General features: G+C 41.9%; 2 protein-coding genes across 4 annotated transcripts; one reads left to right on the forward strand and one right to left on the reverse strand.

Moving 5' to 3' along the window:
• Positions 1 to 9,117: 9,117 nt before the first annotated feature.
• Positions 9,118 to 41,448, reverse strand: LOC143164621 (ubiquitin carboxyl-terminal hydrolase 12-like). 3 transcript variants are annotated; one of them, XM_076347446.1, is made up of 9 exons: positions 41,329 to 41,444; positions 27,452 to 27,532; positions 23,033 to 23,246; positions 21,841 to 22,067; positions 20,542 to 20,618; positions 19,561 to 19,644; positions 18,706 to 18,903; positions 16,623 to 16,701; positions 9,118 to 11,477 (listed from the first exon to the last, which is right to left on the reverse strand). In XM_076347446.1, the coding sequence occupies exons 1-9, from the start codon at positions 41,374 to 41,376 to the stop codon at positions 11,376 to 11,378; spliced, it is 1,110 nt and encodes a 369-aa protein (XP_076203561.1). In that variant the 5' UTR covers positions 41,377 to 41,444; the 3' UTR covers positions 9,118 to 11,375. The 3 variants fall into 3 exon arrangements, with proteins under 3 accessions (XP_076203561.1, XP_076203563.1, XP_076203562.1); XM_076347448.1 differs by having other exon boundaries at positions 23,033 to 23,106; positions 41,329 to 41,417; XM_076347447.1 differs by lacking the exon at positions 16,623 to 16,701 and having other exon boundaries at positions 11,367 to 11,477; positions 41,329 to 41,448.
• A 6,085-nt stretch (positions 41,449 to 47,533) lies between these two features.
• On the forward strand, positions 47,534 to 58,488 carry LOC143164622 (ras-like protein family member 11A-like). Its single transcript, XM_076347449.1, has 4 exons — positions 47,534 to 47,831; positions 49,261 to 49,317; positions 51,727 to 51,809; positions 55,778 to 58,488. The coding sequence occupies exons 1-4, from the start codon at positions 47,687 to 47,689 to the stop codon at positions 56,243 to 56,245; spliced, it is 753 nt and encodes a 250-aa protein (XP_076203564.1). The 5' UTR covers positions 47,534 to 47,686; the 3' UTR covers positions 56,246 to 58,488.
• Positions 58,489 to 72,089: the final 13,601 nt, after the last annotated feature.

Here is a 72,089-nt window from a genome sequence, read left to right on the forward strand (position 1 = left end):
GGGGAGCGGCTGTCACCGGAGGAGATGCAATGGAGAAAAAAAGCATTTGGTAAAGCGATGGCTTCATGGGCGCAGCAACGTGGCTCTGCGCTTCGAGCACTCCAGCCCTCTCTGCCCGACCCATCTCACCCCCGGGTGCAACATGGGGATCAGCGCAGGCACCCATATTTTGCTGTCGTCCTTGGCGCGCTGGTCCGTGTTGGCGCTGGCTCTGGCTTTGGGCAGAGACCCCAAACCCTGTGCAGCCGCTGCGGGGGCTTGCTGGGGCCCCCACCCTCACCAGGTCCCGCCGTGCTGCTTCCCAAGCGGTGGCTCTCAGCCTCTCTGTTTGTTTGCAAACAGGCTGCTGGGGACGGCAGCATGTGCTCAGCTGCAGCATGACTCACGCGTGGCTCGGCGGCTCGGGGACCCGGAGATGCTGCTGGTGCGATACCGCCGCGAGTGCCTGGGAGAGGGGATGGGCGCAGCTCCGCTTCCTCCGGGGCTCAGCGGGGAGCTGGGTCTGGCCGTCCCTGCCCGCAATGCCCAGCCTGGGCATGACAGCCCCGCACGGGGGGACACCCATCCCACCTGCACCAAGTGATGGGGGTACGAGGGGCAAACCTGGGACATCCCCATTGCTCGGGAGACACCCCTTTCCTCCCGCACTTGCTGCCTCTGACCCAGCAGAGGCAACCAGGAGGTATTAAGGAGGCAGGAAGAAGCTCAACTGGCATCACGGCTGTGCAGCAGCCTGGAGCCCATGATTTATTTATTTCCAGGCACAGTTTATGCGGGTGAAAACTGCTGCAGAGATGAAGTTTTCATCTCTCCCCAGCGGAGAGCAAGGGCTGGGAGCGAGCTGCAGAACCGCAGGCAGTGGTGCTGGGCACCCCGCAGCACCCAGCACCCAGCACCGACAGCCCCGGTGAGGTTTGTCCTCATGAAACCCACACGGGGCATCGCAGGGCGGCCACGTGCCAGAGCAGCTACCTGCTGTCTCAACTGCAGAAACCAGTGTCAAGGTCATTATTATGTTTTATGCACTACATGTACCTTAGTGCTACACGCAACCCCCCTGCAATGTTTTCAGACACCTCGGGGAGGAGGATGCAGGTGAATCCCCTTAACTCAGCCCAGTGCGGTGCCACTCCTGCATCCATGCTCCTCCTCTGCAGACCCCACTGTCCCCAGGGCTGGCAGGGCTGCTGCAGCCAAAACCGCCCCAGAGAGCCCAAGCCTCTGTCCTTTGGGAAGGGATTGGTGGTTCCCCATCTGCTTCATGGGGTGTCTCTCCCCAAATCTGCCTCGTTGCGTGCCTGAGTCCCTCAAATCCTGCCCTGTTGGGTCCCTGCATCCCAAATCCCACCTTGTTGAGTCCCAACCCCCCAGATCCCACCTCAGCGAGTCCCTGACCCTCAAATCCTGCCTCGCTGGGTCTCTGCACCCCAAGGCCCATGACCCCAGAGGGGACAGCCATGCCCACATCCCCCTCTGTCCAACGGGGAGGGGGAGATGCTATATGGCCATGCAACTAAACGATCATTTTAAAGCCCGGTGCGTAATTAAATCTGATCCAAAATCCCCCAGCTCAGGATCATCTGCGGCCAAGTGGCTATTTCAGCAAGGCAAAAAAAATCCCCCTCCTTTCCCCATCAGGTGTTTCTTGAGATGCACAAGAGGCAAAATAGCTTCTTTAAATAGCCGAGCACAAGAGGCAGTTTGCAGAGGTGGAAGCAAGAGGCAGCCGTGCTCCCGCTCCTGCTGCGGCTCTGAAGGTCAGCCCCACACACAGCCTGCCCCGGCTTCACGCCAGGATACCGCGGGCAAGCGAGCAGAGGGCTATTTTTAGCCGCTTGGCTTTTTAAGAAAACAAAACCCCATCCAGGAAAAACACCGCTGATACATTGGGAAAAATAAACCCAGCCCCGATCCTGGTCCTTAGGAGCAGCCCGTGCCCTCCGGGGAGCATCCCCGCACCCTCCTGCACTCACAGACACTGCGCTGGGGTTGGGGACTGGACCCCCCACCCCGGCTTACTGCAAATTTAGAGAGACATAGGGGATTTCGTCCCAAGGCACAGATTGTTTGGATTGCCTGTCTCTGTTTAACTGGAAATAGGGAAGTGAATGCTCTGACCGGGGTCAGAGCTGCTACTCGGTGCACAGTCCGGGTGCTAGACGGATGCTGTGGCATTAACCGGTGCCTCAGCTAAAACCTTGAGTGAGTGCGGAAGGGGAGGGGAAGCGGATGGCAGCGAGGGTTTGTTTGCGGAGCACCCATGAAAGGTGGGGCCAAGGCTGCCCCGCGAGCCCGGGGCACGGCAGGAGCCCCACCACGGCAGCCTGGCTCAGCCCCTTGGGGCTCTTTCGGATTCGGAGCCGGGGCTGGACACCCACCTGGAAGCTCGGGCCTGTCCCTCTGCCGGTCTGGCAGCCACGGTAGAAGCACCCCAAGACGTCCCGCCGTTGGGCTGCCCGCAAGCACCTTCCTCCCTGCCGCTGCACTTACACGACCAGGCAAAACCAGGGGCATATTTTTTCCCCTTAATTACAGTATTTTCATCCTCGAAACCTTTCAAGGCGAGCGTGACCCTGGTGCCCGCAGCAGCACATGGAGTGTGACACAGTCCCGGTACCAAGTCCTCACCTTCCCCGTGTCCTGCAGTGGGATGGGTGCTGGCCCCTGCTGCCCAGCCATGGGGGACAGGAGGGAGCATCTTAGGAGAAATGTCCCCAAAACAGGGTGTTTTGGCTACCCGAGATGCCCCGGCAAGGGACAAAACCCTGGTGGGGGAGCAGGGCTGTGTCTGGGCAGTGCAACCTGCTCAGCAGGATAAGTAAAAGAGAGTTAATCACAAGAAGAGCCGGCTGGACGTCCCCCAGCCGGACCATCCAGCTCATCCCTGCATCTACTGCTCCTGACTCACCGGCAGCTCCGCGACGGCTGCCGACAGCTTTTGAGAGAGCCCCAAGTTACGCTGCAGCGAGGGCAACAGGAGAAAAAGACAATGCCCGGCTTCTCCCGGCACCCGAGGAAGAGGTGATGCCACTCGAGCGGTGCGGGGGAAGGCAGCAGCCCACGGTGCCGACTCAGGGAGCGTTGGCTGCCGAGGGGGCGAGCGGCAGTTTAAATCCATCAAAGACGTACAAGTCGAAGGGAGACCTCCCTAAACGCTTCCCACCAGGCTCGGAGGAAAATCAGGGTGGAAATGGATGGGATGAAACCCAGAGCAAGATGGCATTAATCATTCCTAAACCTACAGCGGCGAGATGGAGAAGGGGTCTGCGGGCCAGGAGAGCGGCTGCTCAGTGATTTTGGGGCATCCCAGCTGCTCGCACGAGCGCTCGGAGGAGAGCCAGCTCCCTCCCAGCAAGATTCACCAGCCTGGTGTGTTATTTTTTTCCAGTGCCAAGATATAATTAGTGCCAGTTCTTCAGGAGCTGTCACTCACCGTCATGCAACGTTTGCTTTTCTTAGGAATATGACTAACTGGCAAATGATTAAACACGCTCAGGGAAGGAGGAGAGGGAAGTGAATTTTTTTTTTCCTCCCTGGGAAGAAAAAAAAAAAACCCGACAACTTCAGGAGCCACTTTGCGGGCCCCGAGAGCGGAATAAACTTTGACGGTGCTCGAGGAGGGATGCGTGAGCCACCCACCAGTCACGCTGTGTGGCCCGCGGCTCCTCCCAGCACAAGGGTGCTCGGAGCCACGGCCGGGGTGGTGGGAGTCACCGAGATGCTCGTAACCACGGCTGCTCTGCAGGGACGCGACCACAACAAAAAGTCAAGCCACCTTCCTGCCAACCTCCTATTTTTCCCTTCCCGTTTCCCCCGTCGCTCGCACCTACAGATGGTGCTGCAGAGGATGCTCTTGTTTGCGCTCCCTCCCAGCAGAGCCCTTTTAACACAGCGGGTTTCTCGAAGCTCATCTCCTTGCCAGCGTTGCTTCGAGGAAGGATGCCTCTCCCGGGGACCGAAGGCGGCACCGCTGTAATTACTGCCCTTTAGCTGCGACCCGCGGCCCGCGCTGCAGCCGAGAGCTGAGCTGTGGCCTCCGGAGAGCCCGAAATTGGATCCCGCTCTTTCAGATGGGTTATTTCGGAGAGGTTTTATGTTTTGTTGGAAAATATTTTTAGAAGAAGATAATGCAGTTGCCAGCTCTCACGGGAATCCGTCTGTCCCCGAGTCATTGCTGTTGAAGCACTTGGCTCAAACTGTGGAGAAACAGCGGGGAGAAACTGGTTTTCCTAAATCCAGTAACCTCCTCCTGTTGGGGGACGAATGGGAAACTCTGGCAAAACCAAAGCGTGGCCTTTCTGCCGGGCCTGAGGCTAAAGAAACTGAGAGGTCCCAAAAATTCAAACCCAGGTTTATCTTCGGTTTTATACCAGCCATGAGAAACCAGGCAAATAAGGGTAAAATCTCCATTCAACTCTTTGCCTAACTGCACCTTCGGGTTAAGTTAATGAAAATATTTCCATTTTGCTCTGTCCGGTGGCTTCACGCATCCTTTAATGCCCCTTCCCGGCCTGAAGACTCGCTCTCTGATCCTCACTACCCTGCACTTGTCCCCACGTTTCGGGGGACACCCCGAGCGCCTGGAGGGAGGCTTTGAAGGGTGCCAGCGAGCGCCCTCGGTGCAGGGGCACGGAGGTGTCGGGGCCGTTCCTCCATCCGCGTCAGCAGCAGGTACCAGCGTGGTTTGGCTCTTTTATGCTAAAATGACGGCAAAGAATTTTGAAGGAATAAACTGGATTTTTTCCAAACTCGTGGCCTTTCGCTTGGAGAAATATTGTGAGTCAAAATCTGAAAATGAACAGTTTAACGTTAAAAAAAAAAAAAAGGGAACTTGGAAGGGATTGCCAAGAATAACACTTTTTCCCCATGACTACCACGTGATGCAATTCGTTGCGCCCTTGCCGGGGAGGACCTGGGGGTTTGCCGGCATGAGCGTGGAAGCAAAGGGACCCGGAGGAATTTCGTAACGGAGCAATCTTCAGGCACTGATGTATTTTATCTTGGCTTCTCCAGGTGACGGGGAAGGGGGACCTACAGGTGTGGCTCGGACTTGAAAGAACACATGGCAACGTGATGGTGCCCCAATTACAGGCACACGGGTTTCGTTGCCGAGGGCCCATCCACGATGCAGAGATGTGCCGCTGAGATGAGACTTTCCACCTGCAACAGCCCCCCGAACACGCGGAGTCCCCGCGACCTGCAAAGACACGGCTGCAGACCTGCTGCTTTCAAATTATCGAGCGCATTTCAAATTGCCCATCGCTGAGAGAAAAAGGAACAACAAACCCAAATTGCAGGGGCTGCAAATGAACCAAGACAAGGAGGACTCGCAAGGTCTGAAATCTGCGCTGACACTGACGCGAGGTTCGACTGAATACATCTTTCCTGCTGGCTTTCAGCGGGGTCTATCACACAAAGACCTCCGAGATACCAACCCTCTGCTCCCAACTGCCTCTGGGCACAGGCGGCCCCGCACAGCAGAGCTTCCAGATGCGGTTTCCCTTCCTTTGGGCCACCCCTTCCCTCCCCTCCCTCCGTTTCTTCACAGCACAGTCCCTGCTTTCTGCTTTACAGCGCTGCAGTGACTTGTTGCAGTAGATGCAGGCTGCTCCTCCCCGGAAGGTAACAAAGGCGCTAACGGAGTGCTAATTAGGATACTTAATTACAGTCCAAGTTATTCCGCCCCTGCTGAAAACCACCTGCTATTTGCTTTTGCGTCTATACCTAGGGGTGGACAGAAGAAGTAGCTTCAGCCCCACTTGACCTTATCTTCATCCATGGCCACGGTCTGGTGGTGAGCAGCAGTCTGAGGTTCACTCTAGCTGGCCAGCTGGAGCTCCTGTTAGCTCGTCCCTTCTAAGTCCAGGCCTTAAAGCCAAGAAAGTGTCTCTTTCCACCTCTATATTCCTCACACAATATATTTTGCTAAAGCAGCTACGCTCCAGATAAAAACCATCTTGAAAAAGAAATGAACTCTGGGTAGATCTGGGGATGTTCCCAACTCCAAACGCAGCTCAGGCCCCAGCCTTGCCCTTCTCCCCTTCCTTTGCAGGCTTTCTCTTGTACACTGCCTGTGACTCGGAAATCACCAGGGAAGACCCAGCTGGGACTATCTGATTTTTTTTTTTTTACACAAATTGCAGTGTGATGTGTGCGTCCACCGCACGCCCCGGCTTTGGTGCAGCTCCCTGGGGCTGGATCCAGGTGCAGACGACGTTTCTCAGCAGCATGGCATCAAAAGCATTTTGCCCTCAATAAATCTGGGCCAACGTATCTAGAGTAATACTTTGGGGGCTCTGATATTTTAAGGCCTTCGTAAATCCTTTCTTAGCTTTGCCCTTCAGGTCCAACTCCTCCTCTCGGGGTTTCTAAGCTACCCTCTATTTCAAGGCCCCTGTGCTTCACTCCCCATCCAAGCTGACACTGGCTCATGGATCCAGTCCCCATCATACCACGTGGGTCTCAGAAAGCATCTGCTCCTACACCCATCATCTCCCGTGTCCCAGATCCACTTCCCCAGACAAACGTATCCTGGCATGGCACGAGGTGCCCTGACGAAGGGACGAGTTACCGACCACAGCTGCTGGAGACTCTTCGTTCTCATGCAGAATCGGCACGTTCCACATCAAGGCAGCGCAGCAGCCTCATGCTCTCCCTCACCGGAGTCCCCTGGCAGCTCACTCTTCATTCATCTCCTTTGGGAGGCAGCTAACGCACCAGCCTCTGAACGGCATTCAGCAATTCTGCTGCTCCCCCCGTCACCCCTTTCCTTTCGGGGACCGCAGCAGGAAGCGGCGCTGGCCATCTCTCACCTCCTCAGATGTCACGGTCCACCTCTCCAGGCCTAGCTGATCTCGTTACGCTTTCTTTTCAAGAAAAAGCTTTGCAGGAGGTAACCAATTCTCCTACAACAAGGTCCTGAAGTCGGATTTTCATAATCTCTACCCAGTTTTTAGTAGTTTCTGGACAAAAATTCAGAAGATTGTACTGTTTCTGATAAAGACGAAGGGGGAAAACAATTAAGTACATTGCTGAAGTGCTGATAACCACTGCAGCGATTTGTATTTGTCATTTGCATTAAGAAGCTTTTAAAACAACTGACAACCGCTGAACGTGCTCGTCGTTCGCAACCCAAACAACACGCTGCCACTGCGTAATTCGTCCTTCCCTTTCAGGGCTTTCTCTCTCCTGCCAGGGGCAGCGCAGAAACGTTGCACGCGCGGCGACAGGCTCACACCAGCAACAGCCCGATCAGGGAGGCAGGAGCTCAGGCTGCCCAGGGACCGACGATGCTCTCCAGCCCACGCCACCAGGCCTAACGCTGCTGCAGACTGTTGTAGGCACAGCCTCCAGCAGCGAGATCCTCGCCCTGGCCTCGGGCCGCTCGGTTCTGCTTTAACACGAAAGCAGCTTCCCAGATGCGACAGAGCCAGCACGCATCCCCTCCGAACGCACGCTGACACGAAGGGGAGTTAGTTAAAACGAGCAGCCAGGTGCTAGAAAGGATCAAACCATTTTCCTCTGCAAAGCACTGCCTTCAGAATAAAAGGCCAAGATGACCCTCACGCTAGCCCACCGATACGGCTTCGTCTTTAACCTTACGTTCTCCGAACTATCACTTACAGACATCTAATCCCAGTCGGCTGCTGCTTTCAGGAACCTTTCAGGTTCCTGTTTTTCAGGAACCAAACAAAGCAGGCTGGCTGGGTAGGTGGAAGCAAATTCTGTAGATAGGACTGATTTTGCAGGAGCGGGAGGGAAGCAGACAGAAGTAGCCCGAAGGTTAATTAGCGCAACAGCAGCAAATCCTAGCAGGACTTTACATGTTGAGAATTAATTATGTTTCAGGGGATTGTTTCCTTTTGATGAATGCCAAGGACTACAATGGGAAGGTTTTACTTGTCTCAGGGGCCTTTGTTAGTCTATTTTCTTTCTTGTACCAATCAAACATGATTTGTTTTAAACATACCCTAAACTGAGCTGGCATGGTGACTTTAAAAGCTCCTGCTGGTAACTAGAACATGCCAAGCACAAACACTAATTCATAAACAACCTCCGCTTCTGGAGTCTTTAGGGCAGAGCCTCTCCACAAACAAACTGTAGGATCTGCTGAACTGGAAGTGAAATGGCAATGCCGGTCGCATTTTGCTTCTGCTGCTGGTTAGCAGAGACAAATAACAACCGTGGGACGGTCTTCGCCCTCACTCCAGCGCTGCGTTCTGGAGAAGACCTGAAGTGACAAGACCAGCCCCCAAATCCTAGTATCAGTCCTGCCTCACCGGTACTCAAAGCTAAACCCACGCTGCTTTCAGACGTTCTGATTTTGGCTGTTTGCCCTCAGCAAAATTAATTCTGGGTAACACTCTTTCTAAAGTGACTGAAGGTCAAACTCACGTTCGCTAGAGTTAAAATTAGCTCCATTTATTTATTGCTCGTGTGTGACCCAGCAGGCCAAGGACCAGACAGTATTTTGGATTTAAAACGTGTTTTTACAGAGCAGCTGTCATTTTCGAATCTCATCTGCTTCCGTTGCGTTCTGACCTAGTCCCATGAATTCCTACTCACGGGAGCAGCCTTTGATCAAATTTCCCCCTTAGAAAAGTGAACTCCAGAGAACACCACAGAAATGAAGACCTGTCCCTGTAAAGCTCCAAGCCTATGCTATTATTTTTGCTTTTAAATGTCTCCGTTCCAGATCAGTCAGATAGTATTTGCAACAAAGTCTTACGGAGTCCAACGGCAAGGGGTGAAAGAGGAAGGAAAAAGGAAATCACGGGGAGAGGCAACGGCAGAGCTACAGGGGACGACGAGCAGATCAAGGAATACCGGCAGTGGGATGGGTGTCAGGGGAAAAGGCCCTGGGTTGGTTTGGTTGTTTTTTTTTTTAACCCTCTCCTCGGTTTACCAGCACATCAATTATAATCTATGACACTGAATTACTCATTTCTCTTGGTTTAAACGGCTTATGCGCAGGTTACATGCATGCAAATACAGCGGGGTCGGAATCCCTCAGCCAGCCGGCATGGAGGGAGAAGCTAGGGAGAGCGAGCGACTAAGCGGCTACTTTAATTTCTGCCTCGGATTGAAATTCAAGGAAAAGCATTTGGGCCATGTGCATTTGATCATACATGACCTTTATTGGAGACGGGTGGGGTCATTTATTATACAGAAGTAACATCACACCATTCTCTTCCAATTTAATTCCTTTTAGTCTCCTTATAAATCTGTAGCAAAAGTGCACTTTTAACAGTTTTTAATCTATAGTATATATCTTTCAATATTATCTCTCAGTCAGGTATTTTATTTGTAAAAATGTATCGCCAGATATACAAAATACATGTCTAGTGTACTACATTAATTTTTGTATTTACTGTTTAGATTATTTTTAACTCAGTGCTCTCTTTTTATTTTTTTTTGCAAGACTTAGTGATGACAGGCTTCTGGTAGCGCCACCAGGAGAGGACTCACAGCTTGTGTGTGAACAAGGGGAGAAGACTCTTAGCCAGGAACAATTTCCACACAATAGGAACGAGATGACAAAAACGTTTGCTGTTATTGAATATGTCTCTTAAAATGACAGTACTCTGTATAATAAAAAATAATTAAAAAACCCAATGTCCGTATTTTATCTTCTGGAAGAGGAGATGTGCCGGGAGAATGGAACCTGTACCCAGTTGGAATACAATGGTAATGATTAATTTGCATTTTGAAGACAGGAGTTAATTGCTAACATTACATTTCTGGTCATGATAAGAAGAAACAGATACATACAGCCACCACAAGAAACTGTTTGTGAAATGCTGTTTTCCTGAGGACAATATTTTGGTAAAATATTTTATATCCTGTACAAGCCACAGAATTGCATAAGTTAAATGTCCCCAAGAACAACAATCACCGGCATATACCGTGAACGGCTGTGCTGGGAGCAACCACACAGAGGACAGCTCTTGTGCCACCTAACAAGATGAAGAAAGGAAAATAGTCATTTCCACTGGTAGTTTAGAGCCAGCTGCGACAAGCTTTGGCACGGCAACAGGACTTTTCAAAAAGAAAATTACAGGAGATTTTCTGAGATTTCTTACAAACTTCCTTAGCCTTTTCTTTCTAGTTATCCTTGAGATTATAATATATACACACGTAACGGATAATTACTCAATTTCAGTCTTCAAAAGACTAACAATTTCCCCTGTTAAGCAAGGCCTATAGAGGTAAAACAATCAGAAGCATTTTTAGGGGGGTGTTATGATTCCCAGATCGATACAAACATTACCAACAGATGATGAGGAACACTTAGCAAGGTAATGTCTGGGTTGGTTGGTTGGTTTTCCTTCTTACTTGTTCATTATCTTGAAGACTAAGAACAACTGGATTAGTTACATAAATAATGCTTCCCTCGGTTAACCCTTCACAATTAGTGCTGTTTCTGTGTATTAGCATAGATTCAAAATGCTAGTTGCATCAGTTTACTATGTATTGAATGAAATGTTGAACAGATCCTGTTTCAGAATGAGGGCACTTTTGGTTTACGCAATAGCTCCAAGAAATGCTGTAACTTCAAACTTTCTACAGCGACTGGTTGCCAGACATAGTCCTCCAAAGGTAACTGCTTTTCTGCTCCCCTTAAACCCGCAGCAATGTGGCTTTGAGTCAAAACTTCTGCTTCAAAAGAAAAACGCACAACAGACTAGCCTGAATATGGACAAAGTTCTATACCTTCTGAAGAAACAGAACAGTAAAAATAAAAATATAAAGAGAAGCAGCGCTGTTAGTGTTATCTAAAACCAAGATAATGCATAATGGGGAAATTTACAATGCTGCAGAGAGTTTTTTTGTCTGTTTTTTTTATAAAAATTACAGACTTGACATTTCCAATATGTCTTAGCTTTGTACTGCTTCTCAAGTCTGAGTCACCAAAAATATCCAGCAACCAGCTGCTGTTCATATCCTAAAATATGCCTTCAGCTGACACTGAATATTGAAATCATTCTGCTAAAATACAGAAAAACGACGATGGTAGAAACCAAGGTATAGCCTCAGGCCAACATTAAATGGTAAAAATTCTACAATGCTACTTTTAAATCTCTTCTTCAGTTCATGAACAAATAAGCAGCCAGGTTTCAAGTAGAGGTAACACAGATTTTGGAAGATAGCACGTAAAAAAAGCCCAGAAAGAAAACTGGAACAAAAGCTCTTCTTGTTATGGCAGTCAGCACTAATCCTCCACAAAATGGCAGGGAGAAACCTGTATTCACCCTGCTGGATCTGTCCTGGTCCTACAGCAACAACGAGGAACTGCTTCTGCTGTCACAAATATGTTCCATTTGGACATATCTTGATCCCTTTTTTCTTTTATTTGTATACATGTATCTTTTGTCTTAGTCTCTTGACTGGTAGAAGAGGATATATCCAGATTCTGAGTTTTTGGAAATGTCTGATGTTAACCCATAGAATTCTTCAATGGCCTGGGCATCAATTTTCTGAAAATTAATAAGAGTTGTAATTAGCCTCAGTCGAAACACCACCCTAAGAACCCCTTTCCCAGACAAGGCATTATTTTCAGTTCCTGGGGGTGATGCTGGAAAGCCACGCGGTGTCAATACAACAATACTTCAATATCATTGAATCCAACCAAATACAACAAAACATTTTTTCCACTTATTACCTTATTCCCTATCGAAAAAAAAAGGAAATCAAGATGAAATAATAAACCTGTCAGAAGTGGTGCATTCTTAAGCTGGACTATAAAAAAAAAAGGGGGATCCATGAAAATGTATCCTTAAAAGAGCACATCATTTTTATATTTGCTTTCCCATTCAGACTGGCGTTACCTTTCCTGACTATAGGTTTGTAATGTAAACGGAAAAAAAAAAAAAGCAGTCACTGATCAGCAAAGAAGATTTTTGTACAGTCAGGAGTACATAAGGACCATCTTGAGCACATTTAACATTCAGCTAAAATAACTCCAGATTTTAAAGTTCTTGTGACCCTCTTACGTAGAGAAGTCCTGCAAGTGCTACTGGTAATTGTACCATGAAATCAGTGGATCTCATCCGATTATGATCTTCTGGTCTTACGAGAGCTTTCCTTCCTTAGGATTTGCTGGTACAATGCCTACTGGAGTATTATCACAAGGTTTGTGTTTTAAGAGAAATAAATTATTTGCCATATTAATAGAATTAAATGGTCTGCTTCTATTTAAAGCTGTGAACTATGTGCAGAAAAGCAGTTTTTCATTTTATACTCCAACCAGCAAGGCCTGTAGGGCATTTTAAAGGGCTTTTAAAGGTGCAAGTTCTACAGTCTTGATCCCGCTCCTGAGAATGACTGGCTTCACATTACTGAATTTGATTCTGCAGTCAGCGGAGAGCAAGCATAGAGACCAAAACACTGACATAAAACACTCCCAATGACCTGCATTACTCAGCACTCCACTGTGTTTTAGTATTTTAAAATACCTTTAGGACTCTGGATCCACAGAGATGAGAGGCTGAAGTAGCCTGAATTTGTTGTGGAGGACCAAAGGGAGACTAGCTTAAAGTTTCCCTTTATTCCCCAAGGAATAAAGTTGAGGAAGCAAAGAAATGTTCAGAATACAGGAGGCTCTGGGTGGAACACCTGCTTTGATCGTGAGAGGGAGTAGCGAAGACCAATTTGTGCTTACATTTTAAGAGAAAGGGACCACGTTATGACTCCATCAAGGAGCCTCCTCAGCTACAGAATCCCTCTGGCAGTGTGCTAAATCATTGCTCACCGAACAGACTTCAGCATCACCAACAAACACAAAAGCATCGGTTTCCCTGAGTGGCACTGCCAAACAACCTGCAAGTTTAGGCCACCCTTTTCCCAGCCATTTTGAAGCACAAGAAAAACAGACACAGTCAGTAAGTTTCCAGAAGATACATCAACTGCAGGACGGAGCTGCAGAAATTCCCCCTTGAATAGTTTTGTTAAACACTGTTAAAAAAAAAAAAAATAGGGGGAAAAAAAACCCCCCAAACGGATGTTTTGTCTTTCTCTCTTCTCCATTCAAGGGCTTCAGAGAAGCTGAAATACCGTACTGAGGGCTTTTGCATTTTCACACAATTTATTAACATAACGTCTACTAGAAACTGTTAGATACACATTTTAACAGAAAAATAGCAAAAGAACATTCTTCAGCCCTTGTAATATATTTAGCAGACAACTCAAACATGTTTTATTTTAAGTGCCAACTAACTTGCCATGCAATCAAGTCTATTTCCACTACTCATTTTGAATGCAACTCAAACATTTGATATAGATTAATTCATCCTACAGATATTTTTAGTTTTATCACTGCAAAACTGACTTCCTTTTTTAATTGCACTATCCACAGAAAACACAGTGGAACTGAAAAAGGATCATATAGACTCTATTCTTCCCACCCTTAGCTGACCACCTATATTGTGGACAGCAAAATTTTACCCAGTTGCAGCTTTAGAGTAACAACCAGTTGATGGTTTCACAACTACTTTTAGGATTCTGCAGCCTCACCCGGCATTATGATGATTTTTCCCGTTAATGAGCTTAAATATCCTTTGCTCATTTCCAGACAACTGTTCTGGTTCCCCAAACCAAATCCTCTTCTTGTGTACCATTCATAGCATTCAACTGAATGCTGCAAATCTCTGAAAAAGTATTTAAGCGAAGACATACAATCATCCTCCCCCTTTTCTCAATTTGGAGAACTCCCTGGATGGACACTTTTCCCTTTCTGTTTCAGATAAACATTGTCACTGTGCTGTATCACTTAGCTGCTCTAATGACAACATGTCAAATTAGCCAGAGATCATTTACTCAGGTTCTCAGTTAATTTTGCTTGGCACGGTACCCCATTTGGACTGATTTGCCTCCTGGGTTTGATGCAGTTGCTTTTCAGATACACTGTAGTATGTTTGATTATCATCTATCTCCAATTTAATTGACAGCTGGCCTTCCAACCAAATCCAAATAGATAAATAAATATGACTTCACCACTTCTGACATTTAGTGGGTAATAAGGATAAACTACTTCCTATTGACAGTTCAGAGCTATTAATTCGTATCACTTGCCAAAAATGCAGCAAAGCTTTTTAACCATATTTAAGGGGAAAAAGCTTTCTTCTGTGTTCTCTTCCAGTTGCAATATCTGTATACAGCTACAATGGCTTTGGCCTCATCTTCTGAAAACTAATACCTGTTTTGTTATGTAGCCAGTTCACACCCAGAATGTTAAGTCTCCAAAGCTTAAAAAAAAATTGAAAAAAATCTGCTTTCATGTTCTTAAGAGTTTCTGAAGAGCAGAAGGCTCCTGTGGCTAGCCCTAAAACCAGACACTTATGCAGAATTCACATTTTAGGGGCTTTGGGGGGGGGGGGGGGGGGGTGTTTGCCACTTTGTTTTTGAGGACAACCTCTGTCATACACGTCATACATAGCAATATATTTCCTGTGATGTCGCCTTAAGGCCAATCACAAGCAGTTTGCAAACAGTACTTGGTCAAGTTCAGAGTAGATATTTAAATTTCTTTAGGCAGCAGATGGAACTGACAAAAGGAGTTGCGGCTTTACTTCACTTTTTCAGCGAATAGCCTACAGCACTAGTAAGGAACTAATTCTCAAGAGCTGATGACAAAGCGGGGAGAGAGAGAACAGCTGAGTAAAACTGCAGCTACTTCTTCCAGCAGCCTGTAGCATCAGCAGAGGAAGAGCAGTCTCCACTATCCTGTTCTCCTTGATCACTGAATCGCCAGAAATTCAGGTGAGTTCTAGAAGGTCAAGGAAAGAGAAAGGGTGGTACTTCCTAGACAGCGGGAGGTGAGATGTAAGCTTCGTGTTCGTCACACGCTTAGAAGGCAGGAGCAGCTACAATGGATAGTCAGTGAAGAGATCCTCTGGGGCAAACCCAGCAGGAATCCTTGTGCCACACTCTGCAAAGCAGGTCAAGGAGCAACTGTTCATCAGAAAGGGCCAATGATCTCAAATGACTCATGTGCAAAATGCACGTGCAGTTTTTCATGCCCTCCACCGGTAGGAAAAACAAAGCCTAAATTTCACAGAAAACAAGTAACACATGCAAACGCCAGCCAGGGAGAGTCTTCCAGCAGGAAAAGGAATCTTAAACTTCCAGATCCGCAGCTGGGGCAGAGGTAGTGCTACAGGACGGGGCTACATCGCCAATCCTAATCAAGACAGTGAAAACTCAAAGAACCATGGAAAACACAAAAAGTAGAAATTTCAGATCAAAGAGCTTTATTTTTACAGCATTTTAGATGAACTCTGTAAAAGAAGATGAACTTAAAAAAGAAAGCCATGATTAAAGTTAGAAAAGCAACTTAAAGGGAAAAAAAAAGCATCCCTCCAGGAGAGAGGCACTACATTCTAGCTTACTTGTGACAGCTCCTTGAATTTATTGTCCAATAACAGACAGCACATATTTAAAAGCTATGTTTTGGCACATCTATAAAAGTGCCAACAGTGTTTGCAGATAAAAAGAAATTCCATTTTGACCTAAAAACTAAGATACAACATAAAAGTGACTGATAGAAAACAAAGATAGAACAAGAAGATGGTTATTTTACATCTACTTTTAAAATGTAAAGTTTATCTCCTGGATGGAAAAGACAATGAATACTTGCATTTAAAAATATTGAAGTGAACACTATTTCCAAAATTAGCTGACACAATTACATACTTCAGCCATGACAGAAACAGAGGAAAATAACCCTCAAAATACAATAATGGGAGAAAGGCAACTGTTCATAGTCATACAAGCTATCCAAATCACCAGAAAGTCACCCCGATGCTCAAAGCTAAACAAAGATTAAAAAAAAAAAAATTGGAGAATGTACTACATCTTCTTTATATCAACACAAGCAAGGATTTTGCTGCGCCTGTTTAGACACTTAGTGTCAGGCCTTAACCTTGACCATGAGATCTCGGAGGCAAACAGTACATTTTCATCTTTACAAAAAGCAGTTCTACTGTGGTATTTGTTCTACTGTTTGATATTTGCTTAATAATTATGTGAAATACACGGATATATAAATATTTTGGATATTAGTCTTTACAGACATGTTACTGGAAAAGTTAAGGAAAAATTTGCTTGAGCAGACTGTTTAAACATTATTGCCAATAGGCCAAACATCTTGGTATACCCTTAGGACCTTACTACAGTCTCCCAAATCTTTTTTCACAGTTTTTCTACACTTCAGTTTGTTGGGGAAAACTGCCTACAAAAAAAGGTTAGAAGTTCTTAAACGCAGCAATGAAATGCAACTAGCACAAAGCGAGTTAGCAACAAAAAGGAGCCCAAAAGGTGGGCTGAAATAAGAGCATTTCAGATCTCGAGTAAGACAATTGTGGTATTTCAGCCTAAACAGGCGCACGCCACCCCACGTCTGAGGTGTCCATACAGCCCTCGTGTTGGTTTGCCCTTCTCCACACTACTTCTGTAACAAAGATGCACAGAAATGCTGACGTTTACTTTCGAAACGTCCAGAATTATTCTGTGCGCATGTTTTGCTGAAATACTTCCACAGGTGCAAAAGCTAATCCCGGACATAAAAACAGAGCCGGAGAGTGATGCTGTCTACGCTTGTTTTCACCATGTAAAAGCGTACCTACCTCTACAATGTCATCATCAAACAGCAACCAAAAGCCATGGCTCTTCACAATGGTGATATAATGTCCACGATTTGGACCACTGCCAGAAAAAAGGATTGGAGACTTATTACTCTTGTGCCTACAAAGGCAGGACCACTGCTCTCCCACATGACTCTAGCTATTACTGGCAGAGTCAGATTTCCCGGCTCTTCATGTTGTCTAATGCTACTCATAACGTTGTGTAGGTTCTTAGACTTTGCCAAATTGCTTGAATTAAAATTTCTGTCTTTGCTACTTGCCAAATACAATATATTCAAAATACACAATTTTGTAAATATTTTAGTCATTCATGTATTTCAAAAAACAAAATTAAAAGCCAGTTATTTCAATCACTGTTTTGTCGCATTCACCACTGCTGAGTATTTTGACCACTGTTCAAAAATTTTAATAACCGTCTGTCTGAAATATTTTATTTGCACAGGAGATATTCCTTTAATCCTTAGTGTGGTTTAGCCTACGGCTGACTGCAGACAGGCTTTCTGCAACTGCTGTTCCCAGTTTTCCAGTGGCAGTTTCCCAGTCCAATTCTATCACCTATATCCTGAATGCTTACCTTGAAGGGAATGGACAACAAAATGACCTAACTCAAAGGGAGATGGATCTGCAGAGTAAAGGCAGGCAGGTTGCCCTGAAAAGGTAGCTGTTTGGGATAATAAACTATATGGATGGAAAACTACGAGCTATCAATCTACTAACCTCAAATTCTGAGAGAACAGTCCAGGGACACAGTAAAAAAAAAAAAAAAAAAAAAATCTTTCCCCCTCTGGCTTTACTTTTTACTTAGCATCTACATAAGGCTTTAAAACAACCTATATTCCTATCAGCTTTAGGCAAAAGAAAGTACTTCTCTAGTCCTTGCAGAATTACTGATAAATGTAAACACACAACCTGTCACAGAATGAAACTTCTTTGTTTAGAGCAACTAAATGAAAATAAAACTGTAAGGGCAAAATATTTAAAACAAGTTCTGAGAACTCAAATATTTAGAAAATATAGTTTATCTTAAGTCTTTGGTAAGTTCCTAGTAAGAATTGAAACCAGAAAAGTCACAGGACTCCTAAAAGCCCCATATAAGACAACAGGTTTGAGAAGAAAAAGCAAAGCCATTTAATACACCTGAATTATTAATCACCATTGTTAAAACATGTAAGTGTAGTTATAGGTATAGCAAGTTAAGAATCTACAGAAGAAAATGCATAGGATGAGATCTTAAAATGATAAAAATAAATAAAAAAATAGCACAACTGTACCACAACAGAAATCACCTAGAATTGTATGTAGTTTATTTATACTAAATCTATGCAATATTAGTGTGTTGATTATATTGTCTTGCTCCTCACAAAGATGTTTCAAAACATTTGTGTGCTGTAGTAACTTATTACTTTAAAACTCACACTTCCAGAAGGCAGTTATAAATATATTTTTGCCTTCCATGACTGCTTTTTTCCTAAAAGTGCTTAAAAATTTTCCCTCTTTACTTTTAAAAACAGAATTAAAACCACTACAACAACAACAAAAATTTAATAAAGAGAATAAGGATATTTTAACAAATCAGCAGTACACAGTTTATTCCACAGGGTGGCACCAGCTTCTAAAAAATCTTCAATGGTTTAGCAAGTAGCGACATGAGAGCTGTAACTTAATTCTAATTTAGTTGAGTGTTTTTCCAAGATTTGTTTTTATTTTTTCCTAGAAGGTAGGGTTGGGGGTGGGGGTCTTTTTGTTTTTAAAGACTGCTCTTACTCTGCTACAGCTCAAAGAAACAACTTGTCTGAATTGCTGCCATATTTGAAAGCTGATAAAAGAGCAAACCTGTGTACTCAGAAAGCAAAATTTTACTACTTTTTTACTGTTTTAAAAAAGACTGAAACACTTTTTTTTTTATTTAAAAAAAAAATACTTTTGGACAACTAGCTCTGAGGCTGCTTAGCTTGCTCCCATATTGTCAGCCACTGTACTGTTATAAAATGGCATACGGATGACAGACTCCTTTTAGATTTCAAGAAAAGGCATTTAAGGTCCAGAAAGCACAAAACCAACATACCTGCCGCAGTGAACAACTACAGCCACAAGGTCATACATTCTGTCAGGATTTGTAGCATCTCCTGAAGTGTTAAAGAGCCGGAGCTCCAAGGGAAAGACTACACGGTAGGAGAGTTTGGTGTATCGATGCAGCTGGTCCATGTATTTGAACCTTTTTAAGTGCAGAGCTAGAATCATGGGCAACTTTTTCACTCTCATTCTGAACCACAAAAATACGTTAAACAAAGAACAAGGTATTAGCAGATCACCTAAAACAAAGCTTTGTTCAAGAACAGTTTCAATATGAAGAAGCTTCTTAAAAGGCATCTAAAATGTTGATGAAGATTTTCAAAAGGCTGCTTTTCTCATGTATATTCCAGTGAGAATAGGCAATATTTATTCTGAAATATTAACTACACAACTGACATCTGAATGCAAGACAACTGTCTATGTCGAAAACATCAATTTTTTCTCACATCAATGGGAAGAAATAGATGGAATAAATCTGTCTTGCTGCTCTGGCTGTGATGAAGTATGAGGTGAGAAATAAGATTTTTGTATACAGTATTCATAGTGAAAGCAGATGGGATGGTTTTCAGTGGCTTTAAGCTGATTAATGCTAACTGGGGAAAATGCGAATGTCTGGAAGCACCAGATAGAAGTTCTTCTGGGAGGAATACAAAATTAATCTCTTCATTTCTCTCTGATAAGGCTGCCACAAAGTTACTTGGTCGCTACTTTTCCTTACTCCCTTCCCCACCAAACACAGACCTACACAGTCTTACATTTTCCTTTTACTGAATTCACAAGGTGTATTTTTCCAACAGCTGCCCATTTGAAGAGAACATTTACATTAGCCTGAATATTTGAACCTTACCTCTTCTGTGCTTCCTGTTTACTGCGGCACTGCTCACAATAGTATTTATATTCACTGCATAGAGTTTCAGTATTACTAAACCCTCTGTGGAAATGAAAGAGAAGTCAGATAAGCTAATAATGCTGAAAAAACCCAGAGTACACACAGAAGATGAAATTCCTCTTATTCATATCGCTTGTACCTCCCAAACACATTTTAGGCGTATTTGTCCCAGTCTTGGGATGTAGTATCAATGTTCAGCTGGAAAAATCTGGAAATTATACCCTCAAGCATTAACTGCATACTTTCTGGGCAGGAGTCAAACACGATAGGTAATAAACAGCAGTAAGGTGATTGTGGTTTGTTTCCAGAAGTAGCCACTCCGTGTTTTCTTTGGTGGCACACTTTAAACGTTAAGACCTATAGCCATTAGCCATTGCCTAGCCAAAGTCTGGATAATCTTTCAACTCCTAGCAATTATATATCCGTTATCAGCTATTAAAAAGGCAGCTGCTATATGCAACTTGCAGTATCCTAGCAGCTGATAAGCCTTGGATCTAGCAGTCAAATACACGGAGCAAATTTCTGTCAGCAAAAAAACCCCAAACCTGACCACAAACATCAGGACCAGACAACTGAAATGCAATAACAATATTAAAATAAACAAGAATTTATTAGCAAACCAAACATACCATGTTTAGTTTTGATAAAACCTGACTATATGTCACAATAAATTAAAATCCCCATAAAAGAAAGTGAAAAATCAATCTTACATACCACTAAGAAATCATCATACTCATTAACTACTAAAAACCACTAAGATAGGTTCCTGTGGCAGCTTCAAAAGGCCACGATAAAGATAAAATGAACAGCACTCTGAACAGAACATATTTTACCGTAAGTCAAACGCCTACAACTGTTGCACAATAGAGCAGCTAAGCTAGGCTCTTTCCTTCTGACCAAGGGCAGGTATTTTTTCCATTCACAAATATTTTCATTTACCTTAGACAGTGTGTAATTGATGTATTTTGTTCCACATCAACCGATAGATCCAGAAAGTCCTCATCTTTGCTACTAACCTTGAAAAAAATAAGGAGAAATATTTCATAACAGTTTAGAACGGGCAGATTTCTTTTAACCATTTCTGGAATGGTGCAATGTCCTCATTGCAAATAGAGACCTTCGTGATAAAAAAATAAATATATACACACACAGAGGCCCTTTCTTGAGGTAAACTAAAACTGAAGAAATAATCTGATGTGCTGTTACAATCCAGAGAGGAATATAAAAGAAAAAAGCCCAAACCCAGAAAAAAACCCACCAAAAAACCAAACCCCAAAACCTTTCTTGCAAAACATTTCTCCCCCTTGAGACTTCAAGACACATCTCCTTAATTCACTGGCAAAACCAAGTTTTTAACCACTCGGAACTCTCGGAGCTGGAGAAGCTTTAACCGTATTCCACTCTGCTTCGTAGACCGATATACAGCTTTCTGCTGCATTTCAGAGTTTAACAGTAAATACTTATAGAAAACGCAGAAACAGGCAGATGGGTTTTCAATTAAATGGGTTAGCAGTTAGGAAAACCATCTTTCCATTTGTGGAACAGGCACATTTAATTTCAAAATTCTTCAGACAGAATCTTATTAATGTCATTTTTTAGAGCTTCTATTCACCATATAGCCATAATTTTAGATTTAAAATGCCAAGAACAGCCATTTCAGTTGTAATAATTTCTCTTTTTTTCCTCTCTCCATCGGGGTTTTCATTTTTGTAGAAATACTAAATCAGACATAGCACATGGCTACCTACAAATTCCTGGTCTGAAGGTGGTGGGGTTGTTCTAATTCTAGATTTTGTGCACTTCTTTTGCTCTCAAATAGAGTGGCTATGGACCAGCACCAAGCAGCACAGACTTCCAGTTCAAGAAATTCAGATAATCCCAGAGTTAAATAAATAGCGAGCAACTCTCATGTAGAAACACAACATAAACTATCAATCACTGACACAGGAAATAACACGAAGACAAAAAGGCAGCTTATATCAGCCAGGTGCAGGCTGCCTCGATGGAAACAGGGAGGAGGAACAGAAAAAACACTATGCTTTTTCTGAGAAACATACCTTAATGAGTATTGGTTTGAACATAGAGGTGATACAGTCATAAAATAGGCTATGCTCCATATTTTAATAGAGAGAGTGCAATTTCATCTATCCTAATAAATGAAAAAGTGTGCTTAGTATTAGGGAAAATGATCCAGAACCTGTGAAAAATCTAAGAGGTTTTGTTTTGTTTTAAACGTACAGCCTCACAGTTAAGACATCTGGTTTCATTGGTTAGTGTTCCTTGGAAGATTTCATGGACCCACGTCAGATCAGTCTTGTCTCCTTCTTCACTCTCAATGCTGCCATTCTGGAGTTTGCCATTCTGCTTCTCCTGCTTTTTCTCTTCTTGTAGTAAGTCAGCAATAGTGTTAAGTAGGTAGTTTAGGAATTCATGTGCATCCTGCTGCATGTAATTATCAAATAATTCTGGAAAGGAAGAGATCAAGGAGAATGAAAAAATACAGATACTTCGTAATATCAAGTTACTATGCTTCTAACAATTAGTGTGTGCCCTTCCCCCTTCTCTACCCTATTATACAATTGTGGGTTACACTGGTAAGAGTCTTTGAAGAATTGTACTTTGTTGTTCTCGCAACGGGTGCTAGGTTACCCTCACCTATTCCTCAGGTTGCAAGAAACAGGCAGCTGAAAAATAACACAAAGGAAACTTAGTTTGGGCATTTCTTGGAACTGAAGAAAACCATGATTGGTCTTTAGGGGTTTTTTTTGTTGTTTTGTTTTTTTTTTTTACTTTGGGGAGGGAGAGAAATAAAGACATTCAGATGTGTTGCCATTAGTTCATTAAGTCCAGCATCAAGGGGCAAAAATCCTCTACTATAAGTTTGTTATCTTTTCAAGTTCAAGCAGAGACGATAAATCAACATATAGATCGCTTCCTCACAAAGAAGCCCTGGGAAATAACCACTAGTTCTCATCATAAGGAATTTATCCTCCGCAAATGTAAGAAAGGAGGCTAAGGGTGGTTAAGTTTCCTTAGAGACTTTAACTTTGACCAACTCCGTGAGGTCTGTTTAGCCCATGCCAATTTCTAGCAACGACCCAAAGTGTGCTGACTTGCAGCAGACCTCTACAGAACACGATGCCAATGTGGAGTAACTGGAGCACTGAGACTTGTGTACACGCTCTGTACTTGGTCTAAGCAAGCACAGAAACAAAGATATCTAGATAATCCTCTTACGACACAACACAGTCTCTGTTGCTACGCTACAGAGGTGGTGAAATTCATACCACAAACAGGAGTTCAAAAATCTTCGAGAAATCTGTTAAAACTTGACAATTTGGACTCACTTAAAAAGGAAGTTGTGTTTATGTTTTATATGCTTAAATCTCCAATGCTTAAATCTGCATGAAAATTTCATTTATTCATTTACCATTTTCTTTCCTCAATCGGGAAATAAATTTCTTGGGTGGGATGACTCCCACCTTCTTCTTTTGCGTAGCAATACTGTTGAAGAGATCAGAGAGGCATGTCAGGAGGCTTTCCTTCTTTCGAGGCTGCACTTTGTATGCCAAAACTTTTTCCCGAAATGGACGACAAAAATAAAGTGCCTGTAAGACTGAGTTGCAGTAGCAGGTATTGCCGAACTGGTTAAAACAGAACAAAAGGAAAACAAACGTTTTCATATTAGGCCTGTTAAAAAGTAATAAAAGAGGTTGCTCATTAAGAATGTCACATACTGAAAATGGAAAAGTTGTCTGTCAGAGTTCATTTACGGGGGAAATACTAGTAGGCATGGCGTAAAAGACTCATCTTTGTATCATCACAGCTGGTAACAGCAAGAAAAGGAAGAGAAGACAACAGTTCACAGTGACACTGGGCACACGCAAAAAAAAGGCAGGAAACCACTGACAAGAAAAAAAATCCAACTGAGGGCTCCTCACAAAATCAAAACTTCTGGAGACACAGCACACTACTAATCCTGATAGGGGAGATCCTGCTGATACTGATGTGGAGGGGTGCCAATGATACAGCAGAACAGAGGGACAAGAAAACAAAGAGGCAGCATCCATCAGCATCACTGCTCTCAATGCATTAATTCATATGTTAGATTTGCCTGTGTCAGATACACAAAGTACTTTTTAGAGATAGTTAGCAAGGTATATGTTAAATATTTCCTGTTTATAATGAAATATTATGAGAAGTACATGATGCAGGCAAATTCAAAGAGCAGCTGTTTTACATCTGCCATATCTGAAGGCAGTGTTATTTTAGAGAAAGGAGGACAGCGATATCTTCCAGAGGCAGTGTTCCACATTGCTTAACAAGAAGAAACACTCAGGCCGCTGAGGTATTAGCGTATCATCCACAAGAAATACACCATGGTTTTTTGAGTAGTTTCTTTGCAATTTATTGTGCAACTGTATTGTACAACGCTGTTGCTTCAAAAAAGTGAAACAAATTCTGGGCTTGCCAGTCCCCAGTAATCTGGTAATCAGATTCTGCATCTTGAGCATCGAGAGCAAAATACTATAAATAAACAAAACAAGCATACAAATCTGACTACAGAACACAGACTATTTTGTTAAGTAGTACCCAGAGAATATGGCCACTACTGTTCACCAAAATTTGGTGTGATTACTGTAGCTGAATGATTTCAAGTTAATAATCAGTTTGCTGACTGAAACAGAAAATTAACATTTTAATTCATACAGCTGAAAAGGTTACAGAATTATAGTTATACTAACATTAATTTATACTAGATGCAAACAACATGGAACAACAGTTAAAAACTTACTGACATGAAGAGAACAAATACACAAGCTGAACATGTGAATTAGCATAGAATCTAACTCATATGCTTGTTAGTGACCTAAGAAAACAAATAAGCATCATGCTAACTAAATTTGCATACAAGACAAAATAGGCAAGAGAACTACCAAAAGTCTAATTAAATATTATTGTTTCAGATGAGGTATCTAATATATTTGTCTATAATAATCCCAGAAAATTAAGAGACAGAAGAAACTAGAAATTAGACATCTTAAAAAAAAAAAAAAAAAAAGGGAAGGTCATGGTGCATCTTAAGTCAAAAAAGATTACAGAGCAAGTAGTTAATGAGATTTCAGGACTGTATTCCTGGAGAAATCATGTCAAAAAGTATGAAGTCAACTGGTTATACATGTCCTGCTTTGATGCTACCCATACAGAGAGAAATTATTAGAACCAAGCTAAATGGAAGAGTTAAAGGAGTTAAAGAATTAAATTTCCATCCAAATAGCTTTAAAAATTCCTGACGGTAAGATGCAAGATGCTTTGCAGTAGTCAATGTGATACAGTAAAAAAGTCACTTTATGGCATGCTTTAGGACACTTAAAAATGTCCTTCTAAATAGTATTTCAACTCTCTTTGTTTGCTACCACCTTTACATAAAGTAATATGGAAGAACTTTTATTCCTGAAACTATCTTGCGTGTCAGCATTTTAGATATTTTACTGCATGCCAAGTACTTTACAAAAAGACCATCTGATGCGTTTTATTTCAGCAATTCTGACTTTTTTTCATGTTAGAAGAAAATCCTTCCAACTTTGAGCGATTCAGGGCCTTGTGAAACTTCTGAATATCTCAATTATTGATCTACCCTTCTCTGTACTAGAGAGAGTTCTCCACAAATAAACAGTATTACATAGCAGTGTCACACTTCTAAACTGCAATCGGTTTGCATTTAGAAGTACGAAGTAGTCAGATCTTTCCAATCATGACCTTAACTTCACTAGAAATTCTGCCTGGGGAAGAAAAAAAAGAAAAGAGGGCTCTAACCATTTGTCTTCGACAGAACGCCAAAAAACAGGTTGGCAAGGCAGTTCTCAATGGGCTGATGAATATTTCCAAACCTGGAGCTACATGCACAGATCAAATACACAAATAGTGTGTAAAGTCTAATGTGACTTAAAACACAAAGGAAAAATAGGTACAAACACATAGGTTTTAAAATCTTTTTGTCATGGTTTCTCTGATATAAAGAAATGTTTTAAATAGATGCCAAAACATAGCGTTTTTTACTTAAAACTGACTGTATTTAGAGTCAACATTACTAACTTCATAAGAACTTGTAAAATTTTACACTTTCAATGTAAAAATAAAGTTTGAAGGCTTACTTTAAGATAGAAGCTTTTTAAAATGAAAACTGAGATGAAATTCCAGAATGAAAACATTGTTCCATCCCTCTTGCACTTCAGTTCAACATTACGCGTAACCTATTTTAACAGGCTGTCAGAAGGAGCAGCGAGACCCTTCTCCCATATACTCTGCAGTGGCTTTAGCAATAGTTTGACTGCAGGCAAGCTGGTTCAGCTCACTGATCCAAAGAGAAAATAACTATTAAAAAAAAAAAATTTAAAGCTGCCACTGTCCATGGGTTCAACACTCGATTCTGTTTGCAGTGCAACCACACATTTACTAGTATTGATGCTGAAGCCATGAAACCACCCTCTTTAAAGTGCTCCAATTAACTTCAGATCATGAAAGAACTAGAAATAACTTAGGAAAAAGCTCTGCAGAACGACAGGATGAAAACGATCTCTAAAGAAACTGGTTGCAAGGAATAAAGCACAACAGTATTAGTCATATTTTGTCCTTCAAAACAGAGAATGGATGTGGTTATAATAATTCTGGTTATTTTTAGAATGCTATTTTTCCTCTTCACGCTATTCATCACCCTGCTATTTATGTTACAATTGGAGATGCCTTCCATTTTTCTCATTATGGTGCAAACCTCAGCAGCTTTGGAATGGCCATTAACACCATACTTAAGGAATATAACTCAACGTGTTTAGATAGTTTGGTGTCTTGAGAACACAAACTGCTAGAAACCCACACAGAAGTCCATTAAATGAGTTTGTAATGAGCTGCAACAAATAACACTTTAGTAGCTATGTAAACCTTATTTGGTGTGTCAAAAGATAGATCATCTTTCAGTTTGCAACAAATGTACCTAGATGACCAGCAAACAGAAGAATACTTATGTTTCTAGTGAGTTTTGCCAAAATTGTATTTTCACATCATAAATATGATGCCACAGAACGACTGTTTCTATTAACTAACTTCCTATATTCATTGGTAAAAGATGTCACAGGCGCAACAGCTGCTTTGCTCCTCCAGAAGCACTGGCAAGATCAACATCAATGCTCCATTCTCTCCACGGTTAATTTAGGTAGACAGTTCTTATTGCCCAACAGATCCCAGTCAAATCAGATCTATACAAACTGACACAAAAAAATATATCTTTTTAGAAGGATTCACTGTTACACAAGGCTGTCAAAAAATAAAAAAAGGTGTATTATTACATGTAAGAAAATTATTGACCCAGTCAATGTCATTCGTTTTCTGGCTATGTCCTCGCACAGAAGAACTTCCACTAATCCCACGAGTACTGTGTTTTTAGAAAAGTAACACATTTTCATTTTAAAACCTCAAGGCTCCCATACACCGCAGCATCAGTGTAAAATCAAATCTCTCTTCTCTAGAAAAGCATATGAACAATGTACATACTTCATTAGTTAATGTCCTTTCCAGCTAAATATCAAAATCCTATAATTAGAAATGTACCTGAGTAGGAAGGTTTCTCTCAAAGACTTTGTAATAAATATACTTATTTTTCTGTATTTAAGATGAAATTTTTATCTTGGTTAACAACAAGTCATAGCACCATATTGCAGGATGTGGCGTCTACGCAGAGTCCCAATTTAAGTTAGAAGTGTTCATAGATGAAGTTCTAACAGAAAATCCTGTTAAATTCAAAATCAGGATATGAATTAAAAAACATCATTTCAACCATAGAAAATTCACTTACATTGACCAAGCCAAAATAATGCTCATTCACAGGGAACTGTTCAGGACCAATCTCTTTCTCCAAAGCAGAGGCATTGGCGCCCTACAAAGAAACAGTATGTTTATGTTAGAGAAAAAAAAACTTCCTAAAAAAATCCAACAGAATTCATACTACTCCTATAAAAACAAAGAAGCAAAGAAAATATGTTACTTCCATTGAGAATTAGCATCTCATGTTTCCTATGTTCTTCAAAATGAAATCAGTATGATGCTTTATTATTATAAAAGGTACCATGGTTTCACTTAAAAACTCAACTTCATCAGCCGGGATTAGAGCTATCTGATCTAACAGAAGGGGTTTTTTGCATTTGAATTTATTTGAAAATTAACAACAAGAAATTTGTTCTCACCTAAGACTTCAGGTTAGTCACAGTGACCTAGAAACACCAATTTAAATTTAGTCAAGAATGCATTGTAAAAATAAACTTATAACACACAGACAACTTCTAAACCTAGCAGACAGAAACCATATGGGCTACAAATCCCATGAAAGAAAAAATGTCTTTTTGTGTTGTGGACTGCACAAAAGGTTTGATGTGGCTGTTAATGATCCGCATCTCAAAGAATTCTTGAAAAAATCTTGCCTTCACTGACACATTAGAAATACTATAATTTTCTAACTTTATTTCTGGAAAGCACTATGGACAAGTGGAGCATGATTACAAAAACCAAAAAGAATGGAAAGAAGAATTTTATCAGACATTCCTCAAACTTGGATCACCTAAAAGTGGTTTGGCTTTGCTACCCTTAATATAAGGACGATGTATTAAGCTTACAGTGCATTTTGATACGTCCTTGAGCCTCCAGCAATATAATGAGGAACAGAACTTACTCTTTTAGATACAACTGAAAAATACCACTACACATCCATATGGTCTTACTTGTCACATAGAACAAGAACTAAAGCATACCAACATTTTAGCTTCAATTTTAACTTTGTTCACTTCAAATTCAAAGTGGTTCATGTATCTCTCTCCATTTTTCCCCCCCCCTTTTTTTTTTTAATCCACCAATACCTTATAGCTGAGCTCCCACTTGGGATTTGGTATCTTCCCTCATACCACTCCATCTTGTTCTCTAACGTTTCTTGCTGATCTTCCAACAGTCCTTAGCTGCATCTGTGCTGTTATCTAAGGAGTTACCATCATTCAATGCAGAATCCAAGCACTTTGGATTCTTGACTTGTTTTAAATATCCAAGTCACTCCACCTAAAACCGTCTGCAAACAGTAAACAGAAATCCTTCTGCACAGGTAAGCCATCTTAAAACACCTCAGAAAAGTACTAAACAAACAAAAGTTACAGTCCAGCAAAATTCAATTCATCTATTTCCCTGAAGCTAATAAAGTTTTTTAATTGCTGAGCAAATATTTCAATCATTTCCATCAGCATTCTGCTATTAATATAAACCACAGACAAGTAGAGACTGTATAGACTGTTCCATCTAGATTGTCTTTAACAAAGAAATAACTAAAAATCTTCTAAGAAACAGGAAAGAAACCAAGAAATAATTTAGTTTAACAGGAGGAATGGAAACTCTGTAGTTAGATCTCCCACATCAGATTTACAGTGAATTACACATATCAAAAAAGACAGAAAACGAGGAAGGCTCAAAATTGGGTACTATAAAAAACACATTCACTAGGTGCTGACAGATTTACAAGCAAGGCTCTTCGCAAGCAGCAATTACACAGAAATTTTTTGAGGCATCAGTGCCAGTTCAAGCAGCTCCTCTCATTTGTTTCCCTACATCCATTCCCTGCTTTCAAGTACCTCTTTTTCCCTCCGCTAACTCCCCCCAAAAAACCCAAACCAAACCTAGACATAAGAACAGCTATCTGCAAGGAAGAACTGCTGATACAGCTTCTCGCCAAATGCTACTTCAGCTCTTCACTCAAATTGTTCTGAGCAACGCTGGGACTTTGGGTAATAGGAGTTTATAACCTATGTGCTATGTAAACGCACAAGAAGAGGTGACATTGGTTTTGAAAAATTTTCAGTCTTGAAATCAGAACTGACTGCTGAGGTTCCTTTACTCTTACATTCTGCATGTTTCAAGATTAAGGAAGGGATATGTGTAAAATCTGCAAGCTTGTGAAGTTCAGTTTAAGTTTCTCTGAACTGTCTTCTCACCTCCTCCATGATCGCCAATACTGTATTAGAGAAATACTGGAGAAACAGACAACTAAAGCAGGTACCACAACTTACAGAACTACTGAAACTAGACAACCTGAATACTCCAGTCTGTAAAGCAACATACGGAATAAATATCTGAACAAAGGAATACAAGCATAAGAATTGTAATTTTTAACAAAAGTATGCTATAAAGAATTTAATAACCTACCATAAACCAGTGTTGCAATTCAACTAAACCACCAACCCGTATTCCACATGTATCTACCCATTTAATCTAACAGGTTAACACGTGCCTTTTTTCCAAGTGCTTCCTTGTATCTACTGCCCAAACTTTGTAAATTTGGGTAAGTTAACTGCAGGGGCAGATTAAAAATTAAAGTTTCTTTAATAAATTAAATGCTAAAGTTAGTCAATCAGCCACAGAAGCTAAATTAACCTAACATTTAGTTGCAATGTTTCTGAAGTTTCTTGTCAGAGAACATTTTAAATTAGCATACCAAAATAATGAAAACCAAAACAGGATTCAAAGTAATTGTGGAAGGAATCAAAATCACAAACTAGTCATAGTTTTGAAGATGCAAACTTGCCAATTAAATAATACGTAACATACTGAAGAGGCTCTAGAAAATGCACATGCCTAGCATACCACAATAAAATAACTACATTGCAAACAATATAGAGTGATTTATCATGGGAGTCAATGCCCAGGAGAACTACACTACGCAAGGCAACAAGTATGTAGGGGAAAAAAAAAAAGCACTTTACGGTGACAGCACAAATTGGCCTTGGTCATGTTTCAGGATGAAAATACATGACACGTTTGTGAGTAAGGCTGCATAACTGGAGTCAACGTTCAGCTACTCACCATCCGTGATCTTTGCAACTAAATTTGCAAATAGGAAATTAACCACCTGGAGATCAAATCTAGTGCAGCATGAACCATGTCTTGCTGTAATGAAGCCTAATAAGCAGCTTTGTTTTCAGACTGATAGGTGTTATACACATTTTCCCACCCCCACTGAAAGACTTTTCCATCTGGAGAAATACTTCTGCCCCAGATCACATAAATATTTGCTCATAAGAAACAACACACACTGCATAATTATGGAAACATAAAAGTCACATTTCTCATCTAGAAACAAAAATCTAATGAAAGTGGCAAGTGTCCAAAGTATGAAAATTTATGTTTGGTTATTTGGTGAATCAAGAGAGATACATCTCTTCTGGGGTGCCAGACAAACTATTCTGCATCTCACAGTACTTTATACATCTAAAAACATAAGAAAATCAATACTGTTTTGCTAAACTATGACACACATTTTGTGGGAGCAATAAGAAAAATCACTAATACATACCAATTGAGTTTGCTTGGCATATAAAAACTAAGGAAATAATGTACACTAAAATACAGCTAAATATAAAGCTTAATGCATGAGATTAGAATTGACTTCTCATTGCTAGCACAAGACAAATAAATACATCTTATAAAACCCCCGTAAGTACATCCTTAAGACTTCTAGGAAGACCAAGGAAATGCTCTCAAGGAACTGTTCTGCTACTCCAGTTCAGGAAGAGATGATAAAACTTTCTGTACACAGCTCTGTGAGCAGGAACAAAACACAAATTTATACAGTCAACACATAATTACCCAACAAGGAAAACATCCCCCTAGTTTAACTAAAGTGGTAATACTGTTTTACTTATATTAGACCCTCAGAGAGACGCAAATTTAACACTTCCATATTGGTGGGGGAGGCAACAACTAAAGTTTCAGCAACTTGTAATCAGGATTTGTAATTTTCTAGAAATTACTGTGACTTAAAATGATGCCTTAGAGGTTTGTTGCACTTTTCAAGAGCTCCCCTATTCCGTTCACGCCCCCACCAGCAGAACTGACTTTGAATCTAGAGAGCAAGCAAGCTTAGCTCAGTGGGTTTCCGCAGTTCTGGCACCATTAGTCAAATAGAAAAATGGAAAGCTGCCTGGCCCATCTGAACTATCACCATTTTAGCAGTTCAGAATAATAGATACAGCTAACAGTGGCCAAGACGAACCCAACAGACCAACAATAAAGTATTTTCTGTCACAGCTGCAGTACTTTTACTTTATGCACATTAGCTAATTAAAAAAGGGACCTATCCAAGAACATTTGTGCTCACTGATTTCCATCAGAAAAGACAAAGAACACCCTTAAAAAAAATCCCATATACTGAATTTTAAAGTATTGAACAAAAGCACAGGGAATTGTTAATATTCAAGTTCTTCTCCATTTTTCATACCAACTCAGTGAGGACATCACACCAACATTAGATATGTATGAGATTTAGGAAAGATAGTAGTTTTACTCAATTAATACTGTTTACCCAAAGAACACCAAAAAGCCTCTAAGACAGGTTTTGTTGAGTTTGGTAAAGCAAAAAGGGATGGTAAAGTAAAAAGGGATGTGAAAAGACCAGTTTCAAAAACTCTTACCTGAGGTAGGTGCCTAAGCAAGTCATCACAGATGAAGGGATCCCACAGTATAGCTGAAATTTTAACTGAATAACCCATCAAAACCAGAACAGAGATCTACCAAGTCTTCCGACTTGTAAGCTGTGAGTGCTTTTTGCTCAGTAGAGAAGTCTTAAAGTTTTATTTCCAGTTCAACACACCGCACAAGTGGAAAAAATAGTAGTTTATTAAAGTACTAAAGTATTAAAAATTCTATTTCTTAGCCAGATTATACTGCTAACTCATTGCATCACCAAAACAAGATAAGAGAGAGGTATGCTTAGGCATTACGGTCTCTTATAAGCTCTACAAACAGTTTGCAACTATTCCTGCAAAGAAAATTAGTATTTTGCCTGGTCTAGATTTAATTGATTTCAGAAACTGGGAATGTATCAACAGTTTCCAGGGCCTTAAATACTTCTATGCCCTTAAACTTATTTGAATTTGTAATTATTCTTATAGACAAATGGCTTATAGATTGCATTCACTTATCTGACAGGAATCGTAAGAAGAAATTATTGTTGGAAGACGAAGAAAAGTCACCACTTTTCTCTTCACTGTACATAGGTAGCTTTATGGTAGAAATTACAATAAGGCCCAGAGCTGAAGAGTTCTTCTGAAGCTACCGATGAACAGCAGAACAGCTGGGAGTGATTAATAACAACTACATAGCTCAGAACATGAACTACAGTCAAGTGATGACAGAAATCCACATGTCCGGCATCCACCCAGTTCTTGCTTCAATGACGAATTTTACTAAGTTTCAGCGAAATCCTGATCCTCCTCAAAACTTGGCTGAGAATAAGTGGACTATTATTACAGACTAACCAACGTTCCCAGTCAAAATTTTTTATCCTGAACTAACACTTTCACACTTGGAAGGAATTCACGCTTCCATTTGTAAGTATCTACTTCTTGCTGCTATGAAGGTAACTTTGCAGACGTGGGAATGGTTACAAAAGCAATGTTGTACTATCTTGATAAGCATGCAAGCAGACCTTACGAGCATGAAGCAGCTGCTGCTCTAGCTTCAGTAAGAAAAGGATCAAAATTAGCACAACATTGGGTCAGTATCCTTGCTGTTATTCAGAGCTCTTGTCAAAAATAATCAGGTCAATGCTGTACTGCTGCTTGAGCAAACAGTGAGCAGAGAAGCACTGAAGCTATATAATGAGGGGGGAAAAACCCACAAAGCAGACGATGGGAAAGGGTTACGAGTGGGAAGATCCCGCTGTCCTCTTTGCAACAGCCTTGAGATTTGGTGAAGGGAAGCAGGGCATTTACTGTTGCTAAGCTGCGTTTCTATCAAGGATTAAGACAGCACACAAGGAGGGCGCAGGCAGCTGCCCTGCACATTTTGGAGGGTGCTGGTTTCACATCTGCTTTGACTGAATGGTGGAGTGTCTCGCATTAGCACAATCCACTAGCTATTAGCAACTGGGTGTATTTTCTAAACTGTAGAGGTGGATGTGTGACACATTTATGGGATAGGCTGGAAGTACACTAAGAAAACAAGAATAAACTATGGTGAAAGAAGAGGGACACTAAGTGAAGATTAAAAACACCATAACCATTTAAATAATTATTAAAGGTGGCTACAGTGCAAGCAGCATTTCTGACGTGCTCTAATTATACGGTGTCTTTGAAATTACGCAGGAAAATCCATGCAACAGCAGATTGTCAATGGATTCATAACCATTCTATAACCATTCATTACTAGCTCAACATAATGTGACAAAATACTAAAGATTTGCCTGGTTTCTTAGAAGGACGTGGAAATTCAGAGATACCTAAACAGGCAGTACACTTGCCAAACAAATGCTACCAGAGTTTTTTAAATGCGAACAAGGATGAAGCAGTTGCTTAAAGTACAAGAAAAGGAACTAACTAGAACCACGAAGCCCTTCTCATATTTTCAAAAAATACAACCGCAAACTTGCAGTTTCTTTTTTTAATACTAATGATCCTGACAAAATCTATAAGAAGTCTGAGTAAGTCATTGCTGTGCTTACTTTGGGGCACTCCGCCATTTTAGATGCTCCATTTACAGTTCATTTGTAGACAGCAGGAGATTTTCAGAAGAGAACTCTTAAAATCTGTATGTATATGTATTACTGCTCCTGAAGCTCCAGAAAAATTCCTATCTGTACATTGTATAATGTTTAAACTGTAGTTTCCTATGCTTGCCTATATACTTCAGCTGCTTTAGCCCTATCTAAAATACACACAAGACTAATTTCATCACCAGATTACGAGCTAGAGAGAATCAGTTAATTTAAAACACTCTCCATACAGTCCATAGAAATCTGAAGATACAGCCTTTCTTCAAGGATAAATTACTATTTTTTTAGCTCAGTGCAAAATATTAATTTCCACATTATATGCTTTTTAAACAAGCCTTTTATCCTTCTCCCATTGCAATTAATATCATTCAGTTCAAATGCAGTAATTAAAGCATTGCAACTTAGGATATCTCTAAACTTCTCTTACAGCTGCATGCACACTCAGAAGCTGCGTAACATGGTTGGTGTAACAGCCTGTTGAAATAAAAATCCCTTATGATATACTAGCTTGGCCTCAATACCATACTAACTCAGCTTTTGGACTGGAACCAGCTTATTCCCATTGAGCACACAGCAAGCACCTGCCTGGAAAAAACATTTCCCTTAAAGAAAGGCAAAAAAGGGAAAGATATCTAGGAGATATTTCAGTGTCCAGAACGTATCTGGTACACAAGTCCTGCTGAAGTCTCTAATTATTCATTTGACTCTTTAACAAATTAGAGTAGGATAAGATTTAGCATTTGAAAAAAACTGGGAAGTAGCTTTCAAGTTGGGCAGAAAGGCTCCAAGGGACACCATCATGCAGCCCTCAAGATTAGAAAAGCTGGTTAAACATACTGCACGACTGAAGAGTGATTTTTAAAGAGTGAACAAACAAAACAAAAGAAAAAGGGGAAAAAAAACCAAGTAGGCTAAGCCAGAGCTACTTAAAACCTTTCAGGAAAGAAATCTGAATGAGATGATGCATTTCATAAAGTCTGCCTGCACTTACTTTGCTGTATTAGCTGTGATGATAGTTCCAGCTTCAGGGCTATTAAAATTACCACGTGGGGGTTGCAGAAAGGAGCAGAACGGGGGTTGTATTTCTGAAAGTTTACAGAGCATACTGTCATGGTTTTCTAAACACAGAATTAGATGTCGCTTCCCCATCTTTTAAAACTCCTTGGTTTTGTAGCACTGAAGTCAGATAAAAAGAGTTGTCAGTTCAGCTATCGCTCACTGTGATTTAGGTTTTGAAATTACCCCTTTTCATGCAGCCAGGAAGGCTGCCGTTCTAGGCATAACAAATTATGGTAAATTGAACTTTGGATTCCAGCACTTAGCGTGCTTATGCAGGCAAAACAAACTGATAATTTTTAAAGGAGCAGGTATAGCAGTGTCACAGACTTGCCAAGGCTCCACGCTTCCAAATACTATAGAATCTTCTTAACCTGAACAATCATTCAGCGCATACAGGAAAGGCTGGCTCTGCCCACTCTTCAACAGGGAGTAAAGCTTACAGAGCACTCTGGCTACTGCCAATATCATGGAGACCACAGTGAGATTAGAAAATGCTGTATTTCAAAATAAGTTTACTACTATGAAGTGTTTAAAACCTGAAGTCTTAATTAGAGTGTTTTTAAATAAATTAATACAGAATGCTTTGTAAACTGTTTCACATAAATGTTTATTCAATTAGGAGCTGGTCTTGCAAGGTCCACAGGATCTATGCCTCACTTAAAGGTAGAGCAAGTCATATACACTTGTGAAATTCTGTAATTTTATGCTCTTTAAAATTAGATAGTAAAGCTAGGCTCCGGTATAAAGAACATATGGAAAGGAGGCTGGATTAAGGGTAGGATGTTCAGAAACTACTGCATAGAGTCTCGACCTTTGTAACGTGGTACTGTAAGCAACCTATTTCCCCCTTCTTAGCCACTGCCTCCGAGATGACCAAAGTGTTCACAGCTAGTTCATCCACCTGAGAAGAGCTCCACAATATTGCTCCTGAACTTGGGTTTCTCTCAAATGACCTTGTAACACACAGAAGAGTAGATGTCTTGCTAGTACAGCGCTCAGACATTTTACAGCTTTTTACAAACACAAACGGATCTACAGGTGTACTCAAGGCCCAGGTTTACCAGTATTGTTCTTTTGTGAGTTGGTAATAAGATTTTATCATGACCTTCACACATCAAACAGTGGAGGAACAATACTGTAAAAAGTGAGGAAGTGGATGCTGACGGAAGGCAAAACATAACACTACAGATTTATGAATAGGTTGTAACTTCAGACATTACACATGTACAGGTTAAATAGGCACAGAGGTATGGCAGTAAAATTCAGACACAGGGCCCATCAATGGATCTGAATGTGTGTATAATCACCACTCTGCACGAGAGGTTAAGTGGATAAATCACTAGGAAAGGTGCTGAAAATATAAAATATGACATAAGTAACAAAATATAATGATCTACAGTGCAGCCCTTTATTTTGGCAACAAGTCTAGGAATCTCCCAAATTGCCATCTGTAGGAGCAAATACTGAAAGCCATTTATTTTTTAATAGGAACAAGATACTAAGCGATGTGCATATAAATACGTATGAATTCAATGTATTGAAAGCATTCACTCTAAATCCTGATTAAAGAACAAAACAAGAAAGATTCGATAATATAGAGCACCTCTTGAACTATCTACACTCTGCTATTTTAATATCTTTTCCCAGGTATTCATACCTCATTTTTAAATTGTAACAGCTCTGTAGCAGAGGTCCTCTAGTACAATTAATATCTAGTTTCAACTAATGAACCATATACTGCCCACGGTTTCCTCAGTACTCCACGGCACAACACAGTTAGGATCTCTCATTTTCCCAGGGACAGTGAAGTCATGAAATCTTAAAGTTTATAGACAATCTGGGATCAAAACAGACACCGGAACAGCAGAAAAACTCATCCATGTGGTAGTTCAGGAGTCCTGAAAAATCCTACAAATCATTCAAAGGATACCTGTGTACTATCCACCTGAGCTGGTTGTTAGCTGCAGGCTGGCTGGCTGCTTTGTGTAGGCTTCCATCTCCAAACCGCTGCAAGTCCAGCATCTGGAGAATGCGCCAATAACTACCCATCACACGCACAGTATTAAACTAGAGTACAAACGGTATGTGGAAAAACCTTGCACGAAGTGACCTACTAACTGGTTTGCAAAGGGTTACACACGTTTTTTCCCCTAAAACAAAGGAGGTTATTCTCAAGCTGGGTTTTAAGCGCAAAGATGAATATTTGTTTCCTTTAGCTTAACAAGTCAATCAAGAAGCAGAGCACTGCTGGAAACAGAATTCTGCTTAGCTAGCTCTACTTTTATCCTCCCTTCTTTCCACTTCCTCAGTGATACCTTCCCAGCCATAAATGCTATTTCTCTGATAAAGCTAAAACAAATATAGGTGAAAACAGCAGTAAGGCAAACATTATACATAAGTGACATGAAAGCCCTGCTTGAACTGAATAGTGTAAATTATTCAGGTGGCAAATGGAAATGTATTACTTACAAGTGATTCAGTCATCTCTTCTCTAGCACTGAAGTTAATAATTATATCCACGCTGTACTGACTCAGAGGAGCAGAATAAGACTAACACCAATTTGTATACTGGATTTGAGTTCTTCAGGCACGTCTTACTGGTTTAGCAAACAATTAGACATAAATCTAGGGTAAGTGTCCCTAGTTAGCCTACCAGAAACACCAATATTTCTGCTAACAGCTTACTACAGACTATTCACAAAATTAGCAGTCAGAGAGGAAAAGATCAGATCTGTGCTTCACACTTTGCTCCACTCTAGTGTCCTGTTTTGCTTCTCCAACCAAAAAAAAGTTATTGTCAATGCAACAAAAACCTCCCAATTCCTGACTCAAAAACTCAGTTCTACAAACGACTGCCTCGGGCCCCTGGAGCGCAGCAGGCATATTCTGGATTAGATGATGCAGTCAGACCCATGGAAATTCAGCCCTCCTTGCTCTCTCTTCTCAGTAAAGAGAGGATTCGCATCTGTCCATGACCGCGTGTGTGCCACAGAACTACAAAGATATCACTTTTAAATATTTTTGAAACAGGAGCTATGCATTTTTCATGAAGGGTAACAAAACACCTCAACAGTGCTTTCTGTTTCACTCCCCCAGTTAATTTTGCAGTTGCTTGCAAAAAGAAAACAAAAACTCCTAGAGTCCACGGTAAAGATAAGGGCTGGGAAACAAAATTAAGTCAAAGGGACACAGCAGAGAACCAGAGCTCTAGTTGGTAGCTCTTGGCTATGGATGTGACTTGCCGTATGGTGTCAGCAGCCTTACCAAGCAATGAATCATATTCAAATGAACAAGTATTTTCCTATGAGTTTCCGATCTTCGCAATGCTATAGTTGCCACATGAATGTTATGCAATCGCTGAAAGAGCGACGGTGCTCACATAAAGGAAATGCAATGATCAGGAGGCACGGGAGAGATGATCCACTCTACGAAAACCTGGAAGTTATTTTAGAGAGGGGGATATGATTAAAGTTATAACTATATTACTGTCTACTAATGAGTTTGGGCATTGAATTTAATTTTTAAAGAGATACTGCAGAAGAGTGGAGTGTCTGAGATGAAAAGTCAGAAATACCAGTCCCTGTGATGCTGATTGACTGAGGGGTCTGAAAATGTCATAAACCCGTGTCTCAGTTTTCCAGCCTGAAGCACAGATGACTAGAAGTGCTGGTAAAAGCTGCGTATTTTACTAAAAAAAATGTAAAGTACTGCACAATCACTATAGATTAGCATAATCCTGAAGAAAGTAGTTTCCCAAAGGGACTTTTTTAATGTAATTAAATGTTTTTTATAAAGAATGCTTAGGTTTTTCATATTTGCATTATGACAAAGCAAAGAGTATTTTTACTTACTGGACATTAATTAAAGTAGATGCAAATAAACTGATTTAATTTTAAAATATGGGACCCAGACCTTAATTTTCCTGGGCTAGCTGAAGAAAAAAATAGATTGACAGTAAGTTTAGCTAAACTATACATGCACCTAAAACACTGATGCTGAAAAATTCCATAGCATTTGATTAAACAGCTATATAAGAAATTTGGAAGCAAGTTTCATACAATTATTTAGTGCTAGCAGAGCTGCTTAACATTTTCTACAGAGAAATGAAACAGTAAGTTCTCCACTTGAAACAAAATCAGTAAGAAGAACCTGCTTCCCCAAAGCTGCAACACTGTGAAAAGTCTCCTCTTGAAAAAAACCACAGTACTTCAGAAGGGACATCAGTAGGCTACAAGTATGTGCTTAGCCTTCATCTATCATCCCAACCAAAATCAAGGTAAGCACAGGAGCAAAAATTAATCCAAGATTGAGTATGTATAGCCAAAGTCTCTAAAAACAAAGCACAAACACTGGAATGGCTGTATGCAGGTTTGGCTACATACTCATAGGAAAATGCATTGCCTTACATTTGCCCTCCTAATCTGAGGCTCAGTCAGCTGATGTTCCATATGTTGATGAAACAGGAATGCATCCAAAATATTATACGGGATTGAGTCAATCACTTGCCTCTGGGGTGCAGAACTCCACAACAGAGTCATGATTCAGCGACCTCTCATGACCTTAATTTCACCTGTGTTTGTGATGGGCAATTAAAAGATACAAATTCTGTTGAAAAAAAATCTAGTGAGATTAGTGAAGTATGAAGTTCTGGGAAGTCTTCTGCAATACCAAAAATTCTAAGATCAGGTATCCATTGCCACAAATTTAAGGGGAAAAAAAAAATTAATCTCTCTCATTAAGAGTATTACTGTGAAACTCCAAACACTCAGCTTTGTACAGCACCACTGTGGTTCAGTTCAATTGGATCTCAAGTTAATCAAAACCGGTAGTCAGTACCTACACGGAAAAGAAACAGAAAAAGCCCACACCTTTCACACACATGTGAAATCAGCCTCAGCAAGTTGGTATGCAAGAGCCCCTTCTGACACTGCAGCCTACTCTCTGGTTTGCCACTGTTTCACATGAGATATAAAACTGAAGTTTGACAGCTTGGAGCAATTAAGATGTGGGACTATGAAAAACAAAATACTAAAATTGGATCCCCTCAGCCTGATTCTAAGTTGAATTTCAGCGATTCAAACCCCTGTTATAGTTTATAGCGATTAAACTCCTTACAGTAAGAATCTTTGTGAAATGTTTAGATGGCGTATCATTAACAAGATGCAATATTTTATTACGAGTCAGCTGTGGTTTAGTGCTAGACAAACCACTTGCTGGCCTATATTTACGCAGCAATGTAACTTCATTAAAAATTCTGCATAATCATGCAATTATCAGTCTCCCTCTTGCTAGATTTCCATTGGCAATATGGATGATACCCTGGTACATGCATTCATGTGAAATGACTTCAGAGCTTTTATAAACCAGCATAACAACCTTGAGCTTAGTTATCACAACAAACGACTGCGATCTGAGCCAGAAAAAGAATTCGTGTTCAGTAATTCCCTTGGTTCCTCTCTCTCCGAAAGAAAGCATCCACCTGTCCTGAACATATTCCTGTGAACAGGCCGGCAGCTGACACCTCCACCAGACATCAGTGAGTTCTCCTTTCTGTAGAGAGCTCTGTGCTCCCCCAGCCACTTTTCCCCACCCGGGATTAGGGCCTAACTACTCCAAAACCGTCGAAATAGCGGGGCTGAGCAGCCAGGCTGGCACTCCCCGCTCAGCCTGCCTCCAGCCACTACCACTTCTCTTGCCCCTTCCCCGGCACAGTCCCTCCCGCTGCGGCCCCCCCCCGCCTCACCCGGCTCCCAGCGCCGCCGCGGCCCCCTGCGAGGCCGCCCCGCTCCCGGCTGCCGCCCGGCCGCGCCTTCCCGCGGGGGTGCGGGCAGCGGGGCGCCCCGCCACCTCCCACAGACAGACACACACACCCCCCCCCCAGGACTGGCGGCGGTGCCTCCCATAACCCCTATTTTTTAATTACTTTTACTAATTCTGATTGCGCCCGGCGGCGGCGGGGCCCTCCTCAGCCCCTCAGCGCAGGGCCGGGGCCGCTCCCGCCGCCGGGGCCGGCAGCGGGGCCCCTCGCCGGCCGCCCCGCCGCTCCCCCGGGCCCCGGGGCACGGCGGCGCCCGGCTGTCGGCGGCTCTCACCATGGTACAGATGGAGGCGAGTCTCCGGACCGTCATCAGTATTTCCATCCGCCCGACGCGGCCCCGCGCCCCGCGGCCGCCCCCGCTGCCGCCGGCGCCATGTTGGGACGCAGCCGCCCAACTGACAGCGGCAGCCGGAGCCGCAGGTGGCGCAACCGCCAAATGGGGCCGGGCGCCGGCGGTGCGACGCCCAAACGGCGCCGGCTGCGCCCCGCGCCGCGCCCCGAAGCGTTCCCCCCGCCTTTCCGTCCCCCTCCCCGCAGCCCGCCTCCTTCCCCGCTCTTCCCTCCTCGTCCCCGGACAGTCGGGCCCTTGCGGGGCCCCCTCGCTCCAGGGGCCGGGAGGGCGGCGTGTCGCAGGCCGACGTAGCGCCGTCCCGGCAAGGCCTCCCTCAGGGTCACCGCAGGGCTGGGCTGCGGCTTCCCCCTCTGCCGAAACGGGGCCGGGGACGCCCTGGCCCGTGCAGCTGTGGGCATGGCGGGGGGCGAGACGTGCTTCAACGTCCCTCGGCCCAGGGAGGTGGCTGGAGGCCCCGGTGGGATGGGTGCTGCTGCACGTGTCACCGGCAAAACTGGAGGAAGGCAGCATCCCCACAGGGATGGAGCTGGGGGACGTCGCCAGACCCCCCAGCGAGGGAAACCACGGCCACCCCGCAGCACCGAAACGCCTCGAAGGCGCGTGCTGGAACTCTGCGCTTCCCAAGACTCTTTTCAGCGGTTGTGAGCGCCCACAAACGGGTTTTCACGATGACGCCCGGTGCGATGATGGAGTCGGACAGCGGTTTTGCACCAAGTAGTCCTTTGCCGTTCTGCACCACGCGTCCCCGTTTCAGCAAAATCACAAAAAGGGCTCTTTCAGAGCACAGCGCTACGAACAACAACAGTGTCTATTGTAAACCCAGGAGGAAAAGGAGTGAAAAATGTTGCCGAGTCGCCATATAGCACTTCACACAGTGCATACCAAAAGCAAATACCTATCTCAGGAAAACATCCCTCGTGAAGCCAGGGATGGGTAGAAATGTTTTGTCATCTGGCTGATTAAGATCTACAGAACTGTGTCAAACCTGGAAGGAGCCTGGCTCATATTTCGTCTTAACTATAAATTGAGCGCTGCTGAAAAGCGCTGCTGAAGGTGGCTGGAAGCCCTCTGTTCATGCTGTGCATGAAGCACACCGTCAGCGGTGACAGGACTGTTATCACGCGCCTCCCCTTACTCCAGCCCTGACCTCGTGGGAATAGGGGAAGGGAGGACGGTTCAGTTTCCAAAGCACAAACTTTTTTATGAGGCCAAGATGTTTCCATTCTATTTGGGTTGCTCGCCCGCAGCGATGTTCTCTTATACACATTGTACTTTCCATGTCATCTACTACAGGCTCCCGAGGGAGAGTATTCCGTAACCTAAAAAAAAAAAATCCTTACAAAATATGCTAAAAGCGAAAAAGGACACGTGCTCCTTACGGGGTTTCCATGAACGGCAATGCAACAAAATTAGGGACAGGAAATACAGAAATAGTGGAATCTGTACAGCGCTTAACCAAATTTCACTGTATAGTTAAATGATCGCCTCCCTTACAACCCAAAATAGAATCAAATATGATTTATGACGGCTGTCGCAATAGCATCTGAGGACGCTTCTTTCCCCTTTGGCCTCAGGATCAGAACAACTTTGTGCTGGGTACAATTGTGGTGCTAAAATGGCAGTCTTGTCCCCAGACAACATCTTCTGAGGTTACTGCTGAACCACACGGCCAAATTTTTAACGCATTTTACCCATGATCAGGCTCCACACAAGGTGAAATCCCAAGCACACAGAGAAAGGCTGCACATCCTTTCCTCGTGCACATCACGTTCCGCTCCGTTCCCTTTGTCTTTCCTGCAAAGATGCTTTTTACTTGCCTTTCCCAACTATGAGGGTATTTAGTTACTGGGAGCAAAAAGGTGGGTGAAACACTACTTTTGTTTAGTGCAGCGTGAGAACTGGTCTTTGGGCCCCAAGTTTGCAACAAAGAACAAAGACGGTCAAACAAAGCTGCAAAGATCAGTCTGTTGTTGTTTGGAATACATTCAGGAGCGGGGGACGCGTACACGAGCCGCCAGCTACGGGTTTTATCACAGCATCCGCCAAAGCAACCAGCACTTCCCCAGAAATTTAGCATTTCTGCTCAGAAATGAGCCGCGCTTCTCCAGCCATGTCGCCGTAACGTCAATATACTGTACAGAAACATCTGAGAGATACTGGAGGCAAATGTAACCGTTACAAATAGACTTCCAGAAGAAAGATCGTTTTTGCCAGTGCTAGGCGGAAGGGGAAAGAGTGACAACAATCGCCATTTCCCCAACGTGCTGGGACCTTAGCAAGATCGCTCCGGCTCTGCTCATCTGTTACTCCTTCTGTAAAATGTATGAGGGATAATTATTTCCAGTTTTAAAACCAATTTGACATCCTCATATGAAAAGCGCTATGGTAATGGCAAATATTTTTATTTTTAGAATGCTTCATGTCTGAAGACGTGTAGGAGTGGCAACAACAATAAAAACAGAAAATCTTGTAAAAACCATAGCCAAAAGCAACACAGACCGATAAATAAATCTGTAAAAAATCTGGTGTGGAAATAACGTAATCTCTGTGCAGCGTGCAAAGGCACATATCTTTGCATGGAGCAATCCAAGGAGTGGTTAGCAAAATCTCCAGAACCATCCAACTGTTTTCAAAGTTGCTCTGAGTACTGCAACCATTCTCCCTCTAATTTAAGCTGTTGTTTTTCCAACAGAATTTGAATTTAAAACATGGTTTTCTTAGCTAAATATAAGACCATTGTGCACAAACAATGAAAATCTCTTTTAAAAACAATTCTTATTCTACATGCCAGGGGTTATACAATCTCAAATAGCGCGACTCCTTCTGCATGGTTTCACTCAGTGAAAAGACTATTCTGATGATCTAGAAAATCAGATAAGGATCAGATTTGAAAACCTCCGGCTTTGATTCTGTATCTTACTCGAATTCTTTCAGAATTGGAGCCTAAAAGTTATGACTGGGGGGACGGGGCGGAAGGAACTTGAGAACAGACTTAAAACTTTTGGAGAATATGCTGCTTTTTTTATTATTACTAAAGCCCATTCTCTCTGGACAGAGATTTCTGCACACAGTGGAAGCAAGCTTTGGTTAGAAGCACAAGAAGCCTGGGCTAGTGCGTAAGAAATTTAGATTGAACCACATTAGCAAAGGAACTAGAAATCAATTGGTCTGCTTCCAAGATGCAGTCTAAAACTGCTTTCACATTTGTTTTAAGCAACCAGAAGCCATCACAGCTGCCAAAAGAAGCAGTTCAACATTTCCTCCACCACTGGTCTTTCATTCCTGCCCCCACGCATCTCCTCTCTTGTGTCAGCACCGGCATCCGTACAAGCACATGGTAAACAGCTTTTCCAGCCTCTCCTCGTACAGCAGCTGCTCCGTGCCTGTGATCGTTTTTGGTGCCCTGCTCTGTGCCTTCGCAGACCCCGCTATGTTTTTGAGATGCAGCGAACTGCACGCCGCACCGGCGATGGGGATGCTCCGAGGGTTTATGTAAGCAGCAAAATGCTACCCTACGTCTCCTTCTCCGTTCCCCTCCCGAGGACACCCAACGTTTTGTTGGCTTTTTTTGCTGCTGTTGCACACTGAGCTGATGAGTGTGAACTGCCAGCGATGACTCCAAGGCCTCTTTCCTAATTTATGAGTGCCACGTTCTAGCTGAGCATCATTTAAGCGTAGTTTATATTCTTTTTCTCCAGATGCATTACCTTACGTTTATCTAGACGAAAGCTCACCCGCCGACTTTATGTGCACTCACTTGCTTTTGTGAGATCCTTCTGGAGTTCCTCAGCACTGGCACAACATTTGGTTACCCAAAAGGACTTTAACTTTTGTTTCTGTTGATTGTGTTGCCTCTCTTTTGGAGCAAGCCAGCAGATCTGTATTCTTCTAGGAATGTCTTTGCTCATATAGAATATTCTCCGTGAACTTGCTTAACTTACCTGGCTTTTTTTCCTGGGCTGAAACTCTTCTGGCCACCTAGAAGCTGATGGATGTATTACTGTTTGTTTTTATAGGAGGACTGTTGTGATAAATACTTTTACATTACTCACTGACATATGCTTTTAATAGCAAACAGTAACAAAGGTTCCAACATCCTACACTTAGAGAGGTGGACAGTTACATACTGCTGCTAGCTAATCCCAAAATTTATAATGTGTCCAGCTCAGTAACACATTTCGAAGTGCCCTGTTAACTGACCACAAGATTTTGAGCGTTTTCCTATTCCTCCTCTCATTTTGCCTCTTCTTACAAAACTTGTGTGAGATTAAAGCACTCTGGTAATGAAATTTCCTGAAAAAGATTTTTCAGTGTTTGGGTGTTTGCAAAAATCTGGAAGCAAATTTACACTGGAAGATTTGAAAACCATTCACATAGGAGCCACGTCCCAAAAGACACATGATCTGGCGGCTCCCTCCCGGTACCATGAGCTGGGTAGCCCTCCAGACATTTTGTTCCACCTCTTCATCAGCTGACTGTCATGATGGTCAAAGTAATAATACTTGGTGCTTACACAGCAACTCTGCACAAATACTGCTTCAGAAGTAGTTTTTAGAGGGGAAACAGAGCCTTAGAAAAGTGACACATCCATAAATCTTCCCAATCTTGTGCTTATTTCACTGGACTGCTGTGCACCAAAGCTGGGTTTTTCTAAAGCCAGTTCACACTCGGCACGCCCTCTGTGATGCTGCCGTGGAAATTGAGATCATTTGACAACCTGGCCCCCAGTGCTTTGGGAAGGGGTAGTAATCTAGAGACCTGGACTGATTTCACATCCTCTTCTGCTAGCTCGCAACCGTACCCCTGGCCTCTAAAACCTGCTGGGGAGAACTCGTGTGTATGCTGTGATTGAAAGCAGTGGCGTGAAAGCAGCTGGGCAGAAAAAAGTCTTTTTGGTGGCTGCAGCCTCTATGTAATGAACCGTGCCTTCCTTCTGCCTGCTAGGAGCGTACAGAAGACAGGAAAGATCTGCATCCTCAGGTCTCCATGATCTGTGGGTGGATTAGCTGCGGTGCCACTTTCCGTTAATATCCATGTCTCCCACACAGCGTGACAGAGTACACGTCTCAGACGTATGCTGCCTGCGCCAGGCTCGCCTCTTCCCACTGCTGCCTTAAGCTGCTCCTGCCCGTTGCAGACCTCTTTTGAGAAGTTTTTCAAAGATGAATGCTCTAACTATATTTTCTGTAGTTTAATTTACATCTGTTTTATATTATTTGCAGTTTTGCTTTATCTGGGTCATTCCCTCTCCACTGCTCTTCCCTTTTTCTTCCCTCCCCATTATCCTTGATAACTGAGAGCTGATTGCAGCTAGTGTACGGTTACATGCAGTCATCCCTACAGACCTTGCAGCCGCCAGCTGTCTTAAAACTACGCTGGGTTTTCCTATAGAAGTCATTCTCTCTTCATTCCCTCTGTCTGGCTCGCCCCACTGAAGGATACCGAGTCCTTCCTCAGCCTTCCCAAGTCTTGTCGCCAGCCCTAAATTCACTTTTCCATGTTTGGAGAAAACCCAATGCTAATCCACATTCCAGTGGGCCATTAAGACTAAAAACATGTATAAACCAGCAGATCAAATGTATCCCGGAGGATACGTACATGAGCTAGTATTTTGGAATAACCCACAGCTGCCTGAAAACTGGGCGGGGGGGAAAATGTGTTTGTTTTCCTGAAGAGGAGTGTCCCATCAGCTTCAGCACTCTGAAGGGGCCCAACTGCAGGACACAATAGGACGGGGAGAACAACAAAGCATGGAGTTGGAGCCAAGTGAAAATACAAAGAAACTAGACAGGTAGAACGGGATTATTCAAAGTGGAATTAGAGCAGAGCATGGGGGTGACTGTACCTCGCTGAAAACGCTACCGCACTGACTGTAAAACAGAAGAATCTCGTTTTAGCAAAGAGCCAAGGGACAGCACATAAAACAGGCAGCGGGGAGATAAAGCGGCGAGCGAGCGAGGGAGCGTGGTTGATGGAGGCACACGCTCGGTGCCCGGCTGGAGGAATGTCATGGTTTCACTTGTGATTGGCTGGGGAATGGAGGAGTCAGTTTTCACGGGGGCTGATCAAAAAGTTCCCTTTTGCTTTCCAAAGTTGCTGTCTGAGCAGAGGCTTCGGGAAGAGGAGGCCAGTCGCTCTAACATTCCTCAGGAAAGCTACTTAAATGAAATGAGAAGGCTTCTCTATCCAAGGATATACAGCCAAGAACAGACGCCGAGAAGCTGTTTTCCTTCTTTTCTCCCCCAACTCCTACTGGAGTTGAACAGCTCTCATTTCTGGCATGCGTCTCATCTCTCAGGATACTATGTCACAGTATTCTACTAACTTTCTCTTGCTCCCCATACCAGAGTATCCTGTATTAGACTGCGTGCCCAACAAAATCATCAAGCTCGTGGTACTGGGTGGCAGTAGCGTTGGCAAGACAGGTAAGTCCACAGGTGTAGTTCCATGCTTTTTCTTGCTGCTGCACTTACCAGCTAATTTGCAGCTCAGTTAGACCCAAGGCTGTGAAAACTCCTAACTGTTGCAGCTTGAACATTTTAAGTTACTTTTTTTTTTCTTTTTGAAAACGCACTGAATAATTTGTGAGGCAGATTTGCTGTAGGTCTACGTGAGCAGCCAACGTGAGGTGGCAGTTAAGAGGAGAGGGCACTGTGTTGGGAGCTCCGTACTCACAAATGATTCTACCTAGTCTTGTGCAAATTATTTAACCGTGTCTAAATTTCTACACCCCAGAAATGGGACTAGTGGTTTTTATTCTCCTGTTGTAAATGTTTTATGCTCAGCAGACAAATAACAGCGTACAAGATGTGTCTTCCTGTATTATTCTCCAGAGAGGAAAAGAAAAGCGGGTAAAGCGAGCATTATTGCTTTTGAATATATGGTTCCTGACTTCAGAAATTATTAAGGCCAGATCTGTTTTACTACATCTGAGGTTCCACAGCACTCAGTAAAATGTTTGATTGTTTTGGATTTGAAGCAGACATATTTTCATATTATTTTTAAATAATTTGTTGAAGATCGCTGCACAGTCAATTTCATTTAAGGGTACTAAAGAGGTGACCCAGTATCCACTGTGAGAAAAATGATTATTTTAAATGAAATCTATGATACAGATGTTTGCAGGAAAAACCCTTTTATTTAGCTATTAACTAAGCGGTTTTGCAAATGATTAGGAATCAGCTGAGATGAAAGCACTACAGGAAGATAAGTTACTGTTGCCATGACAGGATTTCAAGTGTTATAAAGTGATCAGGAAAAAGGGAAATGTTCTAATCCAACAGCGTAAGAAAGCACCGCAGGTTAAGGTGAATAAGAAGGCCCAGGGCGCTGCAGCATGACCCATGTGTGCAGAGCACATGCAGTCAGTTTGCTGGATGCGGTTAGATATCACTAATGGGTTTCACGAGGAGGACTGAGGATTTTTAAGGCTGGGAAGAACCATTACATCCATCAGCCTCACTTCTACGACACAGAGGTCTTAAATGTGGTATTGGGATTAGTTTCAGTTTATTGGCTTGTTAATCTTTTTCTAAATTATTTCAAACCAAAGGTCAGATTTGTTATACCTGCAATCACAACAAACCAACCTCCGTATCCTACACTGAATAGCCACACTGAATCTGAGGGGTAATTTCCAGTACAAGTTGCAAAAAACTGCATTAGGTATCATAGCCTGGCCCCGATCTTTTTCTTTGAGTGTTGAGAGAGGCACTTGCAGACTAATATGTGAGCAATTCAAAGATTAACTTGGTTTCATATTATACTAACTCTTCCAGTAAGATATTACATGTGTTCTGCAAAGATTGATTTTGGTTAACATTAAAGACCCATATTTTTTTCATTGTTTTACAGCCCTGGTTGTGCGCTTTCTCACGAAGAGATTTATTGGAGACTATGAAGCCAATACTGGTGAGTCTGCTTTCTACTGCAGTACTGCAGATAGCTTGAAAAGAAATCTACTCTATTTTGTGACTGGTGCATATTACAGGAAAGCCAAGCAGTGTTAGATGTCCATAAGGTGCATATTTTCAGTTAATAGCCTCAAGCTATGAAAGCAATAAATCAAAGGCTCATTATTTATGATCCTTTTAGCTATTTTTTTTCCAACTTGATGGAAAAGGATCAGAGTAAAAGGTTTGCTTGGGGACATACCTATACTAAAATGCAGACTCAAGGAACAACTTGCATATCGACTAAACCGCGGAAACCCAACGCTGCTCTCTCTGCAACCCCAGGGAAGCCAGAGGAATTCCTAAGTGCGTAAAAGTCAGTTCAGAACTTTTCCTGTGTACTCCCTTTTTTCAGTGGCTTTTATGACAAGGGAGACTTCCAAATTGAAGTCTTCTTTCCATAAGATAAGCAACGTGACCATGCAAACTGCTTCTACTGCATTTCTTGTTTAATGCTGACACCTCAGAGGATGTGTCCATGTGAGCTGTTTAATTCACAGCCTCTGTTTCAAGAAAGTGCCAGCTGTATCGGCCAGTGTTGTAGAAAGGATCTACGTACACCGTGCTCATACCTACTAGCACATCCCACACATAGGCCACCTCACAGTTTTTGGGTGAAGTAGGACAGGATTCACAGCAGCGATTGCTTCACTTTGGAGATGCAGGCTGCATTTAGAATGATGAGTTAGGAAAGGAGATGGCAGTACAAGACACCTTTGATCTCTGCCTGTCTGATAAAATACAATCGGAAAGCTCCTCCTTACAGCTCCCTCTCATTGACCCTAAGTAACCTTGATGGTTGGCTGCACTATTTCTCTTTCTTTTCCTTCATCTCTTCTACGGGAGACTGTACATCAAGTTAGACTTCTGAGCTTTGCAATGGATTGCTGCCAGAGACATTGCTGAGAACCACATGCTTTTCTCATTAAGCTACCAGCCCAACAGCCATGCTGTAGAAGAAACAAATATGCCAGAAATAAGAAACAGGTGGCAGTGTATTTGTGATCATTCAACCATGCTTCTCCTTCAATTGGGTATAAGGCAGAGCACAGTCAGTGTCTGGAAGTACCTGCTCTTTTTTCTGCAATGCATTACAGAGTAGGAATAATATGTTGTCTGGTCTTTGTTCAGGGGTGCAGTATCTTCCCATAAAACAGTAACATCTTTTCAGCTTAAAATCTGATGTGTTTTTGAAAAACAAAAATATCCCAGAAGGGCTATATTACCTCACAGAGTCAGTATTAAAACATAATAAGATAATGTTGGGTTCAGATGCAGCAAACTTTGCCATACGAAATTTCCTTATATTGTAAATGTTTCTGTGAGCTCAGCTGCTTTTCCACTGGAATAAAAACACCTGTTTCCTTGAACCAAAGATGATTTTCAGAAGTGATGGCATTATTGTCACTAACTGACCTCCCTGTTAATCTGAATTCCTTACTCTCCAATAGATGGGATTTCTCTACGTTTGAGATGAAGTACATGTTTTAGATGCAGCAGTGACAATTGTATTTGGACAAGACTGAAAGGCTGTATACAACAGCTGTGGATATAGCATTTCTTCACATATCCATGTGACTTGTATTAAGTTCTAAGGTAAAATGATGATGACATCAATCTCTGAAGCTGTCCTTATCACAACCACAGGTAGTTCATAAGATCAAAACTTAAGTTTTCATTGTCACTTAACCCCCGCTCCAGTAACAAAATAAAGTTCAAGTCCAGAATAGTGATGGTCTTATTAGAGCTGCATCAGTCCTAGATGTTTTGAACTAGCACTTGGCCCTGAACGTGTCATTCAGATTAACCAGAAGTCAGATTCAAAGTGTCCAGTCTTTGGGGATTCCAACCAAACTCTGACTGCTAAGGTCACACAAACCCCGAAGAGCATCTAGGTGTTTTGTATACAGTCACTTACTCTGCGTCCAAAACGAGAATACTTTCCTTTTTTAAAAACTTTCAGAAAAATGCAATAGAAAACAGCTCACTCCTTTTACAGACAACACCTGGATATCTTGGTTTGAGATTAAAAATATATGCAGTCCACATTTTAAAAAGTTAACAATATGGATTGAAAACCTGAATGGGATTTATGTGCCCACTTTGACTATTTGATTCAATACAAAGTGCCACCTTTCCCAGATACCATCCTCGGTATACATTCAGAACAGCCGACCACATAGCAAATACAAAACCACTTTACTTAAGTAAACAGCCACACAGCCACTCTGGTGCTACTCACTGTTCTATAAGCAGCTACATATCATAAGCCTCAAAAATCTGGATTTCAACAGTTCCATTTTGCCTTTGTGTACTCTTTTATTTTTTGTCACAGTCACTGACTCTAATGATCTTGCTTTTCCACCAGGTGCTTTGTATTCAAGAAAGTTCACCATAGATGGGGAACAGATCTCTCTACAGGTGCAGGATACTCCCTTTGTTTCATTGGAGGTAAAACATCTGCTCGGTGCATTGGTACTTTACAGCACAGTTACTGTCTCTTCTTTGTTGCCAGCACTTCCACCTGTAAGTAACTCCACTCAGCAGAAATATACCTGGGCTCAAACCCAAATGAAGGCTAACGGGGGTACCTTAAGCCCCGCCAAAACGAGCCCTTGAAGATGTTAAATCAGGCTCCTTTAAGAGTAAGTCAGAATTAAAACAAATCTATTTCAAACACATTACTGCATCCCAAGCCTAAATAGCAGTAAAATCATAGTCTGGCTCGCTCCTGCCAGCTCCTTGTTTTATTTCCTGTCAAATGGTTTCTGACCCTGCATGGCAGAAAACTCACCTGCCTAGAGGCCCAGCTGGCTCAGCTTAGACCTTTCCACACACCCAGAATCTCTCTTCTCTAGAAAGGTGTTTCTTTCCAAGGGGACAGGCCTCACAGCAGTTGTCATTTCCAACTAGGGTGCCTTTCAGGGCTTTCCTTATTTTTTTATTTTATTTTATTTATTTGTTATTTTTAAAGTGTTAGCATTTATCTACACCCCTCTTTCTATCAGTATTTTAGATATTCTAGATTTAATATTTGACTAGGAACCTGTTTCTAGAAATATTTTTCCAAGCAGGATCTAAGATTAAGATGTCTTTTTTTGAAGATCTACTTCACATGCAGAACAAGAGGATGAAAATAGTGTCAAAGCAGCAGGAAATGTAATGAAATTTGTTTTTACATGAATGGTGGAAATCTCATGAGCGTAGTAATTCCTATAGAATAGCTGAGATTTCATGATAAAATGAGGTATCCTCTTGTCACCATCAAACCTAAACTTCTAGGTTTGGCCTTAACCTCAGTCTAAGCTCTGACTTGGCCAAATATACGTCTGGATGGGAACACCACCTTCTCTCATCCTCTTTCAGGCTAGCCCTGGACAGCTTTATATACCTTGTTTTGTCTGCCAGGACCCACGTGTGCATGGGTTCATTTCTGTGCTGTAGAACTGTTCCATCCTGAGCTTACAGAACAGGATAAGCAAAGCTCTCACAGCCTCAGTTTCCATTTCCATTTTCTGTGATGACTGGAAGTGGATTTAAGCAGAAATCTTTGTCAAAGTTCCACGCTCTCTGCTGCTGCTGGGGGTGCGCAGAGCAGTGGAGAGGACCCCTCATTTACTCTGGACACTAAAAAGCAAACAAAAGCTGCTATGGAAGTCCTCCAAATATTCAAGTGGGACTCAATAGTACAAAGGCCCTATGCCAGCTTGCTTAGAGAGGACCTGCAAAGAGAAGCTGTTGGTGGTGATTAGGCACAATTGGGACTGCCTGATAAACACTTATCAAAGGGAATCCCCTCTCTGTCCTATCCGATGGAGAAAGGAGGGAGTGAAAGAATTTAATTCCCTCTTTCACACCAGATATATGTTTATTGTCCGGTTTCCCTGTTATAATTAAGACTGTGCCCTAAAGTTCTGTGACTGTAGCCAGAGCTCCACAAAATTTAGTAATGCCAACAGCTGAGGTTTCTTAGTCAGGAACGATTTTAATTTGGTTAGGAAAGAGTTTCATTTTCTTTGTCCCAGTCAAAGGTCTGCACTGTTTCAACAGTTCCCACAGACATGCTTATCTTAGCCTGTGTCTCTGTTTGCATCAAATGATGTATCTGAAATCATTTGAAGGGACTGTTCCGGAACAGAACTTGTTAAAACTGAGAATAGGTTGGATTTTCTGTTAAAATCCTTGAGGAAGAGAGTTTCTTGCACTCTGCAGGCTGAGTACAGTGTTTCAGGAGGAAGTCATGTGGAATCACTGCGGATTCTAGCCACACCGGAAATGTTAATGTTTAAGAGAGAAACAGAAGCAAACAGATAACTGGTTTTGTTAGGTGATTCATTGCTGCTTGGTCTATACATGGCAAATGACTGTGTGTTTCAAAATTCATTCTGGAGCAGAGATTTCCATTTAAAAAGTAGCCCATTAGCCTTTTATTTTCCTGAATAAAGCATTCCGTTGGGGATTATCCATCCATCTCGCTACTGGGTGGGCCTAGCTGGAGTAACTGAGAATTTCTGTTCATTAGGGCTCTCTGAATGTACACCTTCTCCAAAAACATTTTCGAATGCTTGCCAGAGCAATTAGTTCTTTTTTTCCCATGAAAGGAGCTTGCTGGTGAAAAGAGGCTAGCAGGACATGAAGGGTGGCTAATTATCTACAGATTGGATATAACCCAGACACCAAGAGTGCAAATTGCCCTTCTTCCCACAGTCTGCCCTGTCCTGGCTTGAGTTCACTCTCGTTAACCTTTTAAACAAGGCTGCTAGTGAGGATCCCTCTTCATTCCATGTGCAACTCTGTTGGGTTTTTGGGTTTGAGGGTTTTGGGCAGGGAAAGGGGTGATAAGAGCATCTGTTAAGCAATTTCACTGCTAATAGGATTTAGCATTACTGTGAGCTGGCAAGGGCAAAGAACTACTAGGTAACGTGAGCCGGTATCTCTATGGGCAATATTGAAATATTTACAAAAGGCAGTTAGTTAGCAGAACTCCTGTTGAAAGTTGTAAGCCTAATTTGTACTCTGAGTCTTCAAAAATTCTGCTTCCTTCTTCTCACAGAAGAGCCTTGTCGGTAGTCCTTTTTTTACTGTCTGATCTACCATAAAAGAACTGATCAGTTTTACTCATTCTTTTCCACCTCTGCTTCCTGAAGTTAGGCTTTATAATTCATATTTAGGTGTCTAAATAAAAGTGATCTGTTTTGGGAGATTGCTGAGCACATGCAAATTCTGTTAAAATGAATGTGAATGGCAGATATATTTTCTATAGATAAATAGGTAATGGAACATATGTTCTAATAGTCTTACTGAAGTTGATGAAGATTTCTTGAATAGAATTTAGCAATAATAATAAAAGTTTGGGTGCTGTATTCATGATGTTGAACTCCCCCTAAAATACACAAAAGCCTCTAATTCCTACCAACTTCATCAAGAGCTGAATACTGAATATGCTTAGTGCCTTGTTGGATATGAAAGAAATTACGAAGATCCAGAAAGCCTGTAATATTGACAGGAATGTCAGTTCTTACAAACCAAGCACACTGGCAATAACTGCAGCAGTGATCTCCCTATCTGGTTGGGTTACATGCCAGCACGGATAACAAAGAGTAGAGGATTAGCTGAAAATAGCTTCGTCTTGAAAATTGAGCTGATCTCTTTTCAAGCCCCACAGCGTTGTATTCAGTTTTATATTCCCAACGCTGGTGATTGTTATGGCTGTCTGAGTAGGACTGGTGATGGACTGAACAAATGTGTGACCAGCAAAACAATAATATAAACCCATTGCTGCTCTACAAATGAGCAATGAGATTTCACCTCATTTTCGGTTCCAGTAATTGGTTATTTGTAACAAATTGCTTTTTCGAAGTAACTTTGCCTTTAACTATCTGGAGACCTACACGACAGAAAAACCTGTCAGGCTTCACCAAACAGAGTTAGTGAGAACACCCGTCCATGGACACATTGAATACAGAATTGGAAAAAGCCCTAAAAAAACACCTTGGGGGACAACCGTTCACTTGCAGTAGTGTGACTAGCCTGCTGAATTTTATAATGCTCTTACCGTGCCCATCACAATTTTATCCACAATAAAAGTGCGGGTTTCTGTCACACTGGTTTAGTACAATAGAATACAGAACAAACTTTTCAATATCGGTATTTTGGCTGTTCTCTTATTTTCAACCAATTTGCTCTGACCCCTCTCCACTCCACATTACTGCTTACCTGTAATATGTTACTGACACAGTGGAAATTTCTCCTGTCCCTGGTACATTCCCCGGCAGTCAGAGAGGTTTCTGCCTGTACATTGAGAAACAGCCACACATTAAAATAAAGTTCCGAGTAGCTAACAGTGCTGTATGACTGTTTGCTCTGTCTGCTCCCTATTCTCAGTTTTCTAATCTCACACCTCTTGGTTTTGACGGCAGGATGACACTGACAGCATATGCTGCCAAGAGCAGATAAACCGTTCAATCTACTGGGCAGATGGCTTCGTTTTTGTTTACTCCATCACAGACTATGAGAGTTACCGAGTCATCCGTCCCCTACACCAGCACATCCGCAAGATTCACCCGAATGCTAACATTCCCCTGCTTCTGATGGCGAACAAAGGAGACCTCCTGCGAGCCAGGCAGGTGTCCTCCAAAGAAGGACTCCAGCTGGCCAGTGAACTGGGAGGTACTTATTATGAAGTCTCAGCCCGGGAGAACTGTGAGGGAGTGCATGAAGCCTTCCAGCAGCTTTGCCAGGAGGTCAGCAGGATGATTGGGAGCTGCAATGGAGAGAAACGGAGAGGCCTCCACCTTGTCCGACCCAAGTCTCCAAATATGCAAGACTTAAAGAGACGTTTGAAACAGGCTTTGACTTCCAAAGGGAAATCTGCCACTACACTTTGATGTAGCCGACAGAAATTGTTTTCCACAGCCCTGAAAAAAAGGCAAGAAAATAAGCTGGTAATAAGGGGCATTGCTGAAATTCAGCAATCAGGTTGTGTGAGAGGCTCTTTCATTTTGTCTTTACATCTTCCTTAAAAATCCTGTGCTTATTCAGCAACAGAACTTACAGAATTTGCTCTTTGGGGCAAGAATTTAGAAACTGTGATTTAAAAAATAGATTGTCCCAAATTATTTCCTTTTTGAAAGGGACACAGTCAAATAGTTTAGGCTTAAAATATGGATTTTATTAATAAAAATAATTAAATCCTACTTTTAAGACAAGTGACTTCTCTTGGGGATGGTTGTATTCCCAAACATAGGCAATAAGCTACAGCAAGACACGAGGAGAGTGACGTGAGCTACACTGAGCGAGCAAAATGTACTAGATTTGCTTAGTCACAAGACTGGAAAATAAAGGCAAAAAATAAATGAAGAGCATAAATAGCGAGAAATAGTAATTGAAAGCTTTTAAATTGCAGTTTAGAAAGTGTTCTTAGCAACTTGGGGGGAGATTTGTTCATATGCAAGCTTTAGCCTTACAGTGTCTCTTTAAAGGGAGATTTTAAAAAAATGACTATTTTTTCAGATTATTTTTCTTTAAACGCATATTGACTGTTTCTGAAAGTGATTATATGGGCAAAATACATACTTGTAGCAGCACTTTGTAGTCAGTTTCTCAATGGCATACTTCTCATTTTTCTGTAGGTTTCCTACATGGCAATGAGAGAGGGACAAATAGAGCAGTGTGGTTTAAAACCTGCAAAAAAATGGACTGTATTAATTAAGAGCAAGGAGGTCACCTAAAACTATTTAACTTTTTTTTCCAAACTAGTTAGATTTCAAGTTCAAGATGCTGTTTTAAAGAAACAAGGCCTTCACACAAAGTATATCTAATTCATTAGATCTTTTTTTTTTAAGAAGAAAAGGTTTTATGATGCCTGGAATTTCTGGCTTTGGGAATTCATCATTTTGTTATTTGCCTTAAGAATCGACTTTACTCAATACCTCACAATGCATCCAAATCACCAGTCTATCAATACATATTTCACCGGCAGCATCTCACTGCATTGTGTCTCAGCACGTACAAAGGGATTTGAAGCTGTATCCTGTGAGCTGGCCTGTTTTATGGTAGCAATAACAACAATGTGAAGCATCCATCATTCTATTCTCAATGAGAGTGGAAAGAAACTGGGTTGGACCATGCAAAAGCCATGATGCAACAATCTTTTCTTTAAACAGACCATATAAGCAATTCACAGGACCATGAAATGAAGTAAAGCTCAATGATTTACACTCAGGAACACAGAGGGGAAAGCCCTGGTTTGATGGATACAGAAAAATACTCCTAGCTGCAGTTTCAGCTGGCAATACTGGGCTAAATCAACCTTTTACTCATTATGAGCAGCAAAAATGCAAATTGAGTCTGATGACTATTTATATAGCTCAGGGCTTGAAAATGTATTTTATATTCTTCTTGTCCCTATATTAGACAACTCTAGTCATGATTTTCCTTATCACTTGGATTTGCTCTATCTACAGCTCACTTTCTGTTTTATTTATTGTTTTCCACAGCTGGTCATCTGAGAATGTCTTATGTTCTGATTGATTTAAAATTCTTTTATTCACACAAAAGAACTGCACCTTTTTGAAAAATTAGTTTCAAGTGGTAGTAGGAGGGGAAAAGGAAAGTTAGATCATCCAAAGAGGGACTCAAACAATATCAGAGGATTTCTACTTTAGTTTGTGGTTAATTAACAATTTGATGTTTGAGCAGTGTCATTATCCATTGCAGGCACTTTGGTATGGCGTTTATTAGCACATAATTTCAATATTTTAAATTACTAATAGAATAGCTCAAATATTGAATCTAAAGATTCAATAACATGAAATAGAGCAAACAGTTTGCGAGAGACACACAAACTGAAAATTGTTGACATTGGAAAAATGATCACCAATTTTGAATAGCAATTAAATATTTTACCATCCCAGTACTGTATAGCAAGGGCTAAATTTGCTAAAGACAATTTGCTGACAACATTTGTTTTCATAAGAGCCTAAGAGAATTAGGTGCTCTAGCTTGTTAAATTTGTTTGTAACTTACCCTTTCAGCTCTAATCCTTCCTTATTTGGGAAGAAAGTTCAACAAATTTCAAACCTGTCAATGTTTTATTTTCAATAGTGATTAATAAAAACATGCAAGGTCTTTCCTGAGTAGCGTATAAAATGGCTCCTTTACGTCTCACGTCTTTAAATGTTCCTTGTTTATACTAGACTAAAAATATATTTTTTTCCATTCTTATAACCTAATACACCCTGCTTTGGAAGTATACGCAAGTATTCCTACATTTGTACTCCTACATAAGTAAGTATTCCCATGTTCCTGCAGCACTGGTGGAGAAAAAAAGGTCTACATTTTAGCTAAGGCCAAAAAATATTGAAACATTTAAAAGTCTTCACCTAAATACTAACATGTGGCAAACATTGATTCTGCTACAGAAATTTGAGTATAGTATTTCCTTTGTTCATTGACCAGCAATACAAATCCTGTAATAGCTTTGATACTGGTTTTAAGCCAGGACATACCATATACAGAAGACAATAGAGCTCAGCATTTTTATTAGCAGTGCAGTACTTAAGCACCAGAACACACCACTATACCACTGAAGCTAAGCAAGGCTGAGGAAGGAGAATGGTAGCATGAAAAGCAGGGAGAACACTGTAGAATTAAGTGCCTAAAAATAATCATGTAAAATATCATGTAGAACCTGATCCTGAATTAGAATCTTCAGGCTGCCAGGGAAAAACATGTATTCTACTGAAGGTTTAAAATTAAGCCTCTAGAGAGAAGGTACTTGACATAAAGTCAAGAGAGGAAAGGGAAAAAAGATTTGAGGGGGGGGGGGTTGGTTTTTTTTTTATATCAAGGCAAATTCTCTTCTCAGTTATATTGGTTAAGTCCAGATTAACTCCATTGGAAGCAATACCAGCAGGAACGAACCGTAGGATTCATTCCCCCCCCTCCTTTTTTTTCTTTTTTTTTTTTTTTCTTTTTTTTTTTTTTTCTCTTTTTTTTTCTTCCCCCCCCCCTTCTATTCTCCTGAGCAGTTTAAATCTTGTGCACCATCTGGTTTTCAAGATGGTTTACAGCTGGGTTTACTTGGGCACAAAGCAGTTGAGTGATTTGCCCCAAGGTTACACAGCTGAGCAAGTACTTGAGAGGAACTCAAAAACTGTGTCCTTTGTAATTAATTCCCAACTCTTTACAACAACTACCAGACCATACCACCTCCCTTAAGGTATGCACAAAGCACAGTGAGTTGTATTACACAAGAATGTAATTAAAAGTTGGAAAAAGTTATTTAAATTACAAGCTATGTTAGGAACCGACTGAGCAAAGTATTACTGACATGCTGGCACCGTGCACAATTATAGTAATACCAAGACTGGCTTATGAGTTATTGAAGATATTTGTAAATGGTTATTTTCTGCAGTATTTATGTCAGTTGCATTTCTCACACGTTTCCAGTGGCTCCCCATGGAAATACAGTGTGACTTTGGAGATGGGAAAATCAGGCTCCATTTTTAACTTTTCCTGTGACTTGCTTGATGACCTTGGCCAGATCTCTTCATCGAAGTTGCTGTGTCCCTAAGTAAGAGGAAGGATATTGACACATATTTGCCATGCACTTTAGCATCCACAGGAGAGAATCACCAATGAGAAATAAAGGAATTGCCCGCATTTGCAGTAGGGATGGCTTAAATCTTAACATCTTAATTCAGATCTTGATTCTGCATTCCTTAAGCTCAGAGTTGTTTGGATCCCATATTTATACTTGAAACGTAGGAACAAAACAGAAAATTCCGATCTTGATTTCAAGGAACAGCTCATCAGAAATATTTGTATGCAGGGTACCTGGCTACTCACAGGATTTATGTCAGGTGTACACATGAAAAGGAAAGAGTAACCTGAGACATTGAAAGAAACTTAGTCTGTACCAGAAAACAGTTGTCTAATTGTTTCACAGGGCAAACTGGAAGGCTGGCAGCTTATTGTTACTGCTGGATTTCCCTCTGCCCACTGGCAAGCTAGAAGACTTTGGGTCAAAATCACACCGACTCTGCTAGAGCTGCAGCTATGTTTGCAGAGCCAGCACATGACCCTGAAGCAGCAGAATGTAATGACATATTTGCTAGTATTTAGTTGTTCATGTATTTTCAGAGTTCTTATAAGCTGTCCCTGTCTCCTTCGGGGCTAGCACAGGAAAGCCATGCAATTAAAAGTTTAAAAAGATCTCCAGTTTCACTCTAAAAACCTCAAAAGCAGGGACAATGGTGCTAGAAAAAACGATCCAATCTATCACCTCTGGAGACAAAGCAAGGCTCTTCCTTTGATAATTTTTCACCCCTGTTCTCACTGGCTCTGCCCTTCCTTGTTCTCTCCATTCATGCCTTTGTGCTCGTTTAATTTAGCAAGCAAAAACTTCTGCAGTTGTTCTTCCTTAGGCTTAGAAATGTATTTTTTGCTCTTTAGTTTAAAATTTATTTCCAAATATTTTAACTCCAAACATGGTTTATAGCAAAAGAAGAGTGCCATCTTAGCCTTTTGACCTTATTTACCTAAAGCATTTTAAAGCACATCTAAATGAAGTCATACTTGACTCTGTATTTAGACAAACCTTTGAATTCATGCCACTTCTCCCCAAGTGCTCTCACTGGCTTAGCCCAGTATTTCCTTCCCTTGTTTTGTGCTTACAATGTTGAGCTCATTTGAGTTGCATGGTCATTACTTACTTAAACCTGTTTAGGTTAAAGTTTTGCTGCTCTTCTCTGAAATCTCCTCGGTTTAATCAAGCAAGTTCTATTCTCTAAGCAGCTGTGCAAGCGGTAGATGAGCTCAGAACAGCTGGTGATTTTCTGCTCTGTCAGATTTTTGCCCATTATTGAAGATTTTGGAATAAACAGGAGCATGGAGAGCAATGCAGCAAACCCAGTTCTAGTCTCCCTTCATCTGTCAACCTCCTTTGGTGACAATAATTTTATCCATCACGAAGTGGACAAAGTTTATCTGAAATGATAGTGTTTCAGCACGGGTTCTTACAGATGGAAAAAACACCAAATATGAAGCAGAGAGATGAGTTGATAGGCTCTGTAAACCCTAGGATCCAATTCATTCGGGAGCTGTCATACCAATCTTCTTTTCTTTAGAAGATACATTTTTTACATTTTCCTTTTTATCCAAATGGGTTTCAAGACACAGCCTCTGGATCTCGTCACACAGACACTTACTGTCTCCTCTGTAGCAGGTCAAGGGGAAGCTGCACATTTTCTAAATATGATGGGTGAAAGTATGCATGCCTTGTGCTGTTATTATGGATGATTGTGGAGACTGTTCCTAAGGATAATGTTTTTCTTCTTTCTGGGCAATAATGCAGAACGCTAGCAATCAGTAACTGGTCGTTTTGAAAAGATACTAGTTTTGTTTGCTGAATCTGGAGACACACAGTACCTTCTCTGCTGGTTAGAAAGCTCACCAGATAAGCAGGGGTTGGGCTTTTTCTGATGTAGCCTTTGAACTCTGACAAAGAGAGTTGAATTATGTCACTTTTTGACTGTGATCCAGGTTTCCAGATGCTTGCAGGAGCCACCACTCTTCACAGTGTTCTGCATTGTATTTCACTTCAAAACTCTCAATATTTTCTTATGCCATGATGAAAAAGCGAAACAACTTTGGAATATCACACTGAAGCGCCACAGCCTGTTCTCTTGCCTCCCTATTTTTGATGGAGATCCTGTGTCTGAGCTGGTTTTACATTTGTTGGGGACTGGAACTCATACTCATGCTCTATAAGCAAAGGTGTTTATCATTTCAAGCGAACAAGACTCTTCATTATTTAACTAGCTGAACAAGGCATACTGTCGTACACCTCAGCAGTTCTGTGACTGTCAGTAAAGAGCAGAGGCATAGGGGAATGAAAGAGAGGCATAAAATCTTTAAATTATGCTCCTGTGTGCATTTGATTTTCAGTAAGAGAGACTGACTCTCCCTCAAGCGCTGGGAAAGGTAATAGGCTGGTGGCAGTGCTGAATATAGAGAACACGGTGATGACAATTCTGGCTCATCAGTCTGTGCTCCAATCCCTCCATTTGGGGATGGTGGGGGAGGTCAACATTTGTGAGAAGAACCTCCCAAGCGCACAAAAAGGGGTTACTGGGAAACCATGGGTTCTCTGAGGCAGAACCAAAATGACGTTTCTATGAACTATGTATCTGGAGGTGCTCTGCTGAAATGGAAAACCAGAATCCAGGCCTTGGAGAGCCATTAGCATTTCCCATCTACATCCTTTCAGAGCAGCGGTGAAAACCCCACATCTTCGTCACGTTCCAGCCCACGTGGTTACATTATGCCTATGTCAAAGTCCCTTCTCCTAAAGGACTACAGTGGTATTGCTGGTCTCAGTGTAGATACTGGTACAGCTCCAGCAATGAACGGAGGGTTTGAGTTGCCATTCTTATCCACCCTTTTAACTGCCAAGACCACCTATGAAGTCCAGAGTCCAAGAGCTAGTACCAAATACCAAATATATCTGACTAGTGTTCACCAGTCTGTGCTGAAGAGCAGTAACTGGCTCTCAGGAGAGCCATAATCTGCCAAAAGAGCAGCTTTTAAAACCCAGAATACATATCTGTGTCACGACTGTGAAATGATACATTTTATATGTAAGTGCTATTCTGCTAGCATTATTTATTAGGCAGCTTTAAAGAAAGCAAGAAGTTTTGTTTCTAAATCCTGAGCGCTAATCATTGAGATTCCTCATTTTATCTATTTTTGTATTTTTAATTTTAGCCATTTGCACTCATGAACCTCGCACTGGGGAATGAAGCGAAACAAATGGAGCCAAAGGTTCATCTCTTTATATGTGTGGCAATGCACATTTTCCCCACACTGCAAATATGTCTCAACACTGGAAGAACCAAGAATCATGAACAGGGCTGAGAGGGTACGTTCAGTTTGCGAAGCCCAGACACCCTTTAATCCCTGTGCTCTGGCTACTGGTAAGAGCCACTGGTGGGACAAGAATATACATCTAAAAAGCATCAGTATTCACCACCTATTTACACGTGGTTTGCAAGGAGCTTTAAAACCGAGGCTTCACAGGATGAGGGGAGAAGGCTGTCGAAGGGTTAAATGTTTCCTGCCTTTAATCTAGAATCACGTAATGTGGAATGAATGTTTCAGCTCAAAATGTTTCCTCACTCTGACAGTTTCATGGTGTGAGGTCAAAGTGTGGGAGAGATGGGGAGAAAAGAGGGGGAGCATGGAGTGGTGAGCTAGTAAACCCAGAGAAACACAGTGACACCCAGAGAAATAAAAAGGATGGTTTCCCAAGCAGCTTCAACCCAGCTGGAAGGGCTGTGGTGGAGCCATAGGCGAAGTGTGTATGACTTTAAGGACTTCCTGCTCCGGGCTGCCTCTGCTTCTCCCATGTGTGCGTGCTTCTGCTCTGGGCACAGTTCCCACGCTACATTGCAAAATACGCCTTGAGTTTCTCACAGTATCTCGGCCCAGACACAAACTGCAGCTTCAGTCCTTCCTGCACCCTGCAAATTCAGGAGGTGGGACTCCTTTGGGGGTACTGCTTGCTGTGTTTATTTTTACTGCCTGTGTGGATCTTTTCCTGTGCTACCAGATCTGTTTCGTACACCAAAGGGCTCTACCCGATGCGGCAAACGTCAATTTAAAAACTCATCAGATTTCAAATTAATTTGATTTTTTGGACCAACCTCATCTCAGATCACTTCTTACACAAAGACAGACTGGCCTAATTTGATTTCATTTCCAGGCCTTCCTACAAGGACAAAGTAATCACTCATTCATGACTATCACGATGTCAAAATATATTTCTACAGATCAGTGCATCACGTTTTTCTGTTTCCCTTGTAGTTTCCACCTCCTCTGCTGTGGGCAAAAGTTTCCATTTGGGGAATTTTTACTTATTTAATTTCTTGCCAGTTAACATAAACTTCTAATCACTGATACAGGGATTGAGAAAAAAAGAAAACATAATTACACAAACACTTAAGTAAACACATTTTGTTACCCCTCCCCCTTAAGCCAAACACTACAGTCTCGACCTCCCTGTTTTCACCCTGGGTTACACTCAGTCCACCCCAATTCCTTGCTTCTCTTTCTTAAACACATCTGAGCAAGGGCACCACGTGCTCCTTTGGCGGGCTGATGTTTTGGCAATGCATGGGTGTCGGAGCTGCCGGTGACAGGCACATGGCACTTCACGGTCATCTCCCCCATGGGTCACCTCTGCAGCCCCTGGCCAGACCAACCCCTAGCTGGGTGCTTACACATCAATGCAGTAAACCCTACAATTTATGCCCAATACACTCCTATCCAAGTAGCAAATATAAGGACACCCCCCTCCCCAAATGATGGCAATAACACAAAGAGATTTGGTAGATCAGGCTACTGCTGAGAATAGTAAATTCTGCATCTTCCCACCAAATGATAACAAACGTCTGAAGGGAATCAGCTGACAAATCCTCTTGCTCAACACCACTTGCCCCTAAGCTTCATGAAAAAAACAAACTCCTTTCATGGCAGGAAATCCTCAGGCTGGTTTGTCACCAGGATTCAGAAAGATTTAAATAACAGAGCTGCTAAGAGTAGATTTGACTGGTGAACGATACAGCCAGAAAAGCTGGTCAGCGAGCACTTCTGTGGGCTGATAGGTACAAATCCTATTTTAAGGCTACTGGGCAAACATGGTTTCTAATGCTTTCAGGATAAAGATGCAGGCTTCTCCAAGGAGGAGGACTCTAGAACTCTTTTTAGGAGTTCTACATGAAAACAATTTCTTACGATTTAGGAAAAGGTCAAACTCCTGCCCACAGCTCCAAACATTTTATTTCTAAAACAGGCCACATGAAAATTCCGTAGGTCAGACCTACCAGTTTTCAGTATGAAGTTTCAGCCTTTGACTGAACTGAAAGATCCTAATTTAAGTCTCTCTTCTAATGCTACTATGGGTATTTTGGAACATCCTTTGTGGGACACTACCAGTTCCTCTAGTCCCATATCTTCACACTCCCTGTCTCTCGGGCATGTTTTCCTGCTAGTGCAAGACGTAATGTAATCTAAGGGAACAAGAACACTGCAGGGTGTTGCTCAGGTTGTCCCACCCCTATGCTTCAGTTCCAATAAAATTAAAATGATACTTCCTTCCTTTGTAAAGTGTTTTGAGATCTATCGATTAAAACTCCTGTGTGTAAGCCAGGTGTCATACTGTTTTCAATACTCTATTGCTGCTCCCTTGTGTGGAGAAGAGCTGATGGTTTGTTATTAATAGAGCAGGAAGTGGGGATTAAACTTTGCTCTCTAATTACAAACAAAAGCTACAAGAGCGCGATAGCTTCTGGGTAAACCGAGGAATGAACAACTGTTCCTAAGGAAAGTGAATCCCAGAAGTAGAAACCCAGATTGATGTCTCACGGGGAGCTGAATTAAAACAAGGTCAGGCTTGGCAGCCTGCCTCCTCTTCACCTTGTGAATATTCTCCAAGGGACGGATCTGGAACATAACTGTTTTGACACAGAGTTTCCTGTTGCAAATGCTCTGTGCAGGCTCCACATCAAGCAGCTGGGATTTTTTTTATATGTGCCTAAACCACATTTTCAAGTAGTGTAAATTGCCATAGCACCATGAGAGTCGTGTGGATCAAAAGAAATCCAGCTGTCAGTTTTTATTAGCTGAGGATTCAACCCAGCCTAAAAATCACCCACAGCAAAAACCATTTCTGAGGCTAGGAAGGTAGTTTCACATATGCAGACAAAGAAGGACAGCCATCTTTTCAAAGCCCAGGTTACCTCTGCAGTTGCAGAGAAAGCTTTGCAGAGGTAGCCTTTGTGTCTACTGGTTGTCTCCATTAAGTCACACGGAAAAAGTTTTGAGAGTTGTGTAAACAAAAGCTCTGCATGTTTAGTGGTCCTCTGATTTGCTTTAAACTCCTCATGCATATTTTGCATTCACTTTCCAAGAATAGCCCAGTGAGATTCATCCTGGCACAAGAGTTCCTAGCGACTAGGATTGATGTCTTTAGGATATCAATTACCTTGTTGTGCAGCATCAGACTACTACGATGCACGTGGGAGTCCTGATCCACCTGTGGGCTACCAGACTATCATAAAACAAATATGATATTACAGCAACAACCAAATAAATTATTTATAGATGCACCAGTACCTTCTAGCACAGTACAGAAGGTCGTGAGCTACCACTGGCCATGCTAGTACATCCAGAGCGCACAGCAGTTGCCTCCACAGCCATACCGGACCCAGACCTGAAAGCAGCATAGCTCTGTGAGCACAAAGCTGCATTCTAGCTAATAATCCCTGCTTAACTGCAAAAATGTAGCACTATGCTAACACAGCCCTGCTGCTTCCAGTTTTGGAGCTGGTTTGGTCGGTATTAACTGAGGACTCGCTGCCCCACACTCTATTGTGTGATGTGGACATGCCCTTAGAGTTATACAGCTGGGTATTTGTTCTGGAAATGCTCGTACGCTCACCCACTCGGCACAGAAACAATGCAATGTGATTTTTTTCTAAGTGGTCATAATTAACAAAGCACAACCCATATAATCATACAGCACTGCTCAACATCACTGGAGAAATACACAGAAAAAGAATTACCTCCCCACTGCTTTTGAATAGCATGAAAAAGTAAATAATCTTACCACAAGAATTCAGTGAGCAAAACAAAGCCTAAATTCATCAGCAGTATTATCTCCCTGCCTGTAAAGTTCAAGCAGTGTTTAATAAATGCTCTATGGTACGAGCAGCCTTTACAATTGCTGCACACTTACTGTGCTGTGAATTGGAGATGTGACAGACACAGTGTTCTGTAAACATCTAAGCTCACCAAAGCATGTTCATTCATTATAACATCAGTGGTGGCAGTAGCTATGCCACTGCGGTGCGTGCCGAGAAATCCAGGTCTAAGAAAGGGCTATCACATAAAAATAAACAGGACTCTCTAGTCCAGTTATTTAGCAGGGCATAAAAGCAATGAAAGAGATACTGAGGAAACCAGACATGGAAAATTTAGGTCAGACTATTTAAATTCAGTTTTATGGTTATGGTCCTTCTTTAGTATGTTTCCCTCCCTATGCTTTACTGTTGTTTCTAATGATGATGGCAGCTACATAAGCATCAAGATCTTTGAGTGCTTTTCTGACTATCAATGCCCAGTTTACCTTTCAATGTTCCAGTAAGTCCAGATGCCCCAGTAAAGATAGCATCACTATCTGTAAAGTTAAGGAGCAGGAAATAAAATGAACTATAAGGAGCCACTCGGCCTAGGTCCATTATGTGAGTTTTATGAAGTCCAAAAATTTTAAAAACAAAACATAAATTTAATACCAGCATATTTCAAGCAAAGGTAGAGGGAAAAAAATAGCCTTGCCACTGTAAACCCGTTTTTCTAATACTAGTACTTCTGTATGCGTGAGATTTTCCATTTGATTTCAATGGATCAGCTTGTTGAATAACTTTTTTGCCTTGAAATTCTAGCCTCTTTTCAGGAAGATACTTTAACCTCAATTCTAAGAAGCAGGGAAAAGGAGCTTGAACATTGTCTAGTGCTATAGCTGTGGTTCCCAGATCACTGATGGTTTACAAGGCCATGATAAAAGACCTGCAGTTGCCCTGCAGAACCATATTGTCATTTTTCAAATTTTCAACTGAAAATCCGGGCAGGTGCATGGCAATCTGCAGTCATTTCTTTATGGCTAACAGCACTCTATAGCCCCACAAGTCTGGGAATTGGTAGTCTAGGCTAGATTAGCTTTTAAAGGAAGGATTACAGCAAGTTATTTTTGCATTCTACTAGTTAATGTATTATATAATAGATGATTATTCTCAGTTCTTCATTTGTACCTCATTTCTTTAACATCCTCTCTACAGACTCTATGGAGGCAGTTATGTGTCATTGAAAACTCAGTTTTCTATTGTACCACTTCTGAGTGACAGAAGGGCTGTGTGGAGAGGTATGCTTTCTACCAGACTTCAGGGCCAACATTTTCCACTACTGAAGTCCCAAACTATGTGCTTTAGCTGCCCCCTCTCAGGCATCCAAATAAGCATCTGGGGATTTAATGAAAGAGGATGGCTCTTCACCAGATGTCCATGGACATATAATTGATCTAGGCTATATGGACATCAGTGTAGAATTTGGCAAAATATCAGCTGGGAAATAAGTAGTTAAACCACAGAAAACAAGGCTTGGTATAAGGATTTCGCTGTAGATAAAAAACTATTTAAAAGAGAAATGATAACAGAATGGACCAAAAAGGATTGGACTGGTATGGGCCAAATACTAGAACTTCTGAAGAATCAGACTTGGAACGCATCTTGTTAAATATTTTTATGAATGACCCTGGCACAAACCGTCAGAACATGCGAGTAAACCTTGCTGATGATGTAAAGCTGGGAGGCACCATCAATATACAGGAGGATCAGAGTGCCCTACAGGAAGAATGGCATTCCTCTGGGGAGTTGAATCACAGTAATAGGATGCAAGAGCAAACGCCTAGGGACCGAGAACAGGAATTTCTCCTCTAATCAGTCAGAAGCAACACAGGAAGAGAAAGGCCGAAGTATATTACAGTAGCATGTATGAATATCAATGTGTTGCAGCTGTGAAACAGGAAATGTGATCTGAGGATGTGTCGGGCAAAGTAATTACAGCAAAGGCTGGGCGTATGAGTGGCACTGTACATGGGCTGCCTGAGACCTTCCCCCAAGTACTGCACACAGCCCTGGTCACCCATATTCATTATAGGACAGGTACAGGCAGAGGAATTACTGAGGGTAGGAAACCTGCCATATCAGAGGAGGCTGAAGCTGTGATTATATTTTTATACCTCTGACCTCCAAAGATCCTGGAGCAGGCTACAAATGTGCTTTTATGTCCACATGGCATAGCACATTGCACACGGAAATATTAGCTCAGATGTGATTGGATGTTTGGTGGTAGGGCTACATACACAGTTCCCGTGTCCCTGCTGGAGCCTCTGTCTTCTTGTTCTTGCCCCCAGGCTGCTTCTCTCCATTGTGCTGACACAAACATTTCTCCAGTCACCTGGGAACCTGGGAACGGAGTCAGAAAATTGATCCACCCAAAGAACAATGTGGCAACAATAAAAAAGGTCATTTTTCAAGATCAAGTCTCCAGACAGTCAAATATGTCTGGACTTCTTTGAAATCTGAGATTTGCTCAGTCAGTGGTGACTTGGGAATCTCGGGGAAATTGCATTTTCATTCTACAGGCAGGCCTTCACAAAGGTGCCCTATTTGGGCGTGCGGAAAGTATACTGAGAAGGGACAAAGTTACTTGCTACACACCCATTAGAGTGGTGAAGAAAAATTTGTTAGCTAAGGAACAACATTGAGCAGGAATTACTGAAGAAAGTGGCTGTGAATTCGCAGTAGTCTGGGAATTAGAAGCTGGTTTCTATCCATGGGAGCAGGTGAAGTTCTGGAAGAGCCTTCCAGTAGGGAACAAACACTTTAACTGGTTTTAAGAGGAGGTTTGCCCCTAGGGACTGTACAAGACAGCTTTAAAATAGTTGGCAGTGTTCTCTGTGTCCAAGGAGGTCCCTTCCAGTGACCTGGCACATACAGAGCCAAAAGTTAAGTACCCTCCTCCAACAATCTCTGTCACAGAATACAGTAAAATGCGTGGCAAAGCACATCACGTTTCTCTACACAAATAAAAAATCGTGGCCATTTCTCTCCACTTTGTACCTTTGCAATACAATGCAAATTTTGCCACTTTTGTTTATCAGCACTTCTCGCTCAAATATCTCAAGGCAGATCAACCACACAATGTGCAAGACAGGAGAACAAGGCTTGAGAGACTTACTTTCTTCTTGGAAGGAACAAGTCCTAAAGTAAGTGGGAGAAGGGCATATCATAATCTTTTATGCTGAACTGTTGCACAGCATTCATCCCCATACTGTTCTTCACTTTAAAAGTTTTCCACCCTGGGCAGATTGACTCCAATGGTTTTAAATACACAGAAAAGAGGAGCTGGCCACTATGGCTAAAAAGAAATGGTTGTAATAAGGATGACTTATCCTAACAGAGAAAGATTCGACTCAGAATGATAGATGAGGAACAAAACAGGATTTTCTTCTGCACCATCCTAAAGCTGCAGCATAAAGTTGGGATGATGCAGAGGTTTCCTTTAGTGCATGCCTATCCAAGAAGCATGGCCACCGCCTGGGTGCGTGTCACAAGTGCTGGGGCCCCAATGAATTCCCACTGTCCGCAAACCTGCAATGACACCTACTGGTAACCAATCAAAGATGTTCCTCCTTACAAACAATGTGGGCCTGCGTGTTTCCAAACGTAAAAGAGATTTATTTTTCTATCCCGGCTTTCCATCATCAAGGTTCTCCACAGTGGTTTTGTACATTCTAGTGCAGGAAGCTGGGCTCTGTTTAGCCTGGCTTATTTGCAAACCGCTCATTTACCATTTCTGTCTTCTGTTCTGAGCTGAATAACCCATGCTGGAATACATCAGTGTGTGTGCCTAATGCGTGTGGGCATTGGGACCTCATTACTCCTCTCGCCTAGGGCCAGGTCAATCAGGTGTGTATGGCATGGACCTTTCATGGACCTCCATGCTAACAATTCTGTTATCTTACAGGACAGGAGTTGTCCTTAAACTGCAGTCCTCGGCACCCAGTACCTAATTAACTGCTGTCTGTAGGCCTTGGAAGGTGATCCTCTTTATCTGCAGTTGTCAGCGATAACACCTAGAAAATCACTCATGAACTGGTGAAATGAAGCAAGCATCACTTCAAATAAAATAGTCCCACTGCAGACAGCAAGGGAAACCAACAGTATTTGATAAAAGTCTTGTTTCAGAACCTAACACTGGAAAGTTTCAGAGCCAGTGGTAGTACATTTCCTTCAGAAACCTTTGTTTCCTCACCTTAAAATGAAGACTTTGACAAAATATCTCCACCAAATCTATGGAGGACTGATGGTACGCTAAGCACTTCACAAACCAAAGGAAGGCAGGAGATGTGACCAAACTGTGAAAAGTCTCAATCCTCAGGTCAGAGTTAGCATTAGGCTTTCAAATTTTGAAGAAATAACATGGAAAGAAAGGGAGGAGTGGGGAGGGAGAAACTGTATATATTCTGAAAGCTGGATGGCTTTTAATATGTATTCTGTCAGTCTGCTGGAACACCGCAGAATGATTAACGCTTGTACAGGGTGCCATAAATTACAGGAAAAATACAAGCAAAGTAATTAGACTCAGGAATCCCACATGAGATTTTCTTACTGAATTCCTCGGACTTGTCCCAAATTTTAAATTGTCTCCTTTGTCTTTTTCTAACATATTTCTGCGTGGCACTACAGCCATGTGTAAATAATGAAAGTTCCCTAAATTATTTCTAAGACTGTAACAGTTGATTGAAATTACTCATTTGCATTGAAGAAAATCCGCAGTGAGCATGTTCCTTATTTGTAAATAGGTAAAGACTTGGACAGACGGATTATCTGTTGGCATCCCTGAAGAGTACACAGCCTAGATTAATCTCATTAACTTTGGATATCTACAGAGTAGACATAAATACCTGAGGGCTAGTTTTCCAACTTCCCTCTACAACTAAGATAAACGAGTACTTGAAGGGCACACTTCGTCTCATCCTAGATGTCTGGAAATATCTCTGCCGGGGTGAGAAGAATTGTGCCTCAGAGAACCTATTTTTCCCTTATA

The sequence above is a fragment of the Aptenodytes patagonicus genome, chromosome 9, assembly GCF_965638725.1.
Source record: "Aptenodytes patagonicus chromosome 9, bAptPat1.pri.cur, whole genome shotgun sequence".
NCBI lineage: Eukaryota > Metazoa > Chordata > Aves > Sphenisciformes > Spheniscidae > Aptenodytes > Aptenodytes patagonicus.

Coding starts and splice junctions, on each gene's coding strand:
- LOC143164621 (XM_076347446.1), bottom strand. CDS start 41,376: ATGGAAATACTGATGACGGTCCGGAGACTCGCCTCCATCTGTACCATG. Junction 19,645..20,541: donor TCAATTACACACTGTCTAAG/GTAAATGAAAAT, acceptor TCATTTCCACAG/AGGGTTTAGTAATACTGAAA. Junction 16,702..18,705: donor GTAGTTGTTCACTGCGGCAG/GTATGTTGGTTT, acceptor TTTTTCTGGCAG/TGGTCCAAATCGTGGACATT.
- LOC143164622 (XM_076347449.1), top strand. CDS start 47,687: ATGCGTCTCATCTCTCAGGATACTATGTCACAGTATTCTACTAACTTT. Junction 47,832..49,260: donor CAGTAGCGTTGGCAAGACAG/GTAAGTCCACAG, acceptor ATTGTTTTACAG/CCCTGGTTGTGCGCTTTCTC. Junction 51,810..55,777: donor CTCCCTTTGTTTCATTGGAG/GTAAAACATCTG, acceptor TTTTGACGGCAG/GATGACACTGACAGCATATG.